At 46.0% G+C, this 72,089-nt stretch overlaps 1 protein-coding gene across 2 annotated transcripts; it reads right to left on the bottom strand.

Annotated features, from left to right (window-relative positions):
• Positions 1-38,050: 38,050 nt before the first annotated feature.
• Positions 38,051-63,406, bottom strand: LOC143776948 (aldo-keto reductase family 1 member C1-like). 2 transcript variants are annotated; one of them, XM_077266816.1, is made up of 9 exons: positions 63,208-63,406; positions 62,865-63,038; positions 62,676-62,795; positions 62,504-62,581; positions 60,933-61,055; positions 60,559-60,668; positions 38,706-38,871; positions 38,544-38,626; positions 38,051-38,387 (listed from the first exon to the last, which is right to left on the bottom strand). In XM_077266816.1, the coding sequence occupies exons 1-9, from the start codon at positions 63,400-63,402 to the stop codon at positions 38,345-38,347; spliced, it is 1,092 nt and encodes a 363-aa protein (XP_077122931.1). In that variant the 5' UTR covers positions 63,403-63,406; the 3' UTR covers positions 38,051-38,344. The 2 variants fall into 2 exon arrangements, with proteins under 2 accessions (XP_077122931.1, XP_077122932.1); XM_077266817.1 differs by having other exon boundaries at positions 62,676-62,792; positions 63,208-63,404.
• Between the last annotated feature and the right edge of the window lie 8,683 nt (positions 63,407-72,089).

Genomic DNA, 72,089 nt, shown 5'->3' with positions numbered 1-72,089 from the left:
AGGAATGTGTCACGGCGGTGGCGCCCTGGTCCGTGGCCCTGGGCGCCCATGTTAAAGGAAAAGTCTTTAAAGGGGTTTTGTGAATAAAGTTTGTTCATGATGCCACCTGTGGTAGTACTCAGTCATGGGTGACAGACGCTGCTTAAAGGTGTCCTCTGGGGTGGTGTTGTGGCAGCAGGGATGGTATGGCTTCCCACAGGTGAATCTGGGTCCCCAGGGCTCCCGGTGTAGTAGGGACAGATGGTAGATGGTATAGAAAGAAACAGAGGACACAAGTTGCATTCTCTTTACCTCTTTACTGTAGAATTCAGGCAGCCGCAGTCCAGGGAACTGAATCACAGGTACTGGTATGGTCCGGCCGGCCGGCTTGAAAGCGAATCTGGAATCCCCCTAACCAGGTGGAGTTGGAAGCCTTCCTTCTAGCGCCGAGTTGTAGTCCTTTGCTGCATTAGGCCTCACACAAGGTCCTCACGTTTTGTCTCTGTCCCCGTTGAGGTCGGACCTTAACCCGCATGACAGGTAACTCGAGCCTTTTTACAGGATCTCTATCACAACCTGGGCTCTATGCGTTACTGTGTCTTCAGGTGTCTATGGTGGACAGTTGACTTGCAATCTGCTGTCCGCCGGTTTCTGCCGTGGGGCATAGAGTTAACCCCACAACCTCGGTCTTCCAGCTACCGTTTTCATGCGCTTCAGCGTGGAGGTAGCCCAATCGCAGGTAACCCCCAGCTCCTCATTCTCCTTTGGTCCTTGCCCTCCTTCATGCTCTCTACAGCTTGTTCCATCCTTTTCTCTCTCTCTCCTTTCCAGGAGCTGCAGCACCTCACATGGATGCACGGCCCCTCCTTTCCTCTCTTCTCTGTCCCTCTGACAGACTAGCTCACTGATTTGTGACAGACTGACTACTTTCCCTCCAGCTGGAATATATATATAGGGGAGCCACTCAGAAACTGGATCAGAGCTCCCCCCTTCTGGCCTGGAGTAAGAACATGTTGCATGTTTGTGAATACATGATAAAAGGGATCCTTCCTCGCTTCCAAGCATGACATCACTCTCCCCATGAGGAAAGCAATGCCACTGTAACAACCAGGAATCTGGGGTGTTACACTCCCCCCTGTTAAATCCAATACTCCTGGACTGGGAAAACAAAAAGACAATAACAGGTTAAAAGACACATGCAAAATTTTTGAACTGCTTAAAACAGGTTAAACAGGCATAAAAGTTTAGCTTCCCTTTATGGGAGGTTGTTTCTTAAAAGTTACATAACTTTAATACAAGGTAGAACATAACCCTTTCAAAATAGAACCTTCTATGACATTAAATATTACATACTAAACATGAAATGACGATCACCCTTTACGGGTATACTATCTTTACTAACACTTCTGATACAGTGCAAAAACATTAGCTTTACCACTAATATAGAACTCTCTCTGTAATACTCAATATTACTTGTGCATACATTAACAATCTGACATTTTAGCTATTATTCACTTCCCTTACGGGTTAACTTTTTTTTCTAGCAATATTAAAGAATAACACTTTAATACAGTGCAACAAGGTCAACGTTTTCTTATTCTGAGGTAGTACAACCTTTAAAAGTGCAAACATTATTCAATTAATTCAACATCATATCAGCAATAGGTTCAGTTTGAACAAATTGTGAGACTTTTCTCACCAACAACAGTGACGCATTGATGCGGGGGGAACCCGTTCTAAACCCCAACTTAGATCTTGGGCGGGCTGCAAGGCATAATATCCAGACCTTTTCTTCGGCCACACTAAACGGTTTTTCTTCAGGTCACTTTAAGACAAATATACCTTAGTGCAAAAGGAACAGTATCTTCTTTGGAAATATGTAAAACCAGTAGAAAGCACCTAAAGAGGTTCCAATTATTTACAAAGAAAGTTTGTGGACCATTCACTGTCCATGGCCTCAGTGTCTCTTTAAACAAACAAACTTTTTAAATGGAAACCTGGCCAGGTTAAACGAACTTTTAAACTTCAACAGTTATAACGTTCAGCAATCATTGGAACATTTAGAACCTGTCTATTTCTTCTGCCAGGGTAGCTCCTGGTGGCTGCTACTCCCTGACCAGGAAAACATAGGATCGTACCTCTCAACTGGTACTGCATACCAAGGCACTGGTGTCTGGGTGGACTGGTGGCATTTAGTAACTGGCCTGGCCTGCGGCTGCTCCTGCAGGGACTGACATTACAGCCTGGCCTGTGTGCTTTGACTGCTTTTGCACTGGTACGCACTTTCTGCAGTCCAGAACATACCAACCTTTGTCGACGATATGGCGGATATATGTCACTCTGTCACCCGGGCACAGGCCCCAGTCAGGGTGTCCTTCCATAAGGTGGGATTCTACGTCTCTCCGGTTAATGAAGATTTTGTTTATCATCCCCGTTTTCTTAATGAAGCTCCAGCCTTGCTTTTGGTTGAAGACCACTACCACCCTGTCGCAGTAGTCCCCTTTCTGCCCAACGGATTTTGTGTGTTCGGGCCTTTGCCTCTAAAATTCTCTCCTCAAATGCTGCCTACCAGGCTAGAGATTACTGTTTCTCCCGCTCCTCCCGATGCCTACAATGTTCCCGCCATGTTATCATGGGGATTTCCCCTTGCAGCGCTAACATGTTATCAGGACTCTGAACATTTTTATTACCTTTTGTGCATTACTGCCCTTTTCCAAGATGGCGTCTTTGGTCTCATGTGCACTGTGTCTCCCTGCTATAAAACTCCACCCCAGCCTTCAGTCTGGGCTAGAGTATTCTGCCATGCATCCAGCTCCTGACCTCTGGTGTCTCCCTGGCTATATACCTGCTCTTGTGAACCTGTGTGGTGATCCTGCTACTCTGCTCTGAGTTCCTGCTGCATACACCAGTTTCCAGTAATCCTCCTTCATCTGCTGCTCTTGTTTACTTCCATCTGCATTTGCTGGAGGTTCACATTGCGTTAGGGCAATCCGTTTAGCGCTAGCGCTAGCGGATTGCGCTAACGCAATGTATTTGTAGGGATCGCGTTTAGGGGTCGCGTTAACGTCCCCGCTCTTGCAGATCCCCGATCTGCGAGAGCGGGGAACGGACCTCGGGCGCGCCGCGGATGCTGCAAGCAGCGTCCGAGGCGCACCACAAAAGAACGGCACATCGCTAGCGCGAACCAAAAAAGGCGCGCGCTAGCGATGCGCTTCAGGCAGAAACAACATTGCTGTCAATGGGTGCGCTAACGGACCTGTTGCACGGCGTTAAATGCGACATTTCATTTTCACCGTGCAACTCTGTCCGTTAGCGATCACCCAATAACGCAATGTGAACCTAGCCTTAGCTGTTGCTGCTCTGCAAAAACCTGAGACTATTACCCTGGCCTCCCTGGTTGAGCTAAAGATATGATTTGAACTGCCTTATAAGCTTATCTATCTGTGTTTGGACTAAGACAAGGATTTTTTTCGTGTCAAGTATCCTCAAGAATAACTGTGCTTCATAGACTTTCTGCTTGATTGCATTTTCCTCTGAAGTTTCCTATAGACTGCTAAGCTGTGTTTATTATTTGCACCAAGTGTTGTGGACTTGAGTTTCTCTCTGCACCTGTTTGAATCACCATGTGATAATATAGACTTTACCACTTATAAAACTGTGTCCTGTGGTTGTCTTGTTCCATTCAAAGAGTCTCCTGAGTTATCCCCTATAAATCTTACAGGATACTCTAGCCATGAAAAAAAAAGGAGACTGCTGGAACAATGACTGCAGAGAGCAGATTAGAGCAGGTGTTTTCCATAATTAGATCACTGCAGAAAGATGTGGAAGGTCTGCAAAAGAAGTTTGGAAGCTTTGAACACAATCAACAAGTGTTTGGACAAACTGTGCAGGACTTAAGCAACCGCATGGCAGCCCAGGAAAAAAAACTTGCTGGCATAGAGTCCCAGTATGGACGGGCTTTTCAGGACATAAGCACGCAAATAGCTGCACAAGTGACTTTACCCTCTGGGCAACCGCCACCAGCTAGCCCACCTAAGTTGCCCCCATTCAGATTTAATGGTGATCGCGACAAATTTCGTGGCTTTGTGAATCAATGTATGCTATATTTTGATGTGCATGCTGACCGTTTTCCTACTGATAGATCCAAAGTATTGTGTGTAATAATACTACTGACCTCACTAGCGCTCGCCTGGGCGAATCCGATGATTGAGTCTCATGACCCACGGTTAAATAACTTGGATGATTTCTTGGCCGCTATGGCATTAATGTTTGATGACCCTAATAACCGTGCAACCGCTGAATCTGCTTTATTGTCGTTACGCCAGGCAAAACGTTCTGTTATTGAGTATGCCACTGAATTCAGGAGATTAGCGGTAGATACCAATTGGGACAGTTATGCACAATTGCCTATTTCTAAAAGGGGTCTGTCTAGTATTGTAAAAGCTCGCTCTGAGTCACCACAAGAGCTAGAGACATTTATACAGCATTGTGTGCGCATAGACATTCGCCTTACTGAGCGTAGGCAGGAGAAATTTGCTGCATATAACCGTATTTCTAACTTTTCCCTTCCTTCCAAAGAGCCTGCAGGTAAAACCTCTCGGGAGGTGGAGGAGGTGCCCATGCAAATTGATTCCATTCAGAGGCGCGAGATTAATGAGCGCCGGGAGCATCGCCTTCGTGAAAGTCTATGTTTCTACTGTGGCCAGTCTGACCACTTCTTGATCGATTGTCCTAAGTGTCCTAGACGGCCTAACAAGGTGCTAGCAGCAGTAGGGGAGTATGACAACTGTGATGATGAATCTGACATCTGTGAATGTAGCCTGCCTTTAAACGCTGTATTCCATTCACTTTCTATGACTTCACCCCCCAAGGAGCTGAAGGAGAAGAACTCTCACTGTTCTCTCCCTATTAAGATCCTGTGTTCAGGACAGTGGATTTCCAGTGCAGCTATGATTGACTCGGTGCAGGTGGCAATTTCATGGATATCGCATTTGCCAAGGAACATGGTATTGAAATTCAGCAAAGAGCCTCTCCAATTACCATGGAAACAGTGGATGGGTCACCTTTAATCTCTGGGTCTGTGGATCAGGAGACCATACCCCTTGAAATTTTGTTGGAGCCTAATCATCAGGAGCAACTTTCTTTCTTGCTAATTTCTTCTTCTCATTTTCCTGTGATTTTAGGCATTCCTTGGTTGCGTTCTCAGTCCTACTCTAACATGAAAAACACCAAAAAAGGAAAAATTCAAGAAAATACACCAAAAACAGGCAGAGATGCTTACCTGTCTCAATGGGCCTCAATACAAATGCACAAGCAGGGTGCAGCGGACCCAAATAAAATAGCAAATGCACAGGTGCAATACCTAATTAAACAGCCAGCCTTCAATCAGGGTTTGGCCGTGTGGCACACCAATGCACTGAGGTACATATTCTGTATGTGGCGTATTCACACAAGGAATGCAAGCATCTGGCTCCAGCCTATTAATGACGCCCTATGGCGGGCTGCCCAGTGCAAAACGTAAGGACCCTTGGCGCGGGTTGCCGGCTTGCATATTATGGCCAGAATATCAACTAATACCTTACATATATTTATATGTTTTGTTTTGCACGTATATTTTTTGCAGGGTGCAGTTGGGCCCAAATGGTTCTGTACACTATGGCCTCTGTTCACACAGGATGCATTTTAGCACTGGGCAGCCCGCCATAGGGCGTCATTAATAGGCTGGAGCCAGATGCTTGTGCAGCGCCCCAGAGTCCTGGTCGTTGCAGTACTGTGGCTCCGCCACTAAGGGGAGCCATGGTGCGTTCGATGGCACTGAAGGAGTTCCTCCAATCAGGTATCACAGACACCAATATGTTTCACAGCTGGGCCTCCGGGGGGAGCTAAGGGTGCTATTCATTAGGCCACTCCCCACCATAGTGGGTAAACTGGGGGTCAGGCAGGAAGTTAGTGGAGAAAGCTGACTGGATTGAACGAAGCAACACCTAGTGAGAGAGGGTGTTGTGGAGGAAGAGACAGTAGGGTCTCTGCCAGGGGTGGGATCCTGGCAGAGGCTTGGCATTGAAAGAACGTAACGGGACCGTGTCTGCTCAGAATAGCGGCGGTGCCCTAAGAAAGGATTAGAAGCGAGATAGATTGTGCTGAGTGAGAAACGAGATCAAGCAGAAGGAGAATACCAGCAGGGGTTTTGTTGAAAGAGGCAGCTCCTTGCTGAGGCGCATTACCGGTGGCCGGAACGCCGAGGGAGTGGAATAAGATACAGCTTTAAGCCATACTCCAAACAGCGGCAGGACAGTCAGTCTCAGGCGGGCTGTCTACCACATATCACCTATGAAGTCTTGCGGGAGAGGGGCGTCTCTAGGGTCCCGGAAGAACTCCAGGCCTACCTGACAAACGGGTGCCGTTCTTACTGTAACAGTACCTATTTGCAACGGACGTCCCCCACTGACAGACAGGGCCACGGACCGGGTCTAGCCACCGTGACAACCCCAGGACTGAGATCCCAGAGGCCCGGCTCCGGGTACCCCTCGGCCCTGCGGCGGTGTGGGGGCGCTCCAAATCTTGGCGTCACGAACAGGATCTACTTAAGCCTGAAGAATCAGGTCATGTGTGCCTAGAGACTGTAATTTACTGTACTTGAACCGTACTTTATTGAAAAGACTGTGTGTTGTGCCATTTGCCGCCAAAATCCGCCGCCATTGCAGCGCTGAGGAGAGCGCAGGAAGAGAAGAGGGGCGTGGAGGGGGCGTAGACAAGTTGGAGAGCGCGAACAGCAATGGCCGCACAGTCTAAATATTTCTGTGTGTTGAGGACGTGCCCGTCAACAGCTGAGGTCCGCCTCCTGATCCTGGCCGGAGGGTGGAGACCATGGGGACGGGGCCGCCCACGGAAGAGACCGCGGGAAGAAGACGCGGGAAAAGAACAAGAAATGGCGGCACCAGGAGCACAGCGCGGAGCTGACCCGGCCCAGTCCGAGGCCGCACAAGCTGGGACAGGCTCCGAAACGCCAACGCTGCGGGGTCTGACCCTCACCGAGCCACTGTTGGGCCGACCCCCTGTGCCACTGTCCGAAGAATGTGTGGCTGCAGCCGAGGCCCGACAGCTGGCCCGCCGCCTGAAGGCTGATGCCCGTGCCCTCACCCGGGTGGGCCAGCCCACCGAGATCAAGTTGTCTCCTGTTGCTGCTTACCCGGCCGCGGCGGAAGGTACGCTACCCGCACCGGGCCTGAAAATCATGCCGGATGCTGAGCACTTACGGCGTCTTATGGCAGAGTGGCGGAGCCGGCCCCAGGCGGAGCAAGTTAATTTGATTAGTGTTCCGGAGATTCCGTCCTCACACTGGGGTGTGGTGGTGGCCTTTAACCCCCGGTATGGAAGAGGGGTGATCCAGGAAATTGGAGAGCCGCTGCAGATCCGCGTGGACCGGGAGGAGGTGGAGCCTTGCAGCGGAAGGTTCGATCGTGACCTGGAGCCGGGAGACGCCGTCACCTACACGAGGTGGAGAAGGGGCACTGGAGAGACGGGCTGGTTCGCCCGAGGTGTCCAACGATGCGTCGCCCTCCAGGCTGCGGCGGGAGCACCGGAAGGAGATAATCCCGTAGGGAAGGCAGCGGGACCTGGCCCCGAGGAATCGCGAGAAGCTCGGCCTCGCCGTGCCCCTGAGGGACGGGTGCACCTGCCGACAAGGAGGACCTCCCGGCGAGGGATTTTATCGTTACTGGGACCGGAACGGCGTCCTGGCTCACCGGTGCGATCTGTTGGCCTGGTGAGGCCGGGTAAGAGGTCGCCTTCCGCAGAACCCCAGTAAGATTTTATTGCTTCTAAAATGTAAATAGTTACTGTTTGTTCTTTAAGTTGCTGCTAAACCCGTCCAGGGTAAACTTTAAGAAAGGTGACCCCTTTGTTGACCCGGGGTCACTATTGTTGTTTTCTTGAAGTTTTGCACAAAGTTACACAAACTGCGAAATCATGGACTGTGCATGATTTGAACTTTCTTGTAAATAGTTTGCACCTTCTTAAAGGTGCTTCCTACTGGTTTTGTTTAAAGACATTTTGCGAAGATACCATTCCGGAGCCTTTGCATGGACTGGTAGGCTGAGAAGAAGAGCTACCTCAGAAAGACTTGATCTCCTCTTAAAGGGGAGGTTAGAATTGAACTTGAAAGTGATACTGTTTTAGAACAGTAATCTCAAGATAATGCTTTGAAGGAAATGTAACTGTTTTTCATGGAAAAGTTATGTGTGTTTAATTTGTTTAAAATGTGAAACCTAGATAATGTTCTTTGAAGAGAAAGATGCAGAAAGCCCGTAGGGGTAGATGTAGAGTTCCGTTTAACTGAAAGTAAAGAAGTAATAACGAAGGTGAGGATAGAAGGTAAACCCTGCGTCCCCATAGAAAGTTAGTTCGTTACTAAGGACAGAAAGTAGACCCGTAGGGGTTAGTGAGTGAGTCCTTATAGGAGCCAAGCAGAGTGGGCTCCATGCTCTCAAATTGAAAGGAATGTTATGTCTATACTATGTATAGTAGAGAAAGGCAGTAGGCCCTGGCTGAACGGGGCGGTCCTGTAAAAGAAAGGAGAGGCAGTAGGTCTGGTGCCATAGGGACAGGCGGTCCTGCAGGTTCAAAGTAGGAGAATGTGAAGTTACCTTGCCCTGTAATGTGATTATAGGAAGGCCTTTGGTAAACTAAGAGTGTATGTTTCCTAAAGGCAATGTTAATTTATTGTTCCAGCATTTGCACTTAGTAGAATACCCGGTTGGGTAATGAGAGTTAATTGTAGCCTGTTGCTATGATATTTGATTATGTTTTGTAACGTTAAAGTGTCCTCACCTCCCATAAAGGGAAGCCTGTTCAAGTATGCTTATTGTTTTGCACTCAACAAATTTGTATGTCTTTTTGCTAACCTGTATTGTTGTTTTCTTCCCAGTCCCGGAGTACTGTGTTTAACCAGGGGGGAGTGCAGCGCCCCAGAGTCCTGGTCGTTGCAGTACTGTGGCTCCGCCACTAAGGGGAGCCATGGTGCGTTCGATGGCACTGAAGGAGTTCCTCCAATCAGGTATCACAGACACCAATATGTTTCACAGCTGGGCCTCCGGGGGGAGCTAAGGGTGCTATTCATTAGGCCACTCCCCACCATAGTGGGTAAACTGGGGGTCAGGCAGGAAGTTAGTGGAGAAAGCTGACTGGATTGAACGAAGCAACACCTAGTGAGAGAGGGTGTTGTGGAGGAAGAGACAGTAGGGTCTCTGCCAGGGGTGGGATCCTGGCAGAGGCTTGGCATTGAAAGAACGTAACGGGACCGTGTCTGCTCAGAATAGCGGCGGTGCCCTAAGAAAGGATTAGAAGCGAGATAGATTGTGCTGAGTGAGAAACGAGATCAAGCAGAAGGAGAATACCAGCAGGGGTTTTGTTGAAAGAGGCAGCTCCCTGCTGAGGCGCATTACCGGTGGCCGGAACGCCGAGGGAGTGGAATAAGATACAGCTTTAAACCATACTCCAAAAAGCGGCAGGACAGTCAGTCTCAGGCGGGCTGTCTACCACATATCACCTATGAAGTCTTGGGGGGCAATTGCGGGAGAGGGGCTTCTCTAGGGTCCCGGAAGAACTCCAGGCCTACCTGACAAACGGGTGCCGTTCTTACTGTAACATCAGGAAGGGACGGAAGATTAGCAGAAGATCAGTTAATCGAGTTGTGAGGGAACTTAAGAAACAGACACAACAGTTGTGGGGTACTTTCCGTTAGCACAGCAGGGAAGGACTACAACACAAAGCGCTAAGAAGGAAGGCACTGATTTCCACTTGTGAGGAGAACTCTGGAAGTGCCATTGGACCGGCCGGACTTGCGCAGCCTGGTGGACCGGATTCTGGACTGAGGACCGAGAGATCTCCAGTAAAGAGGTAAAGAGACTGCAACCTGGTGTCCTCGTTATTTACCGCGACCTGCACCCCACAACTGCACCGCTATACCACCGTTAACAGTACCTATTTGCAACGGACGTCCCCCACTGACAGACAGGGTCACGGACCGGGTCTAGCCACCGTGACAACCCCAGGACTGAGATCCCAGAGGCCCGGCTCCGGGTACCCCTCGGCCCTGCGGCGGTGTGGGGGCGCTCCACTTGCATTCCTTGTGTGAACACGCCACATACAGAATATGTATCTTAGTGCACTGGTGTGCCACATGGCCAAACCCTTATTGAAGGCTGGCTGTTTCATTAGGTATTGCACTTGTGCATTTGCTATTTTATTTGGGTCCGCTGCACCCTGCTTGTGCATTTGTATTGAGGCCCATTGAGACAGGTAAGCATCTCTGCCTGTTTTTGGTGTATTTTCTTGAATTTTTCCTTTTTTTGGTGTTTTTCAACTTATTTTTAAATCAATTTAACTTTGCTATCTCGTACTGTCCAGGTTCTCGTAATGGGAAGGCTGATGCTTTATCCCGAATCCATGCTGCGGATTCTGTACCTGGAGCCCCGTCCAAGACCATTCTATCTGATGCCAATTTCATCGGAGTTATCCATGATCAGAACTTGTGGAAGGAGTTCAGGGAGGCTTATGACGGTGATGTATTTCTGGCCAACCCACCTGTGGATATTAATCTTGTCTTTAAGGGTGGCATGTGGTTCAGAGATCGACGTATCTACGTCCCTGAGATCGTCCATCTGCAGATCCTCAAGTTGGTACATGACTCCAAGTTGGCTGGTCACAGGGGGGTACAGAAGACACAAGAGTTCCTGAGCCGATTCCTCTGGTGGCCAACTTGCCTGAAGGATACCAAGGACTATGTTCTCTCTTGCGAGGTATGTGCTCGTTACAAGACTCCTCATGTGGCACCTACGGGTCTTCTACAACCATTACCTGTTCCGTCCCGCCCTTGGGGGTCTATATCAATGGACTTTATTGTGAAGCTAATAGCAGAGTTGTTAAACACATTCTCCATGCAACAATAACAATAACACAATCTTTGTACAAGACTGTCACGCATGAATATATATATCTCTCAGGACATCAGTTCGGGAAACTGCCAATACAAATACAAATGAAAGAACCTCACGAAATGCAGTCCAAAAAATCCCATAAAAAGTGAAAATTTATTAAATATTCATTAAAAATACAATAAAGAACAGGTAGCCGGATAACAGAGGGAAACAGGTGAAGCACCATATGGTGGCACAATAAACCAAAGGACTCATGTCCATATCACTGCAACACTTATACTAACGTTGTAAAGGGCCCATGGTCATATACAAACTAGGATCAGTATCCCCATAATCATTGATAACAGTATCTAACAAATTGGCCAACAGCACCCATGTAACATATAACTACCTGGTGATGATGTAGTGAGCGGTCCAGAGTCCACCCCGACGCGCGTTTCGGAGCACTAGACTCCTTCCTCAGGGGGCATGAGGAAGGAGTCTAGTGCTCCGTAACGTGCGTCGGGGTGGACTCTGGACCTCTCACTGCATCATCACCAGGTAGTTATATGTTACATGGGTGCTGTTGGCCAATTTGTTAGATACTGTTATCAATGATTATGGGGATACTGATCCTAGTTTGTATATGACCATGGGCCCTTTACAACAATGTTAGTATAAGTGTTGCAGTGATGTGGACATTAGTCCTTTGGTTTATTGTGCCACCATATGGTGCTTCACCTGTTTCCCTCTGTTATCCGGTTACCTGTTCTTTATTGTATTTTTAATGAATATTTAATACATTTTCACTTTTTATGTGATTTATTGTGAAGCTGCCTACATCAGGGGACATGAATACAATCATGATGGTAGTTGATCGCCTGACTAAAGCTGCTCATTTTGTTCCGTGCACCGGCCTCCCCTCAGCTAAAGATACAGTAAACTTGGTTATACAGAATGTCTTTCGGTTGCATGGGGTCCCGGATGAGATCATCTCTGACCGTGGAGTACAGTTCACTTCAAGATTCTGGAAGGGGTTTTGCTCTGCACTCAATATTAATGTCTGTCTCTTCTGCTTACCATCCCCAGACAAATGGTCAGACTTAGTGTGCCAACCAGATGCTGGAACAGTATTTAAGATGCTACGTCAGCCATCTCCAGGATGATTGGTTGGAGTTGCTGCCATTAGCCGAATTTTCATATAACAATTCTCAGAGCGCCTACACTAAATTTACACCTTTCTTTGCCAATCTGGGTTATCATCCGTGTATCTTACCTACGTCTCCAATTAATTCTCCGGTTCCGGCAGGCTGACTGCGATGAGGCAAAATCTGGACGTTCTGAAGGAATCCCTGACCATAGCTCAAGAACGTTATAAGAGAGCGGCTGATAGATTCCGTAAACCTGCACCCATGTTCAAGGTAGGAGATTCCGTGTGGTTAGCAACTAAGAATCTGAAGTTAAACGTTCCTTCACAAAAACATGGACCGAAATTCATTGGCCCTTTCAAGATCAACGGTATTGTGAGCGCTGTGGCTTGCCGGCTGAAGCTGCCTAGGACTATGAAGGTACACCCAGTTTTTCATGTATCTTTACTAAAGCCTGTATCTCCTAATACCTTCCAGGGACGTGTTGTGCCACCTCCACAGCCTGTGGTGATTGATGGGCAAGAACAATTTGTGGTGGAGGAAATTATTGATTCCAGGATTCGCAGGAATCGGCTCCAATATCTGATAAGATGGCAGGGATATCCCCCTGAGGAAGACTCTTGGGAACCTGTGGAAAACATCAATGCCCAACAGAAGATTTCTCGTTTTCATCACAGATTCCCTGAGAAATCAGGTCCAGGATCGTCCTGAGGCCGCTTCTAAGGAGGGAGTAATGTCAGGACTCTGAACATTTTTATTACCTTTTGTGCATTACTGCCCTTTTCCAAGATGGCGTCTTTGGTCTCATGTGCACTGTATCTTCCTGCTATAAAACTCCACCCCAGCCTTCAGTCTGTGCTAGAGTATTCTGCCATGCATCCAGCTCCTGACCTCTGATTACTCACTGGCTATATACCTGCTCCTGTGAACCTGTGTGGTGATCCTGCTACTCTGCTCTGAGTTCCTGCTGCATACACACGGTTCCAGTAATCCTCCTTCATCTGTTGCTCGTGTTTACTTCCATCTGCATTTGCTGGACATGTAAGCTGTTACTGCTCTGCAAAAATTTGAGACTATTAACCAGGCCTCCCTGGTTGAGCTAAAGATATGATTTGAACTGCCTTATAAGCTTATCTGTCTGTGTTTGGACTAAGACAAGGATTTATTTGTGTCAAGTATCCTCAAGAATAACTGTGCTTCATAGACTTTCTGCTTGATTGCATTTTCCTCTGAAGTTTCCTATAGACTGCTAAGCTGCGTTTAATATTTACACCAAGTGTTGTGGACTTGAGTTTCTCTCTGCACCTGTTTGAATCACCGTGTGATAATATAGACTTTACCACTTATAAAACTGTGTCCTGTGGTTGTCTTGTTCCACGCAAAGAGTCTCCTGAGTTATCCCCTATAATTATTACACATGTCCTCCTCCGCGGGTCACTCCTTGACACCACGGGTTCAGTATAGTTAACCTGGGGCCCACAGGTTGGAATTAGCAGAGCTGCCATCTGACTCAAATTGCCATCCCCTCGGTTCTGGTATAGCCGACAATCTACTCCTCCAGGCCTCGGCAAGGTCGGTAGAGGGCCCACCAGGATGTCATCTGGCGCAGGCGTTGCAGCGGGACTGGAGGCCAGGGTACCCTTGGCGTATGGTGACATCTCCCCGAGGGACCCAAAAAATTTGTCGGGTGTATACAGTGGTGGGGGTGACTCGGGCCCAGCTGTCGGGGTCAGGGTCATACCCGTTACCTTTCTTTCCGGAGCGCCGGATCTTCTTTCCTGCTCCAGACCGGACAAGTTTGTGGGCGGTCGTCTGGTAAGGTTCCCAAGGAAGGCCTTTTTCCACCCGGCCACAGCCTTCAGCAGCATCTACACGAGCTGCCGCGTGAGTTCCTCCACTTCTTTCCGCAGGAGGTCCGGATCCAACGGTGATGACGGGTATGGTTCTTGCAGGTCCCACCTGGGGGAGTCCTCCTGCTCCTCCCCACGCTCCGGTGCTCGCTCCCCTCCCTCCGCCATGTTGCTTTGTCTTACTTCCATCAAAACTAATGTTTTTGACAAAGGAATAACATTCTCTCCTGCTAAACCTTTAGATGCATTTTCAGCAGTAAAGGATATCCACCTATTTGCCCAGAAACTTATCCTTAAGAGATTTCATGAGCAGTCATCCTCTGCCAATTTGTTGAAACGGAGGAGAAATGACAAGCTCTGGCCATTTTAGACTCCTTGGCTGATGAGAATGAGAGTTCCGAACCAAATGTGGTGAATAACTTTCCTACCCATTTGTTTAAAAAAATCAAAAAATGTCCAAGTATTACTACATGTCCGGCAGTAGATATTTTTCTTAAAATGGTTGTTAGGGCTAGCGGAACACACCAAATAAATAAGAAGATGGTATAAGGTGCGTTCGCAGCCCGGGGTCCACCGTGCAGAGATGGAACCTGCTGCTGAGTAATGACGGACTATATGGCGGTATAATGTGGATACACACACGGGTTAGCTTCACCCGGTATGAAGGAAGCGAACCCTGTTGCATCACAGGGCTACGGTACCGCACAAAGGGCGCAAGCAAGGAGTCACAGAACTCTATCCCAAGACACAGGGAAAGAGTTCCTCTAGACCTCTTGCGCTCGACACCGCTACTGGGGTGTCAGAGTTTAACAGAAATAATAATTTAATGCACGAGAGTGCGTGCAGTGCTGGGAAAGGAAAGCGGTCTAATAGCGCACGGTGCTGCACTGGCAGTCACAGCAATAAGACGCTCTATCGTGTGTTAGGTGCAGATAGCACTGTCGGGGGCTAGATAGCAAGCATCCACCATTCGCGAGCAGTCAACAACACTAGGAAGGGGGATGATTAAAGAGCGACTTTCACACATCTGCACACACACGTTTTCAAGTATACACTAGCGCATGGCCGAGCGACCATGCGAACCTTTTATAGCAGCAGTGCTACGGGACCTTCCAATGGACCAATAGGAGGCGCAACAGGACCTGAGCATGTGACCCCCGACCTCCAATGGGAGGTCATCCCGTGGGCATGCTCAGTATGGGAAAAGCAGGACTTAGTCCCAGAAAGACCTGCTCGCTGCTGATCAGTGCTGGCTACAAAGGCAGAGCCTGGAAGGGCAGCAGTAACTACTCGCACAGTATCAGCTTGAGCAAGATGCTGGGACCGACGTCTCTGCTGAGCAGGCTCCAATGCGGCTGGAGAAGAATGGGAGACCACAGCGGAGATGGTTCGAGATTCCCCCTGTGCAGAGGTGGGAACTCGACACCTAACTATGGTCACCACTGATATTGAAGGGTTAAATAATAATAATATAATAATTCTTATTTATATAGCGCCAACATATTCCGCAGCGCTTTACAACTTATAGAGGGGACTTGTACAGACAATAGACATTACAGCATAACAGAAATCACAGTTCAAAACAGATACCAGGAGGAATGAGGGCCCTGCTCGCAAGCTTATAACCTATGAGGTAAAGGGGAGACACGAGAGGTGGATGGTAACAATTGCTTTAGTTATTTGGACCGGCCATAGTGTAAGGCTCGGGTGTTCATGTAAAGCTGGTAAAGAAGACCTCCACCTATCATACTAAGAGAGAGGAAGAACAGGCCAGTAAAGAGATTCAAAGTTAGAAAGATGTTACAATTAAGCCTGAAATTTAGTGATTTGCCCCAACGACCACTATGAGAAACAGGCTAATAGGCTATTCTCTGTGAAGACCTGTTATAAAAAGTTAACGTTCAACCCTACAACGGTCTTTCAACAGGAATTGGTAGATATAATAGTCCAGCTCTATGAGGCCAATATCATCCCTAAAAAACTTTTGGACACTATAATTCAGGCTAAACCACAGCTTCCAACTTTCTACCTATTTCCCAAAGTTCATAAGGACCCTATTGAACCCCCCAGCAGACCCATCGTGTCAGGGAATGAGGGTGTATCCGAGGTCGCCTGCCAAATTATTTTTTATTTTCTGAAACTTTTGGTGGCTACTCTACCCTCATATATTAAAGACACTACTGCAGCCCTCAGCAGCTTTGACAGATTACTTCTCCAAGAGAATATAGTAATGGTCACTGCAGAAATTGAAAGCTTATACACTTCCATTTGCCATAAGACGGTTTAAAAGCCGTAGCATGGTTAGTTGAAGCTAGTGATTTAGAGAGATCTCTGAATAAACTTATCTTAGAACTATTGGAGTTCATCCTCACCCATAATTGTTTTATTTTTTAAAAATCAAGTCTATCTACAGTTACAAGGAACCGCTATGGGGGCTGCAATCACCCCATCTTATGCGAACCTTTTTCTTGGGGCATGGGACAGAGATATTTTCCAATGTAACCCCCCAAACCACATTGATAAGGTCCACAACTGGATACGTTATATTGATGACATATGGTTCGCATGGGAGGGCACAACCAACCAACTCGACCTCTTTAAGTCCACATTAAATCAAAATGACTTGAACATTAAGCTGACTTTTTCTTTGGCCATAAACTGAATTTTCTTGATTTACATCTACAATTTACATCCCAAGGAACCAGTAAGGCGATTATTAATGAAAAAAATGTGCAACTGTTTAATGAGGTTTATACCCAGATTGCTCAACTTTATGCACAGATGTCCAAAGATTTAAAAGCCGATGAGATTGAGAAATTCTATAAGGATCTTGACTGTGATCTAGAAAAATGGGAAAAGGACATAAGTATGTCCAAAGTGAAAAAATTACCAGAGGGATCTAAATAATTACGAGACCAAAAAAAAAAAATTTCAGATGGCAAACAAGAGCACCAGAAGGACAAAAATTATTTCTAGGAACCCCTCCAATACCTTCCTGTCTTCAACATCAAGTCATTCAAATCCTAATGCTAGTAATATAAGGACTTTGGAGGCCAAAGAAAGTACCCAAAGTACCCCAAAAATCCAGGGTTCAGGAATTAACAGCCCAAGGTATTAAATTTATCCCACCATTGTCTTACTTCCATCAAAACTTTTCCTCCTCTTGCCATCACCTCCACTCCACGCGGCCTATGCCCCTGCAGTGTCAGGTGCACGAGTGCTCCATCGCTGCCGGTTCCACACTACTCAATGGCGCCTCACAGCTGCACTCGAAATTTCGTTCTGAACCCCACCCATTCCAAGGTGGGGCCACCTCCGACCACTCCACCCATTTTATGGCATTCGGTAGAGAGGGGCGAGGCCTTTTCCTCTTCATCCGCACCCACCAGGGACAGACCGAAGGGTGTAACCTGGCTTGTTTTGGCACCAATTCTGCATCAGCATGCCCATGAAGGGTGAGGTCCAAATTGTTGTTCTCCTTTTTGGCATCATCCACCGTCATCTTCATGGCCGCCATCTTTGCCATCACCAAGTCAGTCACATTTAAAGTTTTAGACATGTCTATAATATCAGTCATATCTAGCATTTCGGTAACATTCACAATTTATTCATCTTCACTCTTTCTTTTCACATCAATAACATCTTCCCCGGCATTCCCAAGCTGCACGATTGCGGGATCCTCCCACACTACATTAAGTGTGAGAGGCAGAAACAGGGCCGTAGTCAAGCCGAGCTGTGTAGTCGTGTCCTGGTCTATCATCACATGAAAGCAATACTCTTTGCTCTGCATACCTGTGGCTTCACTTTCGGCTCCGACAGGGTCTTCTCTGGGTTTCTGTAGCTTACCTCTAGACGGCTTTGCAGAAATCAAGACACAGTTCTTTTCAACTTTCAAATGAACAACTTTACAGATTTCCTGACACAGCACATCCATATTCATTACTGCATAATCAACAGGTTCCATTATGCACACTTCCTCCTCTTTCCCTGTACTTCTTCCTTTGTCCCACGGCACGTGCACAGGACGGACCATATCATACGGTTCCTCAGCGTCCTCCATGTCCAGATTTACTTCGCTCGGGGCTTCCCTCAGTCATTTCACTACGGATCCAACGACATCAGCCCATGCTATAAGTTGCCACATGGTGATCGACCTGCCCATCTGTACTGCCGTGATGTTCCTGTCAGCTCCAGTTCTCACTACTCCTGTACTGCTGCTGTTCTGTTCTAGCGATACTGGATGGCTGGGCTTCAAACTGGAACATTACGTGGTCACGGCTTCTATCCCAGGCTCTATAGCCCTGTAAGAGGGTGGTGCTGTTATGGACAGTAAGGAACACTGTTGTGAATTCTGCTCTTGGGCTCCCTCCGGTGGTTGTTAGTGGTAGTGTAGTGGTCTCTGGATTGTAAGCCGGGCAGGTGTTTCTGCTTATTGCAGCTCTATTAGGTATTTAGGTTTGTAGGATCCATCAATCCCTGCCAGTTGTCCATTGTATCTTGGAGGGATTGCATCTCTGTCTGGCTCCACTTGCCCTGCTGTCATTTCAGCTAAGATAAGTGTCTGGTTTTCGTTCTCTGTAGCACGCATGCAGTGTGCTTTTATGTGCAGTGCAATCTATTGTGTTTTTGTCCAGCTTAGACTTGTTTGGATTTTTCTGTCATGCTGGTTTCTCTGGAGATGCAGATATACATCCTATGTCTTTAGTTAGATGTAGTATATAGTATATTCTGCTGTGGATTTTTCTAGAGTTTTAATACTGACCGCTTAGAACTCTGTCCTATCCTTTTCTATTTAGCTAGAAGTGCCTCTTTTGCTAAACTCTGTCTTTTCTGCCTGTGTACGTATTTCCTCTTAAACTCACAGCCAATATTTGTGGGAGGCTGCCTATCCTTTGGGGCTCTGCTCTGAGGCAAGATAGGTTTTCCCATTTCCACCTTTAGGGGTATTTAGTCCTCCGGCTGTGTCGAGGTGTCTAGGCCATGTTAGGTACATCCCACGGCTACTTCTAGTTGCGGTGTCAGTATTAGGATTGCGGCCAGTACAGGTACCACCTACTCCAGAGATAGTCTCATGTGGCTTCAGGGTCACCGGATCATAACAGAACACGCTGTCACTTTAAGAGGCTGCACCCCCTTGTCTGGCGTGATGGAATGTTCTGCTTCTCCCCTGCAATATTCATTGTAATGAACTGATCTGTGCAGTGTGCAGATGTGGAGCTGGAGCAGCATGTGTGAGCTGAGGCTGGTGCAGAGAGGACTTTTTGTGCTGATAGCTGAAAGAGAGAAGAACTGTGTCCTGATATAGCTGCAAGAGAGCCACGAAGATACAGAGAAAGGGATTTACAGTTTCCAGGAGCATCCCTAGGATCCAGAAGCAAGGAGAAGACCACGTTTCACAGAGCTGACAGAAAGCCATGCGCACCACCATATTAGACTGCTGGGGGCCCCCTGGGACTGGATCTTTGTCCCCAACATCACCGTGAGTCTGTTCCTGTTTGGTGCACCTGTTAGGGCCTAGTGTAGGCTTCAAGAGTCAGTACACGGGAGCCGTGTGGCCTGCTTAGTAAAGGCCAGGGAGATTATACGTAGAGTAGCATCATCACCTGTTTATTGTTTACATTTGCTGGTTAGACATATTTTGAGTCTAAAAAAGAGTCTGCAATAGTTGTAGCACCGTGCTGTTTTATGGAAAAGTTAAAGTTCATAACTCTTGTAAATTGTCTGTTGCCATTGTATACCCCTGTTTGCATCTTCCTCATTCCCTTCATTCTTTGCCTTCCAATAAATCTACCCTTTGTTGTTTGCACCTCATCTTGTGTACAGTAGTCTTCCTGCACCGTGGTGGTCCCCCCGCCATCGCTTCAGCCCATCCAGATGGCTTGGGCACCCTGGGACGACTGACTCCTAGGGGAAGTCCTCCCTCACTTAACTGCAGCTGACCCCTCCTATCGTAAACTATGTACAGTATATGAACTGACTAGATTCTGTCAGCACTCCATCTTGAGGACTACATGGGTACTTCACTTTTCATATGTAAAAACTATTATACATAGCAAGACAAGTGTGAACAGTTATACAAATATAAGCAAGGGGGATAATAACACTAAAGAAGGGAGTTGAGTATTACACGGTCCCGGTATACCCCTTACACACGCAATGTGAGGATTCACAAGTCTGCAATCACATAGAGTCAATGCAGACTTCTAGCATAGAACTAGACAATCCCTTTACTAATTTTATAATAAGCAGCTTATTATTTGTATAAAGTTATTAAATGGGTTGTGCGGGTTTGGAATAAAAATCTACAGTCACTATATACAGCGGGGGAAAAAAGTATTTAGTCAGTCACCAATTGTGCATGTTCTCCCACTTAAAAAGATGAGAGGCCTGTAATTGGCATCATAGGTAGACCACAACTATGAGAGTCAAAATGAGAAAACAAATCCAGAAAATCACCTTGTCTGATTTGGCAAGATTTATTTTGCAAATTATGGTTGAAAATAAGTATTTGGTCATTAACAAAAGTTCATCTCAATATTTGGTTATATATTCTTTATTGGCAATGACAGAGGTCAATCATGTTCTGTAAGTCTTCACAAGGTTGGCACACACTGTTGGTGGTATGTTGACCCATTCCTCCATGCAGATCTCCTCTAGATGTTTTCGGCCTGTTGCTGGGCAACACAGACTTTCAACTCTCTCCAAAGGTTTTCTATGTTGTTGAGATCTGGAGACTGGCTAGACCACTCCAGAACCTTCATATTCCTCATTAAGAAGCCTCTCCTTCTTTGTCCTGGCAGTGTGCTTGGGATCATTATCATGCTGAAAGACCCATCCATGTTTCATCTTCAATGCCCTTGCTGATGGAAGGAGGTTTGCACTCAAAATCTCATGATACATGGCGGCATTCATTCTTTCATGTACACAGATCAGTTGCCCTGGTCCTTTTGCAGAGCTTTTGCAGAGAAACAGCCCCAAAGCATGATGTTGCCACCCCCATGCTTCACAGTAGGTATGGTGTTTTTTGGATGCAACTCAGCATTCTGTCTCCTCCAAACACGACGAGTTTTGTATCTACCAAACAGTTGTACTTTGGTTTCATCACACCTATAACATTCTCCCAATACTCTTCGGGATAATCCAAATGCTCTCTAGCAAACTTCAGACGGGCCCGGACATGTTCTGGCTTAAGCAGGGGGACACGTCTGGCACTGCAGGATCTTAATCCCTGGCATCGTAGTGTGTTACTGATGGGAACCTTTGTTATGGTGGTCCCAGCTCTATGCAGGTCATTCACTAGGTCCCCCCATGTGGTTCTGGGTTTTTCTCACTGTTCTTGTGATCATTTTGACCCCACGGGGTGAGATCTTGCATGGAGCCCAAGATCGAGGGAGATTATCAGTGGTCTTGTATGTCTTCCATTTTCTTATTGTTGCTCCCACAGTTGATTTCATCACACCAAGCTGGTTGCGTATTGCAGATTCAGTCTTCCCAGGCTGGTGCAGGGCTACAATTTTGTTTCTGGTGTCCTTCAACAGCTCTTTGGTCTTCACCATAGTGGAGTTTGGAGTGTGACTGTTTGAGGTTGTGGACAGGTGTCTTTTATACTCATAACAAGTTTAAATAGGTGCCATTACTACAGGTAATGAGTGGAGGACAGAGGAGCCTCTTAAAGAAGAAGTTACAGGTGTTGTGAATTTGCTTTTTGCTCCCTCTAGTGGTTACTAGTTTTTTGACTCTGGTTTTTCTGTCATTCCTTTTATCCGCACCTGGGTCGTTAGTTAGGGGTGTTGCTATATAAGCTCCCTGGACCTTCAGTTCAATGCCTGGCAACGTAGTTATCAGAGCTAGTCTGCTGTGCTCTTGTCTACTGATCCTGGTTCCAGTTATATCAGCTAAGTCTGCCTTTTGCTTTTTGCTATTTGTTTTGGTTTTGCATTTTTGTCCAGCTTGTTCCAAATCTATATCCTGACCTTTGCTGGAAGCTCTAGGGGGGCTGGTGTTCTCCCCCCGGACCGTTAGACGGTTCAGGGGTTCTTGAATTTCCAGTGTGGATTTTGATAGGGTTTTTGTTGACCATATAAGTTACCTTTCTTTATTCTGCTATCAGTAAGCGGGCCTCTCTGTGCTAAACCTGGTTCATTTCTGTGTTTGTCATTTCCTCTTACCTCACCGTCATTATTTGTGGGGGGCTTCTATCCAGCTTTGGGGTCCCCTTCTCTGGAGGCAAGAAAGGTCTTTGTTTTCCTCTACTAGGGGTAGCTAGATTCTCCGGCTGGCGCGTGTCATCTAGAATCAACGTAGGAATGATCCCCGGCTACTTCTAGTGTTGGCGTTAGGAGTAGATACAGGTCCTTCTCAAAAAATTAGCATATAGTGTTAAATTTCATTATTTACCATAATGTAATGATTACAATTAAACTTTCATATATTATAGATTCATTATCCACCAACTGAAATTTGTCAGGTCTTTTATTGTTTTAATACTGATGATTTTGGCATACAACTCCTGAAAACCCAAAAAACCTGTCTCAATAAATTAGCATATTTCACCCGTCCAATCAAATAAAAGTGTTTTTTAATAACAAACAAAAAAACCATCAAATAATAATGTTCAGTTATGCACTCAATACTTGGTCGGGAATCCTTTGGCAGAAATGACTGCTTCAATGCGGCGTGGCATGGAGGCAATCAGCCTGTGACACTGCTATGTTATGGAGGCCCAGGATGCTTCAATAGCGGCCTTAAGCTCATCCAGAGTGTTGGGTCTTGCGTCTCTCAACTTTCTCTTCACAATATCCCACAGATTCTCTATGGGGTTCAGGTCAGGAGAGTTGGCAGGCCAATTGAGCACAGTAATACCATGGTCAGTAAACCATTTACCAGTGGTTTTGGCACTGTGAGCAGGTGCCAGGTCGTGCTGGAAAATGAAATCTTCATCTCCATAAAGCATTTCAGCCGATGGAAGCATGAAGTGCTCCAAAATCTCCTGATAGCTAGCTGCATTGACCCTGCCCTTGATGAAACACAGTGGACCAACACCAGCAGCTGACATGGCACCCCACACCATCACTGACTGTGGGTACTTGACACTGGACTTCAGGCATTTTGGCATTTCCTTCTCCCCAGTCTTCCTCCAGACTCTGGCACCTTGATTTCCGAATGACATGCAAAATTTGCTTTCATCAGAAAAAAGTACTTGGGACAACTTAGCAACAGTCCAGTGCTGCTTCTCTGTAGCCCAGGTCAGGCGCTTCTGCCGCTGTTTATGGTTCAAAAGTGGCTTTACCTGGGGAATGCGGCACCTGTAGCCCATTTCCTGCACACGCCTGTGCACGGTGGCTCTGGATGTTTCCACACCAGACTCAGTCCACAATCTTCCTCAGGGTCCGGTCACCTCTTCTCGTTGTACAGCGTTTTCTGCCACATTGTTTCCTTCCAACAGACTTACCATTGAGGTGCCTTGATACAGCACTCTGGGAACAGCCTATTTGTTGAGAAATTTCTTTCTGGGTCTTACCCTCTTGCTTGAGGGTGTCAATGATGGCCTTCTTGACATCTGTCAGGTCACTAGTCTTACCCATGATGGGGGTTTTGAGTAATGAACCAGGCAGGGAGTTTTTAAAAGCCTCAGGTATCTTTTGCATGTGTTTAGAGTTAATTAGTTGATTCAGAAGATTAGGGTAATAGGTCGTTTAGAGAACCTTTTCTTGATATGCTAATTTATTGAGACAGGTTTTTTGGGTTTTCAGGAGTTGTATGCCAAAATCATCAGTATTAAAACAATAAAAGCCCTGACAAATTTCAGTTGGTGGATAATGAATCTATAATATATGAAAGTTTAATTGTAATCATTACATTATGGTAAATAATGAAATTTAACACTATATGCTAATTTTTTGAGAAGGACCTGTATATGGTCAACCCAGTTACCACTGCCCTATGAGCTGGATTTTTGTATTCTGCAGACTTCCACGTTCCTCTGAGACCCTCGCCATTGGGGTCATAACAGTTTGCCAGGCCAGTATTAAATGTTTAATGCATTGCAGAAGAGGGATTATAAGAAAGAAGATTCTGAGTTTTTTTTTTCTTCTTCCCCTTTACCTCAGAGTGGCTATGCTTGCTGCAGACATGAATGTCCAGACCTTGATTACAAGTGTGGACCAGCTGGCTACTCGTGTGCAGGGCATACAAGACTATGTTATCAGAAATCCTAGGTCAGAACCTAAAATACCGATTCCTGAACTGTTTTCCGGAGACAGGTTTAAGTTTAGGAATTTCGTGAATAATTGTAAATTGTTTTTGTCCCTGAGACCCTGTTCATCTGGAGATTCTGCTCAGCAAGTAAAAATTGTTATTTCGTTCTTACGGGGCGACCCTCAGGATTGGGCTTTTTCGCTGGCGCCAGGAGATCCGGCATTGGCTGATCTTGATGCGTTTTTTCTGGCGCTCGGTTTACTTTATGAGGAACCCAATCTTGAGATTCAGGCAGAAAAGGCCTTGCTGGCTATGTCTCAGGGGCAGGACGAGGCTGAAGTGTATTGCCAAAAATTTCGGAAATGGTCCGTGCTGACACATTGGAACGAGTGTGCACTGGCCGCTAATTTTAGAAATGGCCTTTCTGAAGCCATTAAGAATGTTATGGTGGGTTTTCCCATTCCCACAGGTCTGAATGATACTATGGCACTGGCTATTCAAATTGACCGGCGGTTGCGGGAGCGCAAAACCACAAATTCCCTCATGGTGTTGTCTGAACAGACACCTAATTCGGTGCAATGTGATAGAAAAACCGCAAATCCCCTCATGGTGTTGTCTGAACAGACACCTGATTTAATGCAATGTGATAGAATCCTGACTAGAAATGAGCGTAAAATTCATAGACGCCGGAATGGCTTGTGCTACTACTGTGGTGATTCTACACATGTTATCTCAGCATGCTCTAAACGTATAGCTAAGGTTGTTAGTCCTGTCACCGTTGGTAATTTGCAACCTAAATTTATTCTGTCTGTAACTTTGATTTGCTCACTGTCATCTTATCCTGTCATGGCGTTTGTAGATTCAGGTGCTGCCCTGAGTCTCATGGATCTCTCATTTGCTAAGCGCTGTGGTTTTACTCTTGAACCATTAGAAAATCCTATTCCTCTTAGGGGTATTGATGCTACACCATTGGCAGCAAATAAACCGCAGTATTGGACACAGGTTACCATGTGCATGTCTCCTGAACACCGCGAGGTGATACGTTTCCTGGTTTTACATAAAATGCATGATTTGGTTGTTTTAGGGCTGCCATGGTTACAGACCCATAATCCAGTCCTGGACTGGAAGGCTATGTCAGTCTCAAGTTGGGGCTGTCGTGGTATTCATGGGGATTCCCTGCCTGTGTCTATTGCTTCTTCTACGCCTTCGGAAGTTCCGGAGTATTTGTCTGATTATCAGGATGTCTTCAGTGAGTCTGAGTCCAGTGCACTGCCTCCTCATAGGGACTGTGACTGTGCTATAGATTTGATCCCAGGCAGTAAATTTCCTAAGGGAAGACTGTTTAATCTGTCGGTACATGAACATACCGCTATGCGTTCATATATCAAGGAGTCTCTGGAGAAAGGACATATTCGTCCGTCTTCTTCCCCTCTTGGTGCGGGATTCTTTTTTGTGGCAAAAAAGGACGGATCTTTGAGACCTTGTATTGATTATCGGCTTTTAAATAAGATCACTGTCAAATTTCAGTATCCTTTACCGCTGTTGTCTGACTTGTTTGCCCGGATTAAGGGTGCCAAGTGGTTCACCAAGATAGACCTTCGTGGTGCGTACAACCTTGTGCGCATTAAGCAAGGTGATGAATGGAAAACCGCATTCAATACGCCCGAAGGTCATTTTGAGTACTTGGTGATGCCTTTTGGGCTCTCCAATGCGCCTTCAGTTTTTCAGTCCTTTATGCATGACATTTTCCGGAAGTATCTGGATAAATTTTTGATTGTTTATCTGGATGATATTTTGGTTTTTTCTGATAATTGGGATTCGCATGTGGAGCAGGTCAGGTTGGTCTTTAAAATTTTGCGTGAAAATTCTTTGTTTGTCAAGGGCTCAAAGTGTCTCTTTGGTGTACAGAAGGTTCCCTTTTTGGGGTTCATTTTTTCCCCTTCTGCTGTGGAGATGGACCCAGTCAAGGTCCGAGCTATTCTTGATTGGACTCAGCCCTCGTCAGTTAAGAGTCTTCAGAAGTTCTTGGGCTTCGCTAACTTCTACCGTCGTTTTATCGCTAATTTTTCTAGCATTGTGAAACCTTTGACGGATATGACCAAGAAGGGCTCCGATGTAGCTAACTGGGCTCCTGCTGCCGTGGAGGCTTTCCAGGAGTTGAAACGCCGGTTTACTTCGGCGCCTGTTTTGTGCCAGCCTGACGTCTCACTTCCCTTTCAGGTTGAGGTGGATGCTTCGGAGATTGGGGCAGGGGCCGTTTTGTCGCAGAGAGGCCCTGGTTGCTCTGTTATGAAACCTTGTGCCTTTTTCTCTAGGAAGTTTTCGCCTGCCGAGCGAAATTATGATGTGGGCAATCGGGAGTTGTTGGCCATGAAATGGGCATTTGAGGAGTGGCGTCATTGGCTCGAGGGTGCTAAGCATCGTGTGGTGGTCTTGACTGATCACAAAAATCTGATGTATCTCGAGTCTGCTAAACGCCTTAATCCGAGACAGGCCCGCTGGTCATTGTTTTTCTCCCGCTTTGATTTTGTTGTCTCGTATTTACCAGGTTCAAAGAATGTGAAGGCCGATGCTCTTTCTAGGAGCTTTGTGCCTGATGCTCCTGGAGTCGCTGATCCTGTTGGTATTCTTAAAGATGGAGTTATCTTGTCAGCTATTTCTCCGGATCTGCGACGTGTGTTGCAGAGATTTCAGGCTGATAGGCCTGAGTCTTGTCCACCTGACAGACTGTTTGTCCCGGATAAGTGGACCAGCAGAGTCATTTCCGAGGTTCATTCCTCGGTGTTGGCAGGTCACCCGGGAATTTTTGGCACCAGAGATCTGGTGGCCAGGTCCTTTTGGTGGCCTTCCTTGTCAAGGGATGTGCGGTCATTTGTGCAGTCCTGTGGGACTTGTGCTCGAGCTAAGCCTTGCTGTTCTCGTGCCAGCGGTTTGCTCTTGCCCTTGCCTGTCCCGAAGAGACCTTGGACACATATCTCCATGGATTTCATTTCTGATCTTCCGCTATCTCAGGGCATGTCCGTTATCTGGGTGATATGTGATCGCTTCTCCAAGATGGTCCATTTGGTTCCTTTGCCTAAGCTGCCTTCCTCTTCCGATCTGGTTTCTGTGTTTTTCCAGAACGTGGTTCGTTTGCACGGCATCCCTGAGAATATTGTGTCAGACAGAGGATCCCAGTTCGTTTCCAGGTTCTGGCGATCCTTTAGTAGTAGGATGGGCATTGATTTGTCGTTTTCGTCTGCTTTCCATCCTCAGACTAATGGACAGACGGAGCGAACCAATCAGACTTTGGAGGCTTATTTGAGGTGTTTTGTCTCTGCTGATCAGGACGATTGGGTGACATTCTTGCCGTTGGCTGAGTTTGCCCTTAATAATCGGGCTAGTTCCGCCACCTTGGTTTCGCCTTTTTTCTGCAACTCTGGTTTCCATCCTCGCTTTTCTTCGGGTCATGTGGAGCCTTCTGACTGTCCTGGGGTGGATTCTGTGGTGGATAGGTTGCAGCAGATCTGGAATCATGTGGTGGACAACTTGAAGTTGTCACAGGAGAAGGCTCAGCGCTTTGCCAACCGCCGCCGCGGTGTGGGTCCCCGACTACGCGTTGGGGATTTGGTATGGCTTTCTTCCCGCTTTGTTCCTATGAAGGTCTCCTCTCCCAAATTTAAACCTCGTTTTATTGGGCCTTACAAGATATTGGAAATCCTTAATCCTGTATCTTTTCGTCTGGATCTTCCTGTGTCGTTTGCTATTCACAATGTATTTCATAGGTCCTTGTTGCGGCGGTACATTGTGCCTGTAGTTCCTTCTGCTGAGCCTCCTGCTCCGGTGTTGGTTGAGGGCGAGTTGGAGTACGTGGTGGAGAAGATCTTGGATTCTCGCCTCTCCAGGCGGAGGCTTCAGTACCTGGTCAAGTGGAAGGGCTATGGTCAGGAGGATAATTCCTGGGTGGTCGCCTCTGATGTTCATGCGGCCGATTTGATTTGTGCCTTTCATGCCGCTCATCCTGATCGCCCTGGTGGTCGTGGTGAGGGTTCGGTGACCCCTCACTAAGGGGGGGGTACTGTTGTGAATTTGCTTTTTGCTCCCTCTAGTGGTTACTAGTTTTTTGACTCTGGTTTTTCTGTCATTCCTTTTATCCGCACCTGGGTCGTTAGTTAGGGGTGTTGCTATATAAGCTCCCTGGACCTTCAGTTCAATGCCTGGCAACGTAGTTATCAGAGCTAGTCTGCTGTGCTCTTGTCTACTGATCCTGGTTCCAGTTATATCAGCTAAGTCTGCCTTTTGCTTTTTGCTATTTGTTTTGGTTTTGCATTTTTGTCCAGCTTGTTCCAAATCTATATCCTGACCTTTGCTGGAAGCTCTAGGGGGGCTGGTGTTCTCCCCCCGGACCGTTAGACGGTTCGGGGGTTCTTGAATTTCCAGTGTGGATTTTGATAGGGTTTTTGTTGACCATATAAGTTACCTTTCTTTATTCTGCTATCAGTAAGCGGGCCTCTCTGTGCTAAACCTGGTTCATTTCTGTGTTTGTCATTTCCTCTTACCTCACCGTCATTATTTGTGGGGGGCTTCTATCCAGCTTTGGGGTCCCCTTCTCTGGAGGCAAGAAAGGTCTTTGTTTTCCTCTACTAGGGGTAGCTAGATTCTCCGGCTGGCGCGTGTCATCTAGAATCAACGTAGGAATGATCCCCGGCTACTTCTAGTGTTGGCGTTAGGAGTAGATATATGGTCAACCCAGTTACCACTGCCCTATGAGCTGGATTTTTGTATTCTGCAGACTTCCACGTTCCTCTGAGACCCTCGCCATTGGGGTCATAACATACAGGTCTGTGAGAGCCAGAAATCTTGCATGATTTTAGGTGACCAAATACTTATTTTCCACCATAATTTGCTAAATAAATCTTGCCAAATCAGACAAGGTGATTTTCTGGATTTGTTTTCTCATTTTGTCTCTCATAGTTGTGGTGTACCTATAATGTCAATTACAGGCCTCTCTCATCTTTTTAAGTGGTAGAACTTGCACAATTGGTGCCCACTAAATATATTTTTTCCCCACTGTATGACTGCAGACTTGCAAATCATGATAGAGTGCGGTGCACCTGCTGTCATGAGTCCCCAATATCATCAGTGTGATCAAGTGGTTATGTGACCACATGTTTGCTATGTGCATGTGTAAGGGGGAACAAGGACTAGTTGTGCTCACTCTCCTTCGCCCGTGTTTTACGTCCATGACAATCTGGTGTGTTTAACATGCACTGCTGCTATATCTATACTATAACGCTGGGAGCATCACTCTGTCTGAAGCCTTTATAGACTGTGCAAGCGCAAGCGTCGCCGCAGTCTGGACCCCACAGAGTGACGCAGCCCAAGAGATCGCGGTATGTGTAAGCACTGAATGCATACCGCGATCTCCGACGGAGAAGCAGGGACATGCCAGGATGGAGTGAGTATGATGGGGAGGATGAGTATGCGATATTCACCTGTCCGCGTTCCACCGGTGGGCACCGCTGTATCTTCCGCATCCTCTGGCTGTGATGTTCAGGTCAGAGGGTGCAATGACATGGTTAGTGTGCACACCCTGCCTGAACGTCACAGCAGAGACCCAGAAGACACAGTGGCGCCCGTCGGTGGAACGCGGACAGGTAAATATCGCAAGTGCTGGGGCCTTTGACACCTCCGGTGTCCCTACCTGCTCTGGCCCCCGGCACTCGGCACCCAACAACGAAAGGTGAGTATGTAATTTTTTTTTATCACAGCAACAGCATACGGAGCATATTATGCTATGGAGCATCTTATAGGGGACATCAACCTTTATAGACCAGCATATGGGGCACATGACAGAATGGGGGTGCAGGATGAGAGCAGCACATGACAGGATGGGGGTGCAGGATGGGAGCAGCACATGACAGGATAGGGATGCAGGATGGGAGCCGCACATGACAGGATGGGGGCACAGGATGAGAGCAACACATGACAGGAGGGGGGCACAGGATGGGAGCAGCACATGACTGGATGGGAGCAGCACATGACAGGATGGGGCGCAGGATGGGAGCAGCAGATGACAGTATGAGGGCGCAGGATGGGAAGAGCACATGACAGGATGGGAGCAGCACATGACAGAATGGGGGCACAGGATGGGAATAGCACATGACAGTAAGGGGCGCAGGATGGGAGCAGCACATTACAGAATGGGGCACAGGATGGGAGCAGCACATGACAGGATGGGAGTGCAGGATGGGAACAGCACATGACAGGATGGGGGCGCATGATGGGAGTAGTACATGACAGGATGGGGGTGCAGGATGGGAACAGCACATGACAGGATGGGGCGTAGGATTGGTGCAGCACATGACAGGATGGGAGCAGCACATGACAGAATGGGGCGCAGGATGGGAGCAGCACATGACGGTATGGGGGCGCAGGATGGGAGCAGCACATGAAAGGATGGGGCGCAGGATGGGTGCAGCACATTACAGAATGGGGGCACAGGATGGGAGCAGCACATGACAGGATGGGGGTGCAGGATGGGAGCAGCACATGACAGAATGGGGGCAGGATGGGAGCAGCACATGACAGGAAGGGAGCAGCACATGACAGGATGGGGGCACAGAATGGGAGCAGCACATGACAGGATGGGGGCACAGGATGGGAGCAGCACATGACAGGATGCAGGCGCAGGATGGGAGCAGCACATGACAGGATGGGGGCACAGGATGAGAGCAGCACATAACAGGATGGGGGCGCAGGATGGGAGCAGCACATGACAGTATGAGGGTGCAGGATGGGAGCAGCACATGACAGGATGGGTGCAGCACATTTCAGAATGGGGGTGCAGGATGGGTGCAGCACGTGACAGTATGGGGGTGCAGGATTGGAGCAGCACATGACAGTATGGGGGTGCAGGATGGGAGCAGCACATGACAGGATAGGGCGCAGGATGGGTGCAGCACATTACAGAATGGGGCGCAGGATTGGAGCAGCACATGACAGGATGGAGGCGCAGTATGGGAGCACCACATGACAGAATGGGGGTGCAGGATGGGAGCACATGACAGAATGGGGCAGCAGGATGGGAGCAGCACATTACAGGATGGGGGTGCAGGATGAGAGCAGCACATGACACAATGGGGGAGCAGGATGGGAGTAGCAGATGACAGAATGGGGGAGCAGGATGGGAGTAGCAGATGACAGAATAGGGCAGCATGATGGGGTGCAGGATGAGAGCAGCACATGACAGAATGGGGCGCAGGATGGGAGCAGCACATGACAGAATGGGGGAGCAGGATGGGAGTAGCAGATGACAGGATGGGGATGCAGGATGAGAGCAGCACATGACAGTATGGAGGTGCAGGATAGGAGCAGCACATGAAAGGATGGGGGCACAGGATGGGAGCAGCACATGACAGGATGGGGGCGCAGGATGGGAGCAGCACGTGACAGGATGGGGGCACAGGATGAGAGCAGCACATGACAGGATGGGGGCGCAGGAAGGGAGCAGCACATGACAGTATGAGGGTGCAGGATGGGAGTGGAGCGGCCCCCAAACGCAGGGCAGCGGGGTACTCGGTACCGGGTCTCTCTGTCTCGGTTCTGGGGATGTCACGGTGGCCCGACCCGGTCCGTGACCCTGCTAAGGGGCGCCCAATCAAAGGAGTAGGTAGAAGTCTGTCAAGTGTTCGTGACGCCACCTGTGGTATTCAGTCAGGATGACCGACGCTGCTAGGGGTCCGCTGGGGTGATGGAATGGCAGCTAGATGGTATACCTTCCCACAGGTGAAGTAAGTCCCCAGGGCTTCCCACGAGGTGTAGATAATGATGGTGTAGATCGCAGTAAATGACGAGGACACAGGGTTGCAGTCTCTTTACCTTTTACTGTAGGCTTCGGCATCCGCAATCCAGAGCACTGCTAACAGGGCTGGCTGAGACCGGCCGGTCCGAAGGCACATCCAGATTTCCCTTTACAGGTGGAAATCGATAGCCTTCCTACTTGCGCCTGTGTGTTGTAGTACCTCCCTGCTGAGCACCACGGGATAGTCCTCACAACTCTTGTATCTGTTTCTGATGTTCTCTCTCCGTCCCCCAGTTGGTATGGCTAGGACGCACCCATATGACGGGGTAGGCCTGGAGCTATTTTATAGGGACCCTAGAGACGCCCCTCTCCCACAATTGCGTCCGTTGTCTTCATTAGGTGTAAAGGTGAGACAGCCAACCTAGAGTTAACTGCCCTGCCGTAGTTCAAAGTAATGCGCAGAGCCTGTTACTTCCTCGGCATTCCGGCCGCCGGCTACGCGCCTCAGATGGATGTTGCCACAATCTTAGGGCACGACTCCTCCCGGTATTATCTCCTAGTGCTGTGATCTCGTTTCTCTCTTCTCCACAATATACTCCGCTTCTTGTCCTTTCTTAAGAGGCCGCCGCAATGAAGTGCAGGCACGGCTCTGTAACGATCTGTCTCTTGCTGGCCACTGTCAGGATCCCACCCCTGACAGGGACCCCCCTGAGTCTTCACAAGCAACGCTCTCCTCTCACTAGATGCTACCTGGGCAAAACCCAGTCCAACCCCCAGTTTTACCAGAGTGTGAGGAGTGGCCTAATACATAGAACCTTTTGCTCCCCCTGGTGGCCGGAGTGTGAAGTGTAATGTGTGACTGTGATACCTGGTCAGGTGAACTCTTTTAGTACAATCAGACGTACCATCACTCCCCTTAGTGGCAGAGCGACAATACTGCATGACCAGGACTCTGGGGCTCTGCAGGAGCAGCACATGACAGGATGGTTACCGGAAGCAGTTGGTTGCAGTTATTTTGGCTAAAGGTTGTGCAACCAAGTATTAGGCTGAGGGTGCCAATACTTTTGTCTGGCCCATTTTTGCAGTTTTGTGTGAAATGATCAATGTTTTGCTTTTTGCTTCATTCTCTTTTGTGTTTTTTTAATTTAAGACAAATTAAATGAAGATAATAATACCAAAGAATTTGTGTTTGCAATCATTTTCATGAAGAAACTGAGTATTATCTGACAGAATTGCTGGGGTGTCAATACTTTTGGCCATGACTGTAGGTGAGGGAAAGCACAGGGAAAGAAAATGTGATATCTTATGAACTATCTGGTGCTGTACCTGAATGTGAACTGGAGGAGCTGAGAAAGGAACTGAGTAAAATAATTTGTTTTAAGTTGGAACTTGACACTGTCTCTCTTTATGTGGAATCTCAAGAAAGAAACCCCCAGCAAATGAGACAGAACCCAGATGGACAAGAAAGTAGACAAAAAGGTACGCTACTGCTGGGACATTGTGTGCATGTGACGGAGGGCCAGGATGCGCTGAGGCAGCCACCATTGAAAGCAGGGCCGCCATCAGGGCATTACGGCCTTGACTGGTGTATGGGGCCCGGTGGGCAGAGGGGGGCCACATCGGACCCCGACTCATCTGCCCATCGGACCCGGGCCCCAGCGGCAGGCTTCAGACAGTACACTAAACCTGCGTCTGAGACGCAGGTTCAGTGTCCTCTGTTGCTTGCGGGCCAGTCCGGGCCCGCAAGGCAACAGTTAAAGCCGCCAGCCAATCAGAGGCTGGCAGCGACGTCAGAGCGCACGGACGTCATTCGCCGGCGACTCCGCGCTGAAATGAATGCGATGGACGAGTCACATCGGCGCTGGAGCCCGGCCAGGTAAGGAGAAAGGTTTTTTTGTTTTTTTTTTACTGAATGCGGCAAGCCCGGGGCATGATAAAGACGAGAGCCGGATGGGAGACACAGGGGCTTGATGGAGACACAGGGGCAGGAATGTGAGACGGAGCAGGAATGAAAACACAGGGAGCAGGAATGTGAGACACGAGGCAGGAATGTGAGACACGGGGCGGGAATGTGAGACACGGGGCAGGAATGTGAGACACGGGGCAGGAATGTGAGACACGGGGCGGGAATGTGAGACACGGGGCAGGAATGTGAAACACAGGGCGGGAATGTGAGACACGGGGCAGGAATGTGAGACACGGGGCGGGAATGTGAGACACGGGGCAGGAATGAAAACACAGGGCAGGAATGTGAGACACGGGGCAGGAATGAAAACACGGGGCAGGAATGTGAGACACGGGGCAGGAATGTCAGACACGGGGCAGAAATGTGAGACACGGGGCAGGAATGTGAGACACGGGGCAGGAATGAAAACACGGGGCAGGAATGTGAGACACGGGGCAGGAATGTGAGACACGGGGCGGGATTGTGAGACACGGGGCAGGAATGAAAACACGGGGCAGGAATGTGAGACACGGGGCAGGAATGTGAGACACAGGGCAGGAATGTGAGACACGGGGCAGGAATGTGAGACACAGGGTGGGAATGTGAGACACGGGGCAGGAATGTGAGACACGGGGCAGGAATGTGAGACACGGGGCAGGAATGAAAACACGGGGCAGGAATGTGAGACACGGGGCAGGAATGTGAGACACGGGGCAGGAATGTGAGACACGGGGCAGGAATGTGAGACACGGGGTGGGAATGTGAGACACGGGGCAGGAATGAAAACACGGGGCAGGAATGTGAGACACGGGGCAGGAATGAAAACACCGGGCAGGAATGTGAGACACGGGGCAGGAATGTGAGACACGGGGCAGGAATGTGAGACACGGGGCAGGAATGTGAGACACGGGGCAGGAATGTGAGACACGGGGCAGGAATGAAAACACGGGGCAGGAATGTGAGACACGGGGCAGGAATGTGAGACACGGGGCGGGAATGTGAGACACGGGGCAGGAATGAAAACACGGGGCAGGAATGTGAGACACGGGGCAGGAATGTGAGACACGGGGCAGGAATGTGAGACACAGGGTGGGAATGTGAGACACGGGGCAGGAATGTGAGACACGGGGCAGGAATGAAAACACGGGGCAGGAATGTGAGACACGGGGCAGGAATGTGAGACACGGGGCAGGAATGTGAGACACGGGGCAGGAATGAAAACACGGGGCAGGAATGTGAGACACGGGGCAGGAATGTGAGACACGGGGTGGGAATGTGAGACACGGGGCAGGAATGAAAACACGGGGCAGGAATGTGAGACACGGGGCAGGAATGTGAGACACAGGGCAGGAATGTGAGACACGGGGCAGGAATGTGAGACACGGGGCAGGAATGTGAGACACGGGGCAGGAATGAAAACACGGGGCAGGAATGTGAGACACGGGGCAGGAATGTGAGACACAGGGCGGGAATGTGAGACACGGGGCAGGAATGTGAGACACAGGGCAGGAATGAAAACACAGGGCAGGAATGTGATACACGGGGCAGGAATGAAAACACAGAGGGCAGGAATGTGAGACACGGGGCAGGAATGCAAACACGGGGCAGAATGTGTGACACAGGGGGTAGAATGTGTGACACGGGGGAAGGATGGAGACAAATGGGGCAGGAATATAGGGCAGGATGGAGACAGATGGGGCAGGATGGAGACATGGGATGGAGACAGACGGGGCAGGATGGAGACAGATGGGGCAGGGATATGGGGCAGGATGGAGACATGGGGCAGGATGGAGACAAATGGGCCAGGAATATAGGGCAGGATGGAGACAGATGGGGCAGGATGGAGACAGATGGGGCAGGAATATGGGGCAGGATGGAGACAGATGGGGCAGGAATATGGGGCAGGATGGAGACAGATGGGGCAGGAATATGGGGCAGGATGGAGACAGATGGAGCAGGGATATGGGGCAGGATGGAGACAGATGGGGCAGGATGGAGACAGATGGGGCAGGAATATGGGGCAGGATGGAGACAGATGGGGCAGGATGGATACGATGGAGACAGATGGGGCAGCAGGATCATGGGACAGATAGGGCAGGATCATGGGACAGATGGGGAGATCATATGGTGGCAGAATGTGAGAACATATGGCTGGAGCCAGGAATGAGATACACGGGCCAGGATGGGTAATATTATTACCATAGGGGCTAATTAATTGATATTATTACTGCAGTGATGTATTTATTTTATTTTTTGAGGATACTGTTTTAAATGGGGGGGGGCGGTCCTGTTACTGTGTAGAGTGATACTATGTCGCCTTTTTTTCTTCATCTGGTGTAGTGTAGAAGTTGTGGAAAAAATTAAGCAATGTGTTCTGCAAGAGGAGCTCTAGATAACTGTGTTATATCCTGCAGAGACAAGTCCTGGCTGGAAGACGTGATGGCGGTCTGTGCTGGATGAAGATAGAAAGCGAGGCTGAAGGACTTCATCTAGAGACGTCACTGGTGAGTCAGTGTGTTACCTGTACACGGACATTGCATACTAAGTACAGATCTCCTGTGTATAATGGCACATATGGTGATATTAGTATTGTGGGGTTTTTTTATTAATGATCAGTATTGCAGTATTCAGTCACTATGTGGTGGTAATATGTGGTCTGGTCATGGTGCGGTGGTATTTGTCCCTTGTATGTGCTATTATTCGGTCACTGTGGTGGTAATATGTGGTCTGGTCATGGTGTGGTGGCATTTGTTCCCTGTATGTGGTATTATTGACCACCATGTGATGGTAATATGTGATTTGGACATGATGCGGTGATATTTGTTCCTTGTATGTGGTATTATTCGGTCACTGTGGTGGTAATATGGTGTCTGGGTATGGTGAGGTGGTATTTGTCCCTTGTATGTGATGTTATTGGTCATTTTAAAAATTGAAAAATAAATAAAAATATACCTAAATTGTATTGCATATTTTAACAAATTTTTAATAGGTTACAGTAGCGTAGGGCCCGGCCAAAAGAGTCGGCCGTGTCGTGGTCACAGATTAGAAAAATCTTTTGGCCAAAACAAAAGCTGCTGTTATATGTGTGATCTGGTGATGGGAACTGTTAATGTGTGATAGGTGAGAAGTGGAGTTTTTCCAAAAGAGAGCGGTGGGGCTGTGGACAGTTCGAGGGGTGGAGGCGGAGCTGGGGTGGAGCCTGGGCGGAGTCTCAAGGGGGCCCCGAAAGTTTTGCCAGTATGGGGCCCCGAAATTCCTAGTGGCAGCCCTGATTGAAAGCCACGACTACTGCCCTGGCCCTCGCTACAAGTGTCGACTAGATACTTCTGGCTTCTCTCAATAGAAGAGAATATAGAGAAGTCTAAAAGGTCTAGTCAGCACATACAAATTGCATACATGCGGTCACATATCCGTCTGATCACATAAATGATGCTAGGGACTCATGGCCCATTATTACTGTACATAGGGGGACTCGGGAGACATTATTAAATGTGAAGTGGGCGCTTAAGAAGCATTATTATAGGGGCACTCAGAGTATTGTGAACATCAAAGGTGCACATGGGGGCATCCTTAATTTTTAGGGAAAAAATGGAGCACTGTTTTCTAGAGCACTTGCACAGAGCAGTCATATTTTAAAGGGGTAGTTTTACCATCCAGATGGCATAAAGGGGTGGATTTTACTTTGTAAGGGGCACAGTGGTGGGCATTACTATGTGGGGAACAGTGGTGGCATTATTATATGGAGTACTAAGAGGATCAGTAATAGGGTCACATAAGGCAGTAACGGCTCAGTATTGAAGGACTATTGTATGTACTGCTACAAAGCTGACTTTAGGGACACTCTAACGTCATAATATCTTGATACTGATGATGCTGTTTTATTTTATTTGTTTTGCTTCATATATCATGTTTAAAGCCAGAACAGTAAAACTGAAACTTACATGGTGGAAAACAGCAGAAAATAGTATTTTAAACTAAAATAATAAAGCATACATTCATATAAATTTAAGGATCTTTAAAAAGCTAAGGGACTGCTATGGGTACGATCACAGATGCCACTACAGATTCTCAGCTATTTGACAGCCATATGAAAGACTGAAAACAATGAAATTGAAACCATGTTGTACAGAATGTTAAGAAGATTAAAGGTATTGAAATACATACTGTAATTAGTTTGATTAGATGACTGGCTATTAGCAAATCTTACCAAAAGATGACACCTTCAAATTACATTGGACACAAAATTTATTTTATTGCAACATAAAGAAGAATGTAGTACTCTTGACTTAAAACACAAAGAGATTTCGCTGTGTAATTGCAGCATCTGTACTCAGCCTTAGAATTTCTCATTGTATATTAAAATATATCTATGTGCTGTCATTTCAAATCTGAGCCATAATAAGCACTACAGCACAATCAGAATCAATGTGATAAATCGTTTATTTTCTTTAGATGGGAATCTGCTAGACTAAGATAATAATACACAGGAGTTATAAGGATGAATCCGGAGAAATTGGCCAATATTCTTAAAACTCATCGTGATATGGATACTTAGGGCTTTCTTTCCAGCTAAAAAAGGAGGTTAAAAGGAAAATAAGGACATAAAATAAAAGATAATAAATACAAGTACATTAAAAATAAAATTGTAAAAATATTAATAAATACATTTTAATGTAAAGAAAAAAATATGAATAAATATTTTCTCGAACACCAGAAGGTACTTACAAATCAGTAATCATGTAACGCATGTCTTTATTGAGTCCATCTAGAGATTTCATGTCTTCATCACTTAAGTCAAAGTCAAAAACCTGTAAGTGAAAAGTAATAAAAAATATAGATTGTTTTAAAGAGGAAGGAAATTATTCTAATTTTAATTTCTTCATTTACCTGGAAGTTTTGCTTGATCCTCTCAGGGTTGAAGCTTTTTGCCAAGACGACACATCCCCTCTGTAGCAAATTTCTCAGGGCCACCTGCGCAGGAGAGCGGTTCAGCTTCTTAGCGACTCTATTTAAAACGGGGTCTTCAAGAACTTTTGGGTAATTCTGATCAATCCTGTCAGAAAGAAAATAAACTAAATCTCACACTTTTCCTAAAATTTTGGTGAAAGGAAAGAAAACAAGCACATTGGTTTAGTGTGTTCCAGAATGCACGAAAAAAATAGTCGTAATATGGCGATCAGTGATGTCTCATTCTGTGAATGGCACTATTATATCAGCACTATATGTAATGCTACCATATGCATACTATGGAGGATACTGTTACTACTATCACAGGATAGTCAATATTACATGAGACATTATGCGAAGAATAAAACATGGGCAATGAAGCAAGGTGTTTTATTTTGTACATATGGGTCAGTATTATAGTAGCTATATTCTTGTACATAGGGACAGTATTATAGTAGTTATATTGTACATATGGGACAGTATTATAGCAGTTATATTCTTGTATATAGAAGTAGTATTATAGTAGTTATATTCTTGTACATAGGGGCAGTATTATAGTAGTTATATTCTTGTACATAGGGGGCAGTATTATAGTAGTTATATTCTTGTACATAGGGGGCAGTATTATAGTAGTTATATTCTTGTACATAGAGGGCAGTATTATAGTAGTTATATTCTTGTACATAGGAGCAGTATTATAGTAGTTATATTCTTGTACATAGAGGGCAGTATTATAGTAGTTATATTCTTGTACATAGGAGCAGTATTATAGTAGTTATATTCTTGTACATAGGAGCAGTATTATAGTAGTTATATTCTTGTACATAGGGGACAGTATTATAGTAGTTACATTCTTGTACATAAGGGCAGTATTATAGTAGTTATATTCTTGTACATAGGAGCAGTATTATAGTAGTTATATTCTTGTACATAGAGGGCAGTATTATAGTAGTTATATTCTTGTACATAGGAGCAGTATTATAGTAGTTATATTCTTGTACATAGAGGGCAGTATTATAGTAGTTATATTCTTGTACATAGGAGCACTATTATAGTAGTTATATTCTTGTACATAGGGGACAGTATTATAGTAGTTATATTCTTGTACATAGGAGCAGTATTATAGTAGTTATATTCCTGTACATAGAGGGCAGTATTACAGTAGTTATATTCTTGTACATAGGAGCAGTATTATAGTAGTTATATTCTTGTACATAGGAGCAGTATTATAGTAGTTATATTCTTGTACATAGGGGACAGTATTATAGTAGTTACATTCTTGTACATAAGGGCAGTATTATAGTAGTTATATTCTTGTACATAGGAGCAGTATTATAGTAGTTATATTCTTGTACATAGAGGGCAGTATTATAGTAGTTATATTCTTGTACATAGGAGCAGTATTATAGTAGTTATATTCTTGTACATAGAGGGCAGTATTATAGTAGTTATATTCTTGTACATAGGAGCACTATTATAGTAGTTATATTCTTGTACATAGGGGACAGTATTATAGTAGTTATATTCTTGTACATAAGGGCAGTATTATAGTAGTTATATTCTTGTACATAGGAGCAGTATTATAGTAGTTATATTCTTGTACATAGGAGCAGTATTATAGTAGTTATATTCTGGTACATAGGAGCAGTATTATAGTAGTTATATTCTTGTACATAGGGCCAGTATTATAGTAGTTATATTCTTGTACATATGAGCAGTATTATAATAGTTATATTCTTGTACATAGGAGCAGTATTATTGTAGTTATATTCTTGTACATAGGAAGCAGTATTATATGAGTTGTATTCTTGTTCATAGGAGCAGTATTATAGTAGTTATATTTTTGTACATGGGGCAGTATTATAGTAGTTATATTCTTGTATATAGGAGCAGTATTATAGTAGTTATATTCTTGTACATAGGAGCAGTATTATAGTAATTATATTCTTTTGTATAGGAGCAGTATTATAGTATAGTATAGTATATTATTAGCTGCCCACTCTCCCCAGTCCCACAAGCTCGCTGCCTCGGGGTAATTCTTGACGCTGATCTCTCCTTCAAACCACATATCCAAGCCCTTTCCACTTCCTGCCGACTTCAACTCAAAAATATTTCCCGAATCCGTAGATTCCTCAACCAAGAATCTGCAAAAACCCTAGTCCATGCCCTCATCATCTCTCGCCTTGACTACTGCAACCTCCTGCTCTGTGGCCTCCCCTCTAAAACTCTCGCACCCCTCCAATCTATTCTAAACTCTGGTGCCCAACTAATCCACCTGTCCCCCTGCTATTCCCCGGCCTCTCCCCTCTGTCAATCCCTTCACTGGCTCCCCATTGCCCAGAGACTCCAGTACAAAACCCTAACCATGACGTTCAAGGCCATCCACAACCTGTCTCCTCCTTACATCTGTGACCTCTTCTGTCAGGCCTCTGAACATTTTTTACCTTTTGTGCATCACTGCCCTTTTCCAACATGGTGTCTTTGGTCTCATGTGCACTTGTCTTCCTGCTATAAAACTCCACCCCAGCCTTCAGTCTGTGCTAGATTACTCTGCCTTTCATCCAGCTCCTGACCTCTGGTTACTCCCTGGCTATACACCTGCTCCTGTGAACCTGTGTTGGAGATCCTGCTACTCTGCTCTGAGTTCCTGCTGCATACACAAGTTTCCAGTAATCCTCCTTCATCTGCTGCTCATGTTTACTTCATCTGCATTTGCTGGACATGTAAGCTGCTGCTGCTTCTGCAATAACCTGAGACTATTAACCAGGCCTCCTTGGTTGAGCTAAGATATGATTTGAACTGCCTGATAAGCATATCTATCTGTGTCTGGACTAAGTCAAGGATTTATTCATATCAAGTTTCCTCAAGTATAACTGTACTTCATAGACTTTCTGCTTGATTGCTTGTTTCTCTGAAGTGTCCTATAGACTGCTAAGCTGCGTTTATTATTTGCACCAAGTGTTGTGGACTTGAGTTTCTCTCTGCACCTGTTTTAATCACTGTGTGATAATATAGAATTTACCACTTATAAAACTGTGTCCTGTAGTTATCTTGTTCCACGCAAAGAGTCTCCTGAGTTATCCCCTATAATTATTACAGGATAATCTAGCCTAAAAAAAAAAAAAAGGAGACTGCTGGAACAATGACTGCAGAAAGCAGATTAGAGCTTGTGTTTTCCATAATTAGATCACTGCAGAAAGATGTGGAAGGTCTGCAAAAGAAGTTTGGAAGCTTTGAACACAATCAACAGGTGTTTGGACAAACTTTGCAGGATTTGAGCAACCGCATGGCAGCCCAGGAAAACAAACTTGCTGGCATAGAGTCCCAGTATGGACGGGCTTTTCAGGACATAAGCACGCAAATAGTTGCACAAGTGACTTTACCCTCTGGGCAACCGCCACCAGCTAGCCCACCTAAGTTGCCCCCATTCAGATTTAATGGTGATCGCGACAAATTTCACACCTCCGTTCAGAGGTGCGAGATCAATGAGCACTGGGAGCATCGCCTTCGTGAAAGTCTATGTTTCTACTGCGGCCAGTCTGACCACTTCTTGATCAACTGTCCTAAGTGTCCTAGACGGCCTAACAAGGTGCTAGCAGCAATAGGGGAGTATGACAACTGTGATGATGAATCTGACATCTCTGAATGTAGCCTGCCTTTAAACGCTGTATTCCATTCACTTTCTATGACTTCACCCCCCAAGGAGCTGAAGGAAAAGAACTCTCACTGTTCTCTCCCTATTAAGATCCTGTGTTCAGGACAGTGGATTTCCAGTGCAGCTATGATTGACTCTGGTGCAGGTGGCAATTTCATGGATATCGCATTTGCCAAGGAACATGGCATTACAATTCAGCAAAGAGCCTCTCCAATTACCATGGAAACAGTGGATGGGTCACCTTTAATCTCTGGGCCTGTAGATCAGGAGACCGTACCCCTTGAAAGTTTGTTGGAGCCTAATCATCAGGAGCAACTTTCTTTCTTGCTAATCTCTTCTCATTTTCCTGTAATTTTAGGCATTCCTTGGTTGCGTTCTCAAAACCCAATTATTAACTGGGAGACCAAGGAGATTATCTTCCCAACAAGGAGCAACTCAGCGCTAACAGAAACTGTCCCTGAGTCCACGGCTACGGAACCACATGAACAGGTATTTTCTTTACCTCCAGCTTATAAAGAGTTCTCTGACATCTGTGACAAGAAGAATGCAGATCAGCTTCCTCCACACAGGCATTATGACTGTCCCATTGAGCTGCTGCCCGGGGCAGCCATTCCTTTTGGTAACGTATACCCTTTGGCAGCACCTGAGCTTCAAGCCTTAAAAGAATATATTGATGAAAATCTGGCCAAAGGCTTCATACATCCTTCTTCCTCACCAGCAGGGGCACCTATCTTTTTTGTAAAGAAGAAGGACGGGACCCTGAGACCCTGTGTTGACTATCGAGAACTCAATAAGGTAACCGTACGAAACCGTTACCCTTTGCCTCTGATTCCTGAATTACTGGAAAGAGTCCGCCATGCTAAGGTGTTCTCTAAACTGGATCTTCGTGGGGCTTATAATTTGGTGCGTATTCGTCCAGGGGATGAGTGGAAGACAGCATTCAGATGCCGGTATGGACACTTTGAATCTCTTGTGATGCTCTTCGGGCTTTGTAACGCCCCTGCAACATTTCAACACCTTGCTAATGACATTTTCAGAGATTTGTTGGACCAGTTTGTAGTGATCTATTTGGACAATATACTAATCTTTTCTGACTCTCTACAGGAACATGAAGAACTTGGCAAAACTGTTTTAAGACGTCTGAAAGAGAACCATCTGTATATTAAGCCAGAGAAATGCGAGTTCCATCATTCTGAGATACAGTTCTTAGGGTATATCATCTCTCCCCAGGGGCTGAACATGGAATCTGGTAAGATTCAGGCTATCCTTGACTGGCCGGTACCCAAGAATGTTAAGGAGGTCCAACGTTTTATTGGTTTTGCAAATTTCTACAGACGCTTCATTCGAAATTTTTCTGATATTGTCCATCCCATTACTTCCTTGACAAAGAAGGAAAAACCCTTTAAGTGGTCATCACAGGCTCAAGAAGCTTTTGATCGGCTGAAGATCTGTTTCACATCAGCAACCCTGTTGATACACCGAGATCCAACACTTCCTTTTATTGTGGAGGTGGACACTTCTGATAATGCTTTGGGGGCTATTCTCTCCCAAAGAACTGGAGAGAAGGGTCTGTTACATCCTTGTGTTTTCTTTTCCCGTAGACTAACCTCAGTAGAGAAGAATTACGACGTGGGAGACAAGGAATTGCTGGCTATTATTGCGGCTTTCAAAGAATGGAGGCATCATCTGCAAGGAGCTGCACAACAGATCATAGTGCTAACTGACCATCGCAATTTAGAGTTCCTTAGATCTGCTAGATGTCTTTCTCCTCGTCAGGCTCGTTGGAACTTATTCTTAAATCAATTTAACTTTGTTATCTCATACCGTCCAGGTTCTCGTAATGGGAAGGCTGATGCTTTATCCCGAATCCATGCTGAGGATTCCGTACCTGGAGCCCCGTCCAAGACCATTCTATCTGATGGCAATTTCATCGGAGTTATCCACAATCAGGACTTGTGGAAGGAGTGCAGTGAGGCCTATGAAGGTGATGTAATTCTGGCCAACCCACCTGTGGATATTAATCTTGTCTTTAAGGGTGGCATGTGGTTCAGAGATCGACGTATCTACGTCCCGGAGGTCGTCCGTCTGCAGATCCTCAAGTTGGTACATGACTCCCAGTTGGCTGGTCACAGGGGGGTACAGAAGACACAAGAGTCCCTGAGCCGATTCTTCTGGTGGCTAACTTGCCTGAAGGATACCAAGGACTATGTTCTCTCTTGCGAGGTATGTGCCCGTTACAAGACTCCTCATGTGGCACCTATGGGCCTTCTACAACCATTACCTGTTCCATCCCGCCCTTGGGGGTCTATATCAATGGACTTTATTGTGGAGCTGCCTACATCGGGGGGCATGAATACAATCATGGTGGTAGTTGATCGCCTGACTAAAGCTGCTCATTTTGCTCCGTGCACCGGCCTCCCCTCAGCTAAAGATACAGTGAACTTGGTTATACAGAATGTCTTTCGGTTGCATGGGGTTCCGGATGAGATCATCTCTGACCGTGGAGTACAGTTCACTTCAAGATTCTGGAAGGGGTTTTGCTCTGCACTCAATATTAATGTCTGTCTCTCTTCTGCTTACCATCCCCAGACAAATGGTCAGACTGAGCATACCAACCAGACGCTGGAACAATATTTAAGATGCTATGTCAGCCATCTCCAGGATGATTGGTTGGAGTTGTTGCCGTTAGCCGAATTTTCATACAATAATTCTCAGAGCGCCTCCACTAAATTTACACCTTTCTTTGCCAATGTGGGTTATCATCCGTGTATTTTACCTAGGTCTCCAATTAATTCTCCGGTTCCTGCAGTGGAGGAAAGTAGGGTTGAGCGACTTTCATTTTTTTAAGGTCGAGTCGGGTTTTGTGAAACCCGACTTTGTCCAGAGTCGAGTCGAGTGCAGTCGGCCGATTATCGCTAAAAGTCGGGGATCGACCGAAACACGAAACCCAATGCAAGTCAATGGGGAAGCATAGTCGGCAGTGAGTGGAGGCCAGGAAAAGACCTACAGTGCCCATTTTAATGCCAAAAACATCCATTCTTGTTTCTGAAGCTTGTCAATCTTAATTAACTTTATAATAATAGTTGTTCAATGGAACTTGGGGGTCATTTGGCAAATTTGTGGGGGGTAGGGCTGGTTCAAGGTTTTAGTGGGCCCAGGAATCGTGGACTACGTCACGGCGGTGGAGCAGGGAGAGGAAAGTATTTCAACGTTGCAAGTGCTGTGATCCTGAGCAAGCAGGGGGGCACACTTGTTCGCATTGGCACTGGCACAGGGCCCCTCAAAGTACAGCGGTGTGTTTGCACGGCGGGGGCGCCTCCCACCAGCAGCGACACTTTTGCGTACTCTGAGGGGCCCTGTGCCAGTGACATCGCCAACGAGTATGCCCCCCCCACCTGATGAAGGAACCTGCGCTTTCATCTGCACCTTCCTCTTTGTCCCTGTGTAAGGTGGTATAACATGTGGGAAGGGGAACCTTACTTTCAGCAGGGTCAGATTCTGGCTGTGTAGAGTGCAAGGGGAATGTAGTGGTCTAGGTCAATGTACCAGCAGACTCATCTAGCAGTGGCTGGGCAATGGGCAAGATGAGGAGGAAACAGATATAGGGCCAAAGAATAAAGTAGGCTAAATGCAGTTCAAAATTGGTAACAGGACAGGACTAAACAGGCGGCATTGCTTTGTTCAGTGGAGTAGCAAACCCAGGAGCAGCAGACACTGTTTTAAGGGCCCAACCAAACTAGTAGGCCAAATGCAGTTTAATATCTGATACTATAGGCCCAAAGCCAGAAGGTTGAAGCTCAGCTTTATTCAGTTGAGGGCAAACACCACGGAGGGGCAGACACCGTTAGTAGGCCCTAACCACCAATTTTTAAAATAACAGCACTTAATGAGAGCCAGAAGGTTGAAGCTCAGCTTTATTCAGTTGAGGGCAAACACCAGGGAGGGGCAGACACCGTTAGTAGGCCCTAACCACCAATTTTTGAAAACACAGCACTTAATGAGAGCCAGAAGGATGAAGCTCAGCTTTATTCAGTTGAGAGCAAACACCAGGGAGGGGCAGACACCGTTAGTAGGCCCTAACCACCAATTTTTAAAATAACAGCACTTAATGAGAGCCAGAAGGTTGAAGCTCAGCTTTATTCAGTTGAGGACAAACACCAGGGAGCAGCAAACAGAGGTATTAGGCCCCATCCAGCAATTAAAAAAAAAAAGCTTAATCAGAGCCAGAAGGTAGAGGCTCAGCTTTATTCAGTTGAGGACAACACCAGGGAGGGGCAGACACCGTTAGTAGGCCCTAACCACCAATTTTTGAAAACACAGCACTTAATGAGAGCCAGAAGGATGAAGCTCAGCTTTATTCAGTTGAGAGCAAACACCAGGGAGGGGCAGACACCGTTAGTAGGCCCTAACCACCAATTTTTAAAATAACAGCACTTAATGAGAGCCAGAAGGTTGAAGCTCAGCTTTATTCAGTTGAGGGCAAACACCAGGGAGGGGCAGACACCGTTAGTAGGCCCTAACCACCAATTTTTTAAAAAACAGCACTTAATGAGAGCCAGAAGGTTGAAGCTCAGCTTTATTCAGTTGAGGAAAAACACCAGGCAGGGGCAGACACCGTTAGTAGGCCGTAACCAAAGTTGAAGGCCAAATGCAGTTTAATATCTGATACTATAGGCCGAAAGCCAGAAGGTGGAAGCTCAGCTTTATTCAGTTGAGGGCAAACACCAGGGAGGGGCAGACACCGTTAGTAGGCCCTAACCACCAATTTTTAAAAACACAGCACTTAATGAGAGCCAGAAGGTTGAAGCTCAGCTTTATTCAGTTGAGGAAAAACACCAGGCAGAGGCAGACACCGTTAGTAGGCCGTAACCAAAGTTGAAGGCCAAATGCAGTTTAATATCTGATACTATAGGCCGAAAGCCAGAAGGTGGAAGCTCAGCTTTATTCAGTTGAGGGCAAACACCAGGGAGGGGCAGACACCGTTAGTAGGCCCTAACCACCAATTTTTAAAAACACAGCACTTAATGAGAGCCAGAAGGATGAAGCTCAGCTTTATTCAGTTGAGAGCAAACACCAGGGAGGGGCAGACACCGTTAGTAGGCCCTAACCACCAATTTTTGAAAACACAGCACTTAATGAGAGCCAGAAGGATGAAGCTCAGCTTTATTCAGTTGAGGACAAACACCAGGGAGCAGCAAACATAGGTATTAGGCCCCATCCAGCAATTAAAAAAAAAAAAAAAAAAAAAGCTTAATCAGAGCCAGAAGGTAGAAGCTCAGCTTTATTCAGTTGAGGAAAACACCAGGCAGGGGCAAACACCGTTAGTAGGCCCTAACCACCAATTTTTAAAATAACAGCACTTAATGAGAGCCAGAAGGTTGAAGCTCAGCTTTATTCAGTTGAGGACAAACACCAGGGAGCAGCAAACAGAGGTATTAGGCCCCATCCAGCAATTAAAAAAAAAAAAAAAAAAAAAAGCTTAATCAGAGCCAGAAGGTAGAAGCTCAGCTTTATTCAGTTGAGGACAACACCAGGCAGGGGCAGACACCGTTAGTAGGCCCATAACCACCTATTTTTAAAAGCACAGCACTTAAAGAGAGCAAGAAGGTGGAAGCTCAGCTTTGTTCAGTGGAGGACAACACCAGGCAGGGGCAGACACCGTTAGCAGGCCGTAACCAATGTTGAAGGCCAAATGCAGTTTAATATCTGATACTATAGGCCCAAAGCCAGAAGGTTGAAGCTCAGCTTTATTCAGTTGAGAGCAAACACCAGGGAGGGGCAGACACCGTTAGTAGGCCCTAACCACCAATTTTTGAAAACACAGCACTTAATGAGAGCCAGAAGGATGAAGCTCAGCTTTATTCAGTTGAGAGCAAACACCAGGGAGGGGCAGACACCGTTAGTAGGCCGGAACCAACAATCTTTTAAAAAACAGCACTTAATGAGAGCCAGAAGGTGGAAGCTCACATTTATTAATTTGAGGACAACTTGAATTAGGGACTGCAGACAGACTTACCAGGCTGTCCCCTGTGTGGACCATGCATCCAATACATTAACCCATTGCGTCACAAAGGACACGTAACCTTCCGTGGCCATGCCTACAGGTCCATGTGTCTGTTGTCAGGTGTACCTTTGTACTCACAGATTGACAGAATGCAAGGACAATGTGGTCTTTAACATGCTGGTGGAGGGGTGGGATGGCTTTTCTCGCAAAAGAATTGTCAACTGGGTAGCTCATAGCGTGGTACAGCGTAGTCCATCATGGCTTTATTAATATTAAATAAAATAAAAAAATAGGCTCTATGCACTGTAAAATAGGTTCCAGGGGTACACGGGCAGCAGTGGTCTGGTCAGTGGAGGCCTAGTGGAAGGAGGGACCGCAGACAGGCTTCGAAGGCCTAACATAATAAAATGGGCAGGCTCTATGCACTGTAAAATAGGTTCCAGGGGTACACGGGCAGCAGTGGTCTGGTCAGTGGAGGCCTAGTGGAAGGAGGGACCGCAGACAGGCTTCGAAGGCCTAACATAATAAAATGGGCAGGCTCTATGCACTGTAAAATAGGTTCCAGGGGTACACGGGCAGCAGTGGTCTGGTCAGTGGAGGCCTAGTGGAAGGAGGGACCGCAGACAGGCTTCGAAGGCCTAACATAATAAAATGGGCAGGCTCTATGCACTGTAAAATAGGTTCCAGGGGTACACGGGCAGCAGTGGTCTGGTCAGTGGAGGCCTAGTGGAAGGAGGGACCGCAGACAGGCTTCGAAGGCCTAACATAATAAAATGGGCTGGCTGTAGGCACTTTATAATTGGTTCCAGGGGTACACGGGCAGCAGTGGTCTGGTCAGTGGAGGCCTAGTGGAAGAAGGGACCGCAGACAGGCTTCGAACGCCTAACATAATAAAATGGGCAGGCTGTAGGCAGTTTATAATTGGTTCCAGGGGTACACGGGCAGCAGTGGTCTGGTCAACGGAGGCCGATTGTAATGAGTGTCTGCCAGTTAGTAGTCCAAAACAACAAATAAATGTGAATGTCTCGCATTAAAACAAAACAAAAACACTAAAGGGTGCAATCATTAGGTTCAGGGGTGGGATCCTCTGCGTTGTTTCAGATCTACTAATTTAGCGCAAAGTATTTACTGTGGTAAATAGAGGACACTGCCCCTGACTATGTTAAGTACCATCATACATGTCAACACAATGGTATTGTCAGTGGCAGGTATGGAAGGATGTCAGCGCATAGACTAAACATTGGTGGAAGTGTGAGAGATAACTGTGGAAGTGGTAGAGCAATGTTTGACCTGGGGGTGGGTGAACTCTCTTGTGGCCGGCGGTACAGGCCCAGGGCCCCTCATGTTACAACAGTGTGTCTGACGTTGGGTGCGCACCACCACCGCCAGAGACACTTTATTGTACTATGAGGGACCCAGTAGCAATGCCGTCGACCAAAAGCGAGCACACCCACCTCTTCAGACAAACAGCAGTCTCACGGGTGCTTGCGCCAAGTCGCGATACCACGGCCCCGTGTGGGGAGTTTGGCCATTTAGGGAGGTGTAAACATGTCGTATGCTGGACAATCAGCTGCAGCAAATTAGACATTAGAAAAGTAATTCACAGTAGTCCACAGGCAAGAGCTTTTCATAGGAAAGCTAGGTGTCGGCCGGGCAAGGTGGGGCAAAAGATTTCGAAATCCAGTTGTGGTTCATTTTAATGAATGTTAGATCATCAACATTTTGGGTAGCCAGACGAGTCCTTTTTTCGGTTAATATTGAACCTGCAGCACTGAATACTCTTTCTGATAGGACACTAGCTGCCGGGCAAGCAAGCTCCTGCAATGCATATTCTGCCAATTCTGGCCAGGTGTCTAATTTTGATGCCCAGTAATCAAATGGGAATGACGGTTGAGGGAGAACATCGATAAGGGATGAAAAATAGTTAGTAACCATACTGGACAAATGTTGTCTCCTGTCACTTTCAATTGATGCAGCAGTACCTGTCCTGTCTGCGGTCATAGCAAAATCACTCCACAACCTGGTCAGAAAACCCCTCTGTCCAACGCCACTTCTGATGTGTGCACCCCTAACACTCCTAGTCTGCTGGCCCCTGGAGCTCGTGTGAGAACGATCACGTGCGCTGTGTGCTGGGAATGCCTGAAGCAAACGGTCAACAAGAGTTGATTGTTTGGTTGCTAATATTAGTTCCAAGTTCTCACGTGGCATAATATTTTGCAATTTGCCTTTATAGCGTGGATCAAGGAGGCAGGCCAACCAGTAATCGTCATCGTTCATCATTTTCGTAATGTGTGTGTCCCTTTTTAGGATACGTAAGGCATAATCCGCCATGTGGGCCAAAGTTCCAGTTGTCAAATCTCCGGTTGTGATTGGTTGAGGGGCAGTTTCAGGCAAATCTACGTCCCTTGTGTCCCTCAAAAAACCAGAACCCGGCCTTGCCACGCAACCAATTTCCAGTGCCCCCGGGAAAGCTTCCTCATTTAAAATATACTCATCCCCATCATCCTCCTCGTCCTCCACCTCCTCTTCGCCCGCTACCTCGTCCTGTACACTGCCCTGACCAGACAATGGCTGACTGTCATCAAGGCTTTCCTCTTCCTCTGGTGCAGACGCCTGATCCTTTATGTGCGTCAAACTTTGCATCAGCAGACACATTAGGGGGATGCTCATGCTTATTATGGCGTTGTCTGCACTAACCAGCCGTGTGCATTCCTCAAAACACTGAAGGACTTGACACATGTCTTGTATCTTCGACCACTGCACACCAGACAACTCCATGTCTGCCATCCTACTGCCTGCCCGTGTATGTGTATCCTCCCACAAAAACATAACAGCCCGCCTCTGTTGGCACAGTCTCTGAAGCATGTGCAGTGTTGAGTTCCACCTTGTTGCAACGTCTATGATTAGGCGATGCTGGGGAAGGTTCAAAGACCGCTGATAGGTCTGCATACGGCTGGAGTGTACAGGCGAACGTCGGATATGTGAGCAAAGTCCACGCACTTTGAGGAGCAGGTCGGAGAACTCAGGATAAGTTTTCAATAAGCACTGCACCACCAGGTTTAAGGTGTGAGCCAGGCAAGGAATGTGTTTCAGTTGGGAAAGGGAGATGGCAGCCATGAAATTCCTTCCGTTATCACTCACTACCTTGCCTACCTCAAGATCTACTGTGCCCAGCCACGACTGCGTTTCTTGTTGCAAGAACTCGGACAGAACTTCCGCGATGTGTCTGTTGTCGCCCAAACACTTCATAATAATAATAATAATAATTTTATTTATATAGCGCCAACATATTCCGCAGCGCTTTACAACTTATAGAGGGGACTTATACAGACAACAGACATTACAGCATAACAGAAATCACAGTTCAAAACAGATACCAGGAGGAAAGAGGGCCCTGCTGCTCGCAAGCTTACAATCTATGAGGAAAAGGGGAGACACGAGAGGTGGATGGTAACAATTGCTTTAGTTATTTGGACCAGCCATAGTGTAAGGCTCGGGTGTTCATGTAAAGCTGCATGAACCAGTTAACTGCCTAAGTATGTAACAGTACAGACACAGAGGCTATTAACTGCATAAAGTGTATGAGAACATGATGGAGGAACGTGATTATGTTGTTGTTTTTTATTAATAGGCCACACAGGGATAATTAGGTTAATGCGTTGAGGCGGTAGGCCAATCTGAACAAATGAGTTTTTAGTGCACGCTTAAAACTGTGGGGATTGGGGATTAATTGTATTAACCTAGGTAGTGCATTCCAAAGAATCGGCGCCGCACGTGTAAAGTCTTGGAGACGGGAGTGGGAGGTTCTGATTATTGAGGATGCTAACCTGAGGTCATTAGCAGAGCGGAGGGCACGGGTAGGTTGGTAGACTGAGACCAGAGAGGAGATGTAGGGTGGTGCTGAGCCATGGAGTGCTTTGTGGATGAGGGTAGTAGTTTTGTACTGGATTCTGGATTGGATGGGTAGCCAGTGTAATGACTGGCACAAGGTAGAGGCATCGGTGTAACGGTTGGCGAGGAATATGATCCTGGCAGCAGCATTCAGGACAGATTGGAGCGGGGAGAGTCTGGTAAAAGGTAGGCCAATTAGTAGAGAGTTACAATAGTCCAGACGAGAATGAATAAGTGAGACAGTAAGAGTTTTTGCAGAGTCGAAAGTAAGAAAAGGGCGAATTCTGGAAATGTTTTTGAGATGCAGATAAGAAGAGCGAGCCAGTGATCGGATGTGGGGGGTGAATGAAAGCTCGGAATCAAGGATGACTCCAAGGCAGCGGGCATGTTGCTTTGGAGTAATGGTGGAACCGCACACAGAGATGGCAATGTCGGGCAAAGGTAGGTTTGTAGAGGGAGAGAACACGAGGAGTTCAGTTTTTGACAGGTTCAGTTTCAGATAGAGGGAGGACATGATGTTAGAGACAGCGGTAAGACAATCACTGGTGTTTTCTAAAAAGGTCGGCGTGATAACAGGTGAAGAGGTATATAATTGGGTGTCGTCAGCATAGAGATGGTACTGGAAACCAAATCTACTGATTGTTTGTCCAATAGGGGCAGTATACAAAGAGAAGAGGAGGGGGCCTAGGACTGATCCTTGAGGAACCCCAACAGTAAGGGGAAGGTGAGAGGAGGAGGAACCAGCAAAACAAACAGTGAAGGATCGGCCAGAGAGATAGGAGGAGAACCAAGAGAGAACGGTGTCCTTGAGGCCGATGGAGCGGAGCATAGTGAGGAGGAGCTGATGATCCACAGTGTCGAATGCTGCGGAGAGATCCAAGAGAATTAGCATGGAATAGTGACCATTAGATTTAGCTGTTAGTAGGTCATTAGAGACTTTAGTGAGGGCAGTTTCAGTAGAGTGTAAAGAGCGGAAACCAGATTGAAGAGGGTCGAGAAGAGAATTATCTGAGAGATAGCGGGTAAGACGGGAGTGGACCAGGCGTTCCAGGAGTTTAGAGATGAAGGGAAGATTAGAGACAGGTCTATAATTAGCGGCACATAGCCAATACAGCCTGCTGACACTTGCCAGTAGCTGGCCCATAATGGGACCACTGGTGTGCAACAGTGTCATCTGCCGATGGAGTGGTGGGCCGACTGCGGTCTGTGGAAGAGCTGTCGCTTCTGCAGGAGGACGAGGAGGAGGAGGAGGGGGTGCGAACGCCTACAGCCAACTGTTTCCTAGACCGTGGGCTAGGCACAACTGTCCCGAAATTGATGTCCCCTGTGGACCCTGCATCCACCACATTCACCCAGTGTGCTGTGATGGACACATAACGTCCCTGGCCATGCCTACTGGTCCATGCATCTGTAGTCAGGTGCACCTTTGTACTCACAGATTGCCTGAGTGCATGGACGATCCGCTGTTTAACATGCTGGTGCAGGGCTGGGATGGCTTTTTTGGAAAAAAAGTGTCGACTGGGTAGCTCGTATCGGGGTTCAGCGTACTCCATCAGGGCTTTGAAAGCTTCGCTTTCAACTAACCGGTAGGGCATCATCTCTAACGAGATTAGTCTAGCTATGTGGGCGTTAAAACCCTGTGTACGCGGATGCGAGGATAAGTACTTCCTTTTTCTAACCAGAGTCTCATGTAGGGTGAGCTGGACTGGAGAGCTGGAGATCGTGGAACTTTCGGGTGTGCCGGTGGACATGGCAGACTGAGAGACGGTTGGAGACGGTATTGTTTCTGCCGGTGCCCTAGATGCAATATTTCCTCCTACAAAACTGGTGATTCCCTGACCCTGACTGCTTTTGGCTGGCAAAGAAACCTGCACAGATACTGCCGGTGGTGCGGAAAATGGTGGCCTTACAGTGACGGAAGGGATGTTGCGTTGCTGACTAGCTTCATTGGCCGAGGGTGCTACAACCTTAAGGGACGTTTGGTAGTTAGTCCAGGCTTGAAAATGCATGGTGGTTAAGTGTCTATGCATGCAACTAGTATTGAGACTTTTCAGATTCTGACCTCTGCTTAAGCTAGTTGAACATTTTTGACAGATGACTTTGCGCTGATCAATTGGATGTTGTTTAAAAAAATGCCAGACTGCACTCTTCCTAGCATCGGATCCCTTTTCAAGGATTGCAGACTGAGCTTTAACCGGATGGCCACGCTGTCCTCCAACAGGTTTTGGCTTTGACACGCGTTTTGGCCCAGATACGGGACCGGCAGATGAAACCTGTTGCGATGTTGATGCCTGCTGCGGCCCCTCCTCCACCTCCGCTTCTGAACTACTGCCGCCTGCACCCTGTTCCCCCAATGGCTGCCAATCGGGGTCAACAACTGGGTCATCTATTACCTCCTCTTTGAGCTCGTGTGCAACTTCGTCTGTGTCACCGTGTCGGTCGGTGGTATAGTGTTCGTGGCGGGGCAACATAGTCTCATCAGGGTCTGATTGTGGATCAGTACCCTGAGAGAGCAATGTTGTGGTCTGAGTCAAAGGAGCAGCATAGTACTCTGGCTGTGGCTGTGCATCAGTGCACTCCATGTCAGAATCTACTTGTAATGGGCATGGCCTGTTAAGTGTTTCACTTTCTAAGCCAGGGACGGTATGTGTAAAGAGCTCCATCGAGTAACCCGTTGTGTCGCCTGCTGCATCCTTCTCTCTTGTTGTTGTTTTTGCTGAAGAGGACAAGGAAGCGACTTGTCCCTGACCGTGAACATCCACAAGCGACGCGCTGTTTTTACATTTACCAGTTTCAGAAGAGGAGGCAAAAGAGCTAGAGGCTGAGTCTGCAAGGTAAGCCAAAACTTGCTGTTGCTGCTCCGGCTTTAAAAGCGGTTTTCCTACTCCCAGAAAAGAGAGCGTTCGAGGCCTTGTGTAGCCAGACGACGAACCTGTCTCCACAGCTCCAGACTTAGGTGTAATATTTTTATCCCCACGACCACCTGATGCTCCACTACCACTACCATCATTACCAGCTGACAATGAACGCCCACGGCCACGACCTCTTGCACCAGACTTCCTCATTGTTTTAAAAACTTAACCAAAGTAACTTTATTTGTTGCTGTCAAACAACTTACACGGTGAGCTATAACTTCAGTATGATTTCAATATCCCTTTACAGGTTGGTGAGACCACAAGGAAAATCAGGCCCAATGTTACACACTCTGTTTTCTGTGGCACCAAATCACAGAGATGCCACACACGCAGGACTGTCACTCAAGCACAAATGTCAATATTAATCTCCCACCTATTTTTTTTTTTTTTTCAGGGAGACTTTAGAAACCAAATAAGATAAAATGATTTTTTCAGGGAGACTTTAGAAACCAAATAAGATAAAATGATTTTTTCAGGGACAATTTAGAAACCAAATAATAAAAAAAAAAGGCTTTCTATGGCCCACTGAGTGAGAGATGGCACACACAGGAGTCAGGAGTGGCACACAAGCCCTGAGGCCAATATTTTTCTCCCACTGATTGATGTAGTGATTTTTTTTCAGGTAGATTTTAGATCCCAAATCAAGCAAAAAAATAAATAGGCTTTCTATGGCCCACAATTTGAGAGAGAGAGATGGCACACCCAGGAGTCAAGACTGGCACACAAGCAGAAAGGGCAATATTAATCTCCCACTGTTTTATTTTTATTTTATTTTTTTCAGGGAGACTTTAGAAACCAAATAAGATAAAATGATTTTTTCAGGGACAATTTAGAAACCAAATAATAATAATAAAAAAAAAGGCTTTCTATGGCCCACTGAGTGAGAGATGGCACACACAGGAGTCAGGAGTGGCACACAAGCCCTGAGGCCAATATTTTTCTCCCAATGATTGATGTAGTGATTTTTTTTCAGGTAGATTTTAGAACCCAAATCAAGCAAAAAAATGAATGGGCTTTCTATGGCCCACTGAGTGAGAGATGGCACACACAGGAGTCAGGAGTGGCACACAAGCCCTGAGGCCAATATTTTTCTCCCAATGATTGATGTAGTGATTTTTTTTCAGGTAGATTTTAGAACCCAAATCAAGCAAAAAAATAAATAGGCTTTCTATGGCCCACTGAGTGAGAGATGGCACACACAGGGATGGCACTCTAGCAGAAATGCCAATCTTAATCTCCCACAAAAAAAAAAAAAAAACAGGGACTGTCCTACAATTACTATCTCCCTGCAGTAATCTCAGCCAGGTATGGCAGGCAGCAATAAGGAGTGGACTGATGCACAAATTAAATAAAAAGTGTGGACAAACAAAAAAGATAGCTGTGCAGAAAGGAAGGAACAAGAGGATTTGTGCTTTGAAAAAAGCAGTTGGTTTGCACAGTGGCGTACACACAGCAATGCAGCTATCAGGGAGCCATCTAGGGCAGCCCAATGAGCTACAGCGCTGAGGAAAAAAAAAAAATAAAATGTAGCTTCCACTGTCCCTGCACACCGAAGGTGGTGTTGGACAGTGGAAATCGCTACAGCACAAGCGGTTTGGTGGTTAATGGACCCTGCCTAACGCTCTCCCTGCTTCTGACGAAGCGGCAGCAACCTCTCCCTAAGCTCAGAGCAGCAGCAGTGAGATGGCGGTCGGCGGGAACGCCCCATTATAGCCCCTGTGACGCCACAGACAGCAAGCCAATCACTGCAATGCCCTTCTCTAAGATGGTGGGGACCAGGACCTATGTCATCACGCTGCCCACACTCTGCGTTCACCTTCATTGGCTGAGAAATGGCGCTTTTCGCGTCATTGAAACGCGACTTTGGCGCGAAAGTCGCGTACCGCATGGCCGACCACGCACAGGGGTCGGATCGGGTTTCATGAAACCCGACTTTGCCAAAAGTCGGCGACTTTTGAAAATGAACGACCCGTTTCGCTCAACCCTAGAGGAAAGGCTGACTGCGATGAGACAAAATCTGGAGGTTCTGAAGGAATCCCTGACCACAGCTCAAGAACGTTATAAGAGATCGGCTGATAGATTCCATAAACCTGCACCCATGTTCAAGGTAGGAGATTCCGTGTGGTTAGCAACTAAGAATCTGAAGTTAAATGTTCCTTCACAAAAACTTGGACAGAAATTCATTGGCCTTTTCAAGATCAACGGTATTGTGAGCTCTCTGGCCTGCCGGCTGAAGCTGCCTAGGACAATGAAGGTACACCCAGTTTTTCATGTATCTTTACTAAAGCCTGTATCTCCTAATACCTTCCAGGGACGTGTCGTGCCACCTCCGCAGCCTGTGGTGATTGATGGGCAAGAACATTTTGTGGTGGAGGAAATTATTGATTCCAGGATTCGCAGGAATAGGCTCCAATATCTGATAAGATGGCAGGGATATCCCCCTGAGGAAAACTATTGGGAACCTGTGGAAAACATCAATGCCCAACAGAAGATTTCTCGTTTTCATCAGAGATTCCCTGAGAAACCAGGTCCAGGATCGTCCTGAGGCCACTTCTAAGGAGGGAGTAATGTCAGGACTCTGAACATTTTTTTCCTTTTGTGCATCACTGCCCTTTTCCAACATGGCGTCTTTGGTCTCATGTGCACTGTATCTTCCTGCTATAAAACTCCACCCCAGCCTTCAGTCTGTGCTAGAGTATTCTGCCTTGCATCCAGCTCCTGACCTCTGATTACTCCCTGGCTATACACCTGCTCCTGTGAACCTGTGTGGTGATCCTACTACTCTGCTCTGAGTTTCTGCTGCATACACAAGTCTCCAGTAATCCTCCTTCATCTGCTGCTCGTGTTTACTTCATCTGCATTTGCTGGACATGTAAGCTGCTGCTGCTTCTGCAATAACCTGAGACTATTAACCAGGCCTCCCTGGTTGAGCTAAGATATGATTTGAACTGCCTTACAAGCATATCTATCTGTGTCTGGACTAAGTCAAGGATTAATTCGTGTCAAGTCTCCTCAAGTATAACTGTGCTTCATAGACTTTCTGCTTGATTGCTTGTTTCTCTGAAGTTTCCTATAGACTGCTAAGCTGTGTTTATTATTTGGACCAAGTGTTGTGGATTTCAGTTTCTCTCTGCACCTGTTTGAATCACCGTGTGATAATATAGACTTTACCACTTATGAAACTGTGTCCTGTAGTTGTCTTGTTCCACACAAAGAGTCTCCTGAGTTATCCCCTATAAATATTACATTGTCTCCCGGTACTTTCCAACACGCAACCTCTGATCCTCACAAGATCTCCTTCTCTACTCCCCTCATATCTCCTCTTCCCACAATCGTATACAAGATTTCTCTCGTGTATCACCCCTACTCTGGAACCCTCTACCACAACACATCAGACTCTCGCCTACCATTGAAACCTTCAAAAAGAATCTGAAGACCCATCTCTTCCGACAAGCCTACAACCTGCAGTAACCACCGATCGACCAAACCGCTGCACGACCAGCTCTATCCTCGCCTACTGTATTCTCACCCATCCCTTGTAGATTGTGAGCCCTCGCGGGCAGGGTCCTCACTCCTCCTGTACCAGTTATGACTTGTATCGTTTAAGATTATTATACTTGTTTTTATTATGTATACCCCTCCTCACATGTAAAGCGCCATGGAATAAATGGCGCTATAACAATAAATAATAATAATAATAGTAGTAGTTATATTCTTGTACATAGGGGACAGTATTATAGTAGTTATATTCTTGTACATAGGGGACAGTATTATAGTAGTTATATTCTTGTACATAGGAGCAGTATTATAGTAGTTATATTCTTGTACCTAGGGGACAGTATTATAGTGGTTATATTTTTGTACATAGGGGCAGTATTATAGTAGTTATAGTCTTGTACATAGGAGCAGTATTATAGTAGTTATATTCTTGTACCTAGGGGACAGTATTATAGTAGTTATATTCTTGTACATAGGGGACAGTATTATAGTAGTTATATTCTTGTGTATAGGAGAAGTATTATAGTAGTTATATTCTTGTATATAGGAGCAGTATTATAGTAGTTATATTCCTGTACATAGGGGACAGTATTATAGTAGTTATATTCTTGTACATAGGAGCAGTATTATAGTAGTTATATTCTTGTACATAGGAGCAGTATTATAGTAGTTATATTCTTGTACATAGGGGCAGTATTATAGTAGTTATATTCTTGTACATAGGAGCAGTATTATAGTAGTTATATTCTTGTACATAGGGTACAGTATTATAGTAGTTATATTCTTGTACATAGGAGCAGTATTATAGTAGTTATATTCTTGTACATGGGGACAGTATTATATTAGTTATATTCTTGTACATAGGGGGGAGAGTATTATAGTAGTTATAGTCTTGTACATAGGAGCAGTATTATACTAGTTATATTCTTGTACGTAGGGGACAGTATTATAGTAGTTATATTTTTGTACATAGGGGACAGTATTATAGTAGTTATATTCTTGTGTATAGGAGCAGTATTATAGTAGTTATATTTTTGTACATAGGGGCAGTACTATAGTAGTTATATTATTGTACATAGGGGCAGTATTATAGTAGTTATATTCTTGTACATAAGGGCAGTATTATAGTAGTTATATTCTTGTACATAAGGGCAGTATTATAGTAGTTATATTCCTGTACATAGGAGCAGTATTATAGTAGTTATATTCTTGTACATAGGAGCAGTATTATAGTAGTTATATTCTTGTACATAGGAGCAGTATTATAGTAGTTATATTCTTGTACATAAGACCAGTATTATAGTAGTTATATTCGTGTACATAGGGGCAGTATTATAGTAATTATATTCTTGTACATAGGAGCAGTATTATAGTAGTTATATTCTTGTACATAGGAGCAGTATTATAGTAGTTATATTCTTGTACATAGGGGCAGTATTATATTAGTTATATTCGTGTACATAGGGGCAGTATTATAGTAATTATATTCTTGTACATAGGAGCAGTATTATAGTAGTTATATTCTTGTACATAGGAGCAGTATTATAGTAGTTATATTCTTGTACATAGGAGCAGTATTATAGTAGTTATATTCTTGTACATAGGGGCAGTATTATAGTAGTTATATTCTTGTACATAGGAGCAGTATTATAGTAGTTATATTCTTGTACATAGGAGGCAGTATTATAGTAGTTATATTCTTGTACATAGGGGCAGTATTATAGTAGTTATATTCTTGTACATAGGAGGCAGTATTATAGTAGTTATATTCTTGTACATAAGGGCAGTATTATAGTAGTTATATTCTTGTACCAATGGTCTTGCTCTTACCAGCTATTTAATCTGCTGGTCCCCAGTAAGCTGTATCCGACCAGCATGATATCATGAGATTTGCAGAACTCCAGTAATTTGCTCTGATTGAGGAATATGTGACATTCCACCTGTGCAGAGATATAATGGCTCATTACTATATATAACAGTGGGGATAATATGGAATTATTTAAAGAACATTTCATTGTAAATAACATGTTGATTGCAAAATATTACCGCAACATGGCTGCTTATTTTCCTGAAACAGCGCCACAACTGTCTATGAGTTATATCTGGTATTGCAATACCACACAACCTGTAAGGAAGATTGGCACTTTTTCTAATTCCTTAGGATATTTATGTGCTATTGATCCTTACTGGTCGGTGATATGTACCTGGTTACACACTGGTTTGTACTTGAGTCCTGGCATGTTGAGAATCAGCTCCAGTTGCCGGCGGTTAAAATTGGAGACTCCGATGGATCGGACGAGGCCGGCATCTCTGCACGCTTCCATAGCCTAGAGGTAAGATAACACTGCGTAACAAATTTCAGGGAAGTCCTTGTCCTCTGAGAAAATGTTATTGCATCTTATAGATTTTGATATGCTGAGCACGAATATGTGCTCCAAAAGTCTGTATCACGTAAGGTTTTTAACTCCTTCATGACCAAATCTTTTTTCGATTTTTAGTTTTTGTTTTTCGCTCCCCTTCTTTCCAGAGCCATAACTTTTTTATTTTTCCATCAATATGGGCGTGTGAAGGCTTATTTTTTGCGGAACGAGCTGACGTTTTTAATGATGCAATGTCATGGTGACCAAAAAAACGTAATTCTGGCGTTTTGATTTTTTTATCGCTACACCATTTAGCGATCATGTTAATTCTTTTTTTATTCATAGATCGGGCGATTCAGAATGCGGCGATACCAAATATGTGCAGGTTTGTTTTTTTATTGTTTTATTTTGATTGGGGGGTGATTTGAACTTTTATGTTTTTTTTTTTTTTTTTTTTTATATTTTTAAACACTTGTTTGTACTTTTGGCATGCTTCAATAGCCTCCACCTCCATAGGAGGATAGAAGCTGCCATAGCGTTATCGCCTCTGCTACATAGAGGTGATGCTCAGATCACCTCTATGCAGCAGAATTACAAGCTTGCTATGAGCGCCGACCACAGGGTGGCGCTCATAGCAATCTGCCATCAACAACCATAGAGGTCTCGAGGAGACCTCTGGTTGTGATTGCAACGCAGCGATGATCCCCGATCATGGAGGTCGTCGCTGCGCGTATTTCCGGATGACTTTCATTTATAATCCGTGTCAGATGCTTCTCGAATAAGATTTCAGCAATAGTCAGCCAGCATTGACTTACTCCACTTTCCCTGGTATCTATTCTCCATCAGCACAATGTCTTGGTGAAATCTTTCACCATGTTCATCGCTAACGGCACCAAGATTGGCCGGAAAAAGGTCCAAGTGAGAATGTAGAAAATGTATTTTTAGTGACATATTGCTGTGATCCCCTGCTGTAATGTCAGTATTGTCTTTTGATTCCTCCCCTGCCCAGGAGTTGTGGCATGCTCGGTCAGCCGAATGATTCATTGCGCCTGCGCGGAATTCACATAATAAGTGCTTGCATTCTGTATGTGTAGATCAGCGATTTATGTTATTTCAGTGGAAAATTCAGATTATATTGTTTCAGAAAAAGTTCATGTATGAGTTTTTAGAATTATAACAGAATATTATAATGTTTCGTATCATTTCTCAAAAACCTTACGTGATAGGAAAAATCTGAAGTCATTTCTGAAATCAGCATGAAAAAGTCTATCAGGAATGCTCAAAATTGTCTGAGGGGCAACCTTTGTAACGCAGTGTAAATTAGAGAGATGTTCCATTCGAAAATGGGAATCTTACCCCTTATCTTGGAGAAGTCATTCTGCCTGAAGTCACCCATAATCTTTCATAAAACTTACCTTCCATGTTTCTCGGATATCTGTGTTATGAAAAACCAACTTCCCATTTTCGTCTGTGGGAAGGAGATCATCTCCGGGCTGGAGGGAAAAAAATAGAATTCACATATAATTAATGTCTTCTCCTCTGATCTGATTGGGAGCCACGGTCGATCCCACACACATATCCACAAACCTTAAACTCCATGGGGGTGTGGATCAGGAAGAGATCCATGTAATCCAGCTGCAGATCCTTCAGAGATTTCTCCAGCCCAAGTCGGACCCTCTCAGGTGTGTGATTGTTATTCCAAAGCTGCTGAATAAATTAAAAACCTGTAACAGCTTGTCATCGACACCTAGTGAAAATAATATTCTCATTGGTCACCTTCCCAGTGTAAAATATGTCTTCCCTCTTCACAGTCCCATCCACAATCTTTGATCTAATGGCTTCTCCGACCTGGACCTCATTCCCGTATAAAAAGGCGCCGTCGATGTGGCGGTATCCAGCGTCAATGGCGACCTTGGTGCTCTCACCGGCCTGTTCTTTGGTGTACTTAGCCTAATAAGATGCAATTTTTATAAATCTCATTGTTTTCCTATGGGGTAAATGAAACATGGGGTGAAGGCAAGGTGTCTCAAAAAGGGAAACATTGTGGTGGTGAGAGACCATCAGTAATGCCGCTTTGGATTCAGTGGAGTAGCCTCTACTTTATGTCTGATGCACTCACCGAGTCCGCCCCAGTGCCAAATCCGATCACCGGCATTTTGTTTCCATCGTTCAGCACCACGTAGGAGTCCGGCTTCAGAGCCATGGTGCAATGTGTCCCAGTGTCTCGCAGTGCACAAGGTGCTGCCTGTATTTTGTCTAGTGCTTCCCCAACCGTACAGCTGACACCTATTCGACAGGGATTCTGCAGCGTCATTGCTTAGAAGCTACATAAATATATGTGATGGGAAAAATGAAATGAGCTGTCACGGGGAAACTGCCGAAGGCTGTGTCTTCCTGATTGTTTTATAAGAAGTAAATAAGAAAAAGCAAACATAAAGCATGAAACAATCTGCCCTTCAAGGGGAAAAGTTCCCTCCTGATCCCACGTAAGTATCAAACTGCCACAACATAATCCAGAGTGTCAGTCCGACCAGATCACCAACCAGGATCACGTGTCAATTAGAAAGGATAAACGTTAGTGATACCTAGTGTCAATCACAATGAATGATCATCCAGGGAACTCGATTGTCGATCATAATAATCATTGTCCAGTCTGTCGATCAGACTGATTCCAAATTTGCAATCCCTACTGTGGGATCAGACAGGATCAACATTCATAATCGTGAGAGTCGATCAGACCGAATCAATGTTGATGTTTCTGATTGTCGATCAGATTATCTATAATCCTGAGTGTTTATAATAATATTCATGATCTCAGATGTCGATCAGACTGGACTAATATTCACCATCATGAGTATCGATCAGACCAGATCATTGTTCGAGATCAACTGTGTGATCAGGCTGGATTAACAATCCTTATCTTCAGTGTCGATCAGACTAAATTGTCATCCAGGATCCCGAGAGTCAAATGTAATATTTGCGATCTCGAGTCTCAAATAAGCCAAATCGTCAATTGGGGTCACAAGTGTCGATGGTACTGGATTAACATTAATAATCCAAAGTGTCGCTTAGACTAGATCAACATTCATGATTCTGAGAGAATCTACATTCGATCAGATGGGATCAACATTCATAATCCCGAGAATCAATTAGACCAGAACGTTATTTGGAATGACAGGTGTGATCAGACTGGATCTACATTCATGATTCCTAGTGTCAATCAGACTGGATCACCACCCAGAATTCGAGTGTTGATCATAATATTATTGATCCTGAGTATCAAACAGACCAGATCGTAATTTGGGATCACAAGTCTCGAACAGACTTGATCAACATTCAAGATCCTGATATTAAATCAGACCGGATCACCATACAGGATCACACGTGGATCAACATTCGATCAGACCAGATCTACATTAAGAACAATTCCATGCATTGACATGAGTGTTAATGTTATTTCATTCTAAGAAATCATATAAGCCATTTTTTTAAGCTATGGACGGTGCCCGCAGCGACCGGCTCCTGATGTGACCGCTCGATCTAATCTTTTATAATTTTTTTTTCAATTCAGAAGAGGAGCTGCCGACAATTTGTGTGTGAGATTGAGTGGCCGTATTAATAATCATTCATTTCTGTACAGTTTGTAGTGTGGCTAATGGTCGTGCAGTCGATGGGAGGTATGTGTCACAGAGATGGCTGCTCTTTGTGATGTAACCCAGAGTATTTTCTCCAGTGCACGTAAGCACTGAGAGGTTCATTTGTTGCACCTGAGTCTGGGTTACCGGTAGCTGTGAGACATGGGCGGGTCTGGCTGCCCACATACCTCACCTCTGGTTGTGGTTACAGCCTATATAATGGAGGCTGTTGTTTGGCACATGACCTGTGATTGGAGGTGTGAAGGCCTCCAGTGTGTGTTTGCTAAGACACTGACCTGAGCAGGCGAACAGGCAGTGCTATGTGGACTGCCTGTTTTCTGTTTGTTTTCACTTTGTGCTAGAGAAGGCTATGTTATGTTTGCTTAAACTTAAGCAGGTTTATGGAGCTAATAAACCTGACTGGACATTTTTATGAAAATCGCTTCCTGTGTTTACCTCAAACCGCAGCTTGAGTGAGTAAAACCTTACAAGTGGTGTTCGACGTGCGGGCAGCGTTCTCAGCAGAGACATGCGACTGCTACAGGAAGGACTGCAGGTCCCGTGTTAAGCCTGTCACAAGCCAGCAAGCATCGCCAGGCAAAATGGAGGTTCTGCTGAAACACCTGGTCCAGTCGCAGTGGGTTCTCCATTGGGCGTATTACTGGGACAAACCACCTCTCTCCCAAATGTTTGACCTATTGCACCTGGTCCATAAGTGGCTGCAGCCAGAGTCCTCTACGCCTGCGCAGATGGCGGAACAGGCGATGATGGACCTGTTTGTGCACTCCCTGCCGAGGCCCGTACAGACGTGGGTTGCCCAGGGTGATCCCCAGAATGCCAATGAACTGGTTGGACTGGTTGAGAGATACCATGGGGTTGAAGGTTTCTTGGGAAGGCAGCCCACTCCATACTGGGGGTCCCAACATGGAGTGGAGGCCCAAAAGGGGGTGGGGCATCCAAGGTCCAAAGGGGCAGGGGAGGTGGTGCCGATGGTCCCTATGGTGATCTTGTTTGCTGGCCCATTGTCCCCTGACCGCTTAGCAGATGGACTGCATCATAGGGCGCCATTGTTCATATTATGCATATCTGGCCTTCAGTGTGAACTGTTAACCCAGCGAGGGGCCTTAAGTGTGCCCCATGAAGGTGAACGGGTGGGAGGTAACAGCACTGCTAGACTCCAGGAGTCTAGTGACCCTTGTGAGGGCCACCCTTCCTCTCCAACTGATCCCGGAATAAATGGCGCTATAACAATAAATAATAATAATAATAATAATAATCCCGGGGGAAAATGTCAGTGTGAGGTGCATTCATGGTGTTGCTAAGGACTACCCTATGACCAGAGTGGACATTGAAATGGCCCACGGTACTGAGTCCCAAAAGTTCGGGACTTGTTGCACCCTATTATTATAGGCTGGGACTTTTGTTTATTTTGGGATCTGTGGGGGAAGGGTTCTGAGTTTGTTGGCATGAATAGGGAACCGATTAACTTTAATGGGGTATCACCACACCCAGAGTCAGACCGATTTCTCTTTTTGTGTCCTTGTGGGGAATGAGGAGGAAGTGTCCCCTGAGTTTGACATTCTGGAGTTAGGGGTGACCAGTAAGAATTTTTGGTCTGCCCAACATAGGGACCTAACTCTGAGCGAAGCCTTTAATAATGTCACCGTCATAAGTGGGGATACACAGGAGCCGAAGACTGACACAAGATTTCTCTTATGATGAATGGTGAGTTATCGTATCGGGTAACGAAAGTGAGGGAGGAGCTGGTGGAACAGCTAATAGTAACGCGGCCCTATAGATGGAAGGTGTTGGACATGGCCCATTCTCACATCTTGGTGGGACATCTGGGAGTGGAAAAAAACACGAGAACGGATCGTGCAGAGGTTCTGTTGGCCTGAGTGTCACTGGGAAATTGTATAGTGGAATTATTGCGGGTCCTATAATAATTAATAATTTTTATTTATATAGCGCCGACATATTCCGCAGCACTTTACAATTAAGCGGGAACATGTACAAACAAATTCAATACAAGTTAAGACAATTTAAACAGTGACATTAGGAGTGAGGTCCCTGCTCGCGAGCTTACAATCTACAAGGAAATGGGGGGACACAATAGGTGAAAAGTGCTTGTTATTTCAGGTCTGGCATTTATAATAAATAGGGATTTTCATATAAAGCTGCATGATCCGGTCATCAGCCCGTGTGTTTAAGTGCAATAGTCAAGTATCAAGTGCAGTTATCATGTGCGTGGAGGGTGTGGAGACAGATGAATAGTAGGGTGCAGATTCAGAGTAATATTTGGAAGGAGGGAACAGGGCAAAGTTAGTTTACTGAGTAGTTGATGTGGTAGGCTTGTTTGAAGAGATGGGTTTTCAAAGCGCGCTTGAATAGGTCGGGGCTAGGTATCAGTCAGATCGTCTGGGGAAGTGCATTCCAGAGAGCTGGCGCAGCACGAGGGAAGTCTTGGAGAAGGAGGTGCGAGGTTCGGTTTACGGGGGATGTTAGCCTTAGGTCATTTGTAGAACGGAGGGCACCTGTAGGGCGATAGACAGAGATGAGAGAGGAGATATAAGGCGGTGCAGAACTGTGGTGAGTTTTGTGGGTGAGAGAGATGAGTTTATACTGGTCCCTGTAGCGAATGGCTAGCCAGTGTTATGACTGGCACAAGATGGAGGCATCGGTGAAGCAGCTAGACAGAAATATGACCCTGGCTGCCGAATTCAAGATGGTTTGGAGAGGAGAAAGTTTGGTAAGAGGGAGACCGATCAGAAGAGAGTTGCAGTAGTCCAGACGAGAATGAATAAGAGCGACAGTAAGAGTCTTAGCAGTTTCAAAGGTGAGAAAAGGATGGATTCTGGAGATGTTTTTAAGATGCAGGTGACAAGAGCGAGTGATCGGATATAGGGAGTAAAGGAAAGATCGGTGTCGAATATGACCCCAAGACAGCAGGCATGCTGCTTTGGAGTTATGGTTGAACCCTCCAGGGTAATTTCGATGTTGGGAAGAGTGAGGTTAGTAGAAGGGAGAAACACAAGAAGTTCCGTTTTGAAGAGATTTAGTTTCAGATAGAGGGAGGACATGATGTTAGAAACAGCAGACAGACAATCCTTGGTATTTTGAATTAGGGTAGGGGTGATGACAGGAGAAGAAGTGTATAATTGGGTGTTATCAGCATAGAGATGATACTGGAACCCAAATCTGCTGATTGTTTGTCCAATAGGGGCCGTGTATAGAGAGAAGAGGAGGGGGCCTAGGACTGAGCCCTGCAGAACCCCGATAGTAAGGGGACGAGGAGAGGAAGAGGAGCCCGCAAAGGATACAGTGAAGGAGCGGTCAGAGAGGTAGGAGGAGAACCAGGAGATGGCTGTGTCCTTGAGGCCTATGGAGCGGAGCATAGTGAGAAGGAGCTGGTGATCCACAGTGTCAAATGCAGCAGATAGATCCAGGAGAATCAGCAGAGAGCAATAACCTTTGGATTTAGCTGTTATTAGATCATTAGAGACTTTAGTGAGGGCAGTTTCAGTGGAGTGTAAAGAGCGGAAACCAGATTGTAAGGGGTCGAGAAGAGAGTTATCTGAGAGATAGCGGATTAGACGGGAGTGGACCAAGCGTTTCAGGAGATTAGAGATGAAGGAAAGGTTAGAGACAGGTCTGTAGTTAGCAGTGCAGTTCTGGTCCAGGGATGGCTTTTTAAGTAAAGGGGTTATGGTGGCATGTTTAAATGAGGAGGGAAAGATACCTGAAGAAAGAGAGAGGTTAAATATTTTAGTCAGGTGAGTGGTGACCACTGGTGAGAGAGACTGCAGGAGAGGTGAAGGAATGGGGTCACTGTTGCAGGTTGTAGGCCAAGCAGAAGCGAGGAGCTTGGAAACTTCTTCTTCTGAAACAGGCTCAAAGATGTCTAGTGAGCTTGAGGTGAGGCAGGGAAGTGGATCCAGGCACTGAGGAGATTGGGCTGAGATATCCTGATGGATGTGGTTGATTTTTTCTAGGAAGTAAGTGGCCAGATCCTCACCACTGAGATTGGTGATGGGGGCCTGTACTTTAGGTTTCAGGAGGGAGTTTAAGGTTTCAAAAAGTCGTTCTGGGTTGTTGGATAGTGAGGTGATGAGGGTGGTGAAGTAGGATTGTTTGGCCAGAGAAAGGGCAGAGTTATAGGTTTTGAGCATGAACTTATAGTGGATGAAGTCTTCTGCTAAGAGAGATTTTCTCCACTGCCACTCTGCACACCTTGAGCAACGCTGAAGAAAGTGTGTTTGCATAGTGTGCCAGGGCTGCCGTTGTCTGTGTTGGGTCTTTCTGCGTGTAGAAGGTGCTGCTTCATCTAGGGCATTCTTCAGTGTATTATTGAAGTGTGACAATTAGGGTTGAGCGACCTTGACTTTTTTAGGGTCGAGTCATGTTTCGCGAAACCCGACTGTTGGAAAAGTCGAGTCGGGCGAAATCGGCCGATTACTGCGCAAAGTCGAGGAACACGAAACCCTATGCACGTCAATGGGGATTTTTTTTTCTCTCTCTCTCTCTCTCTCTCTCCCCGCCATCCCAGCACAGAAAATTTTGTTTTACACATTCCAAATCGCTACTGCGCACAAGCGATAAAATGATGATAGGCGTGCACGCCCTAACCCCTATGTCATCACTCTGCCCACGCTCCTTCATTGGCTGAAAAAATGGCGCTAAACGCGTCATACGAAACGCGACTTTGGCGCCAAGATCGCGTACCGCATGGCCGACCCCACACAGGGATCGGGTCGGGTTTCATGAGATGCCGACTTTACCAAAAGTCGGCGACTTATGAAAATGAACGATCCGTTTCGCTCAACCCTAGTGACAATGCTAAGTCTGGACATAAGAGGGAGGAGATGGGGGCTAAAGATGTGTGGAGATTGTCCATAAGCTGCTGGGTATTAATGGTACGTGTATTCCGATAAGTGTGGTAAGTGGGGGTGTCCCGAGTGAGGAGACAATTCTTGACAGAGAAGGAAAGAAGGTTGTGGTCCGAAAGCGGGAGAGGGGAGTTAGTAAAGTTGTGCAGCGATCCGGGACGGGAGAAAACCAGTGTAATAATTATAGGGGATAACTCAGGAGACTCTTTGCGTGGAACAAGACGACTACAGGACACAGTTTTATAAGTGGTAAAGTCTATATTATCACACGGTGATTCAAACAGGTGCAAAGAGAAACTCAAGTCCACAACACTTGGAGTAAATATTAAATGTAGCTTAGCAGTCTATAGGAAACTTCAGAGGAAAATGCAATCACGCAGAAAGTCTATGAAGCACAATTATTCTTGAGGATACTTGACACGAATAAGTCCTTGCTTAGTCCAAAACACAGATAGATATGCTTATAAGGCAGTTCAAATAATATCTTAGCTCAACCAGGGAGGCCTGGGTAATAGTCTCAGGTTTAAGCAGAGCAGCAACAGCTTACATGTCCAGCAAATGAAGATGGAAGTAAACCAGAGATGGTCTCCGGTGTATAAGAAAGACATAGCTGAACTGGAGCGGGTGCAGAGAAGAGCGACCAAGGTTATTAGAGGACTGGGGGGTCTGCAGTACCAAGATAGGTTATTACACTTGGGCCTATTTATTTTGGAAAAACGAAGACTAAGGGGTGATCTTATATTAATGTATAAATATATGAGGGGACAGTACAAAGACCTTTCTGATGATCTTTTTAATCATAGACCGGTGACAGGGACAAGGGGGCATCCTCTACGTCTGGAGGAAAGAAGGTTTAAGCATAATAACAGACGCGGATTCTTTACTGTAAGAGCAGTGAGACTATGGAACTCTCTGCCGTATGATGTTGTAATGAGTGATTCATTACTTAAATTTAAGAGGGGACTGGATACCTTTCTGGAAAAGTATAATGTTACAGGGTATATACACTAGATTCCTTGATAGGGCGTTGATCCAGGGAACTAGTCTGATTGCCGTATGTGGAGTCAGGAAGGAATTTTTTTCCCCAAGGTGGAGCTTACTCTTTGCCACATGGGTTTTTTTTGCCCTCCTTTGGATCAACATGTTAGGGCATGTTAGGTTAGGCTATGGGTTGAACTAGATAGACTTAAAGTCTTCCTTCAACCTTAATAACTATGTAACTATGTAACTATGTAACTATGTAACACGAGCAGCAGATGAAGGAGGATTACTGGAACTGGTGTATGCAGCAGGAACTCCAAGCAGAGTAGCAGGATAACCCCACAGGTTCACAGGACCAGATATATAGCCAGGGAGTAACCAGAGGTCAGGAGCTGGATGCAAGGCAGAATACTCTAGCACAGACTGAAGGCTGGGGTGGAGTTTTATAGCAGGAAGACACAGTGCACATGAGACCAAAGACGCCATCATGGAAAAGGGCAGTAATGCACAAAAGGTAATAAAAAAGTCCTGACATTACTCCCTCCTTAGAAGCGGCCTCAGGACGATCCTGGACCTGGTTTCTCAGGGAATCTCTGATGAAAACGAGAAATCTTCTGTTGGGCATTGATGTTTTCCACAGGTTCCCAAGAGTCTTCCTCAGGGGGATATCCCTGCCATCTTATCTGATATTGGAGCCGATTCCTGCGAATCCTGGAATCAACAATTTACTCCATCACAAATTGTTCTTGCCCATCAATCAACACAGGCTGCGGAGGTAGCACAACAAGTCCCTGGAAGGTATTAGGAGATACAGGCTTTAGTAAAGATACATGAAAAACTGGGTGTACCTTCATTGTCCTAGGCAGCTTCAGCCGGCAGGCCACAGAGCTCACAATACCGTTGATCTTGAAAGGGCCAATGAATTTCTGTCCAAGTTTTTGTGAAGGAACGTTTAACTTCAGATTCTTAGTTGCTAACCACACGGAATCTCCTACCTTGAACATGGGTGCAGGTTTACGGAATCTATCAGCCGATCTCTTATAACGTTCTTGAGCTGTTGTCAGGGATTCCTTCAGAACCTCCAGATTTTGCCTCATCGCAGTCAGCCTTTCCTTCACTGCCGGAACCGGAGAATTAATTGGAGACCTAGGTAAGACACAAGGATGATAACCCAGATTGGCAAAGAAAGGTGTAAATTTAGTGGAGGCGCTCTGAGAATTGTTATATGAAAATTCGGCTAACGGCAGCAACTCCAACCAATCATCCTGGAGATGACTGACATAGCATCTTAGATATTGTTCCAGCATCTGGTTGGTACGCTCAGTCTGACCATTTGTCTGGGGATGGTAAGCGGAAGAGAGTCAGACATTAATATTGAGTGCAGAGCAAAACCTCTTACAGAATCTCGAAGTGAACTGCACTCCATGGTCAGAGATGATCTCATCCGGAACCCCATGCAACTGAAAAACATTCTGTATAACCAAGTTCACTGTATCTTT

This window comes from Ranitomeya variabilis, chromosome 5 (genome assembly GCF_051348905.1).
Source record: "Ranitomeya variabilis isolate aRanVar5 chromosome 5, aRanVar5.hap1, whole genome shotgun sequence".
Taxonomy (NCBI): domain Eukaryota; kingdom Metazoa; phylum Chordata; class Amphibia; order Anura; family Dendrobatidae; genus Ranitomeya; species Ranitomeya variabilis.
Note: the sequence above shows the minus strand (reverse complement) of the source record. Positions and strands in the feature narration are given on the sequence as shown.

What these genes read in the sequence shown, in the direction of transcription:
- LOC143776948 (XM_077266816.1), bottom strand. Translation starts at nt 63,402, where the DNA reads ATGACGCTGCAGAATCCCTGTCGAATAGGTGTCAGCTGTACGGTTGGG. An exon ending in ATATCCGAGAAACATGGAAG is followed by an intron (nt 61,056 to 62,503) that starts GTAAGTTTTATG and finishes TCTTACCTCTAG; the next exon opens with GCTATGGAAGCGTGCAGAGA. An exon ending in ACCAGCAGATTAAATAGCTG is followed by an intron (nt 38,872 to 60,558) that starts GTAAGAGCAAGA and finishes TCTTTCTGACAG; the next exon opens with GATTGATCAGAATTACCCAA.